The sequence below is a fragment of the Calypte anna genome, chromosome 5A (assembly GCF_003957555.1).
Source record: "Calypte anna isolate BGI_N300 chromosome 5A, bCalAnn1_v1.p, whole genome shotgun sequence".
NCBI classification, from domain to species: domain Eukaryota; kingdom Metazoa; phylum Chordata; class Aves; order Apodiformes; family Trochilidae; genus Calypte; species Calypte anna.
Genome location: NC_044251.1, coordinates 21,207,666 through 21,278,719, shown reverse-complemented (window position 1 = coordinate 21,278,719; position 71,054 = coordinate 21,207,666). Strand labels below are relative to the sequence as shown.

The 71,054-nt window shown below is 43.7% G+C and overlaps 2 protein-coding genes across 6 annotated transcripts; one reads left to right on the top strand and one right to left on the bottom strand.

Moving 5' to 3' along the window:
• Positions 1 to 38,374: 38,374 nt before the first annotated feature.
• On the bottom strand, positions 38,375 to 57,818 carry LRRC74A (leucine rich repeat containing 74A). The gene is made up of 14 exons (XM_008505241.1): positions 57,725 to 57,818; positions 54,324 to 54,434; positions 53,081 to 53,256; positions 52,326 to 52,433; positions 51,509 to 51,605; positions 50,600 to 50,649; positions 49,760 to 49,841; positions 47,923 to 48,008; positions 47,389 to 47,583; positions 45,607 to 45,702; positions 41,961 to 42,104; positions 40,429 to 40,536; positions 39,706 to 39,791; positions 38,375 to 38,447 (listed from the first exon to the last, which is right to left on the bottom strand). Exons 1-14 carry the CDS (start codon positions 57,816 to 57,818, stop codon positions 38,375 to 38,377), a joined length of 1,506 nt encoding a protein of 501 aa, XP_008503463.1.
• Positions 57,819 to 60,456: 2,638 nt separating this feature from the next.
• Positions 60,457 to 70,748, top strand: ANGEL1 (angel homolog 1). 5 transcript variants are annotated; one of them, XM_030451923.1, is made up of 10 exons: positions 60,457 to 60,530; positions 62,352 to 62,951; positions 63,480 to 63,706; positions 65,113 to 65,182; positions 65,602 to 66,035; positions 66,708 to 66,834; positions 67,660 to 67,773; positions 68,540 to 68,609; positions 69,037 to 69,200; positions 70,021 to 70,748. In XM_030451923.1, exons 2-10 carry the CDS (start codon positions 62,585 to 62,587, stop codon positions 70,188 to 70,190), a joined length of 1,743 nt encoding a protein of 580 aa, XP_030307783.1. In that variant the 5' UTR covers positions 60,457 to 60,530; positions 62,352 to 62,584; the 3' UTR covers positions 70,191 to 70,748. The 5 variants fall into 5 exon arrangements, 3 of the variants coding, with proteins under 3 accessions (XP_030307783.1, XP_030307781.1, XP_030307782.1); XR_003987646.1 differs by lacking the exon at positions 60,457 to 60,530 and adding an exon at positions 60,592 to 60,732 and having other exon boundaries at positions 69,017 to 69,200; positions 70,021 to 70,161; XR_003987647.1 differs by lacking the exon at positions 60,457 to 60,530 and adding an exon at positions 60,593 to 60,732 and having other exon boundaries at positions 67,663 to 67,773; positions 69,017 to 69,200.
• The last annotated feature ends 306 nt before the right edge of the window (positions 70,749 to 71,054 follow it).

The following is a 71,054-nucleotide window of genomic DNA, read 5'->3' as shown; positions in this document are numbered from 1 at the left end:
GCGGGGTCATGACTTTACAGATCACTCTGCTTTAAGATAGAAATCTCCTTTCTCTGGCTTTACGGAAGACAGATCTGAAAAAAAGCAAAGTAAATACAAGAAGGTGAAAGAAAAATGAGATAAAAAGAAAGCATGAGTGAAAAGAGCTAAACCAGAGGAGAGTAAGGAAAGAAACAGCTTGAAAATTACAATTAAATCAGTTATAATCAAGAAAACGATTTTACCTTTCCTGATACGTGGGAAAGAAAATCAGCCTAGCAGGATGCCATGCATTGCTCTGCTCTCAGATGTTGTAGAAGGGAAATTTATGAGCACACAAAGAAAGTTTCCATTCAGTACGTACTGAGATGCTGAAATAGGTGCTGTGCCTGTTTACCCACCTCAGGGCAGTCTAGCTCTGCGAAGACTTTCAGTCCAGTATATAAACAAAAATAAAATCCTATGTCACAGGGTTCCCAGTTGTTTTTTAATGTCATTCACACAAGCATTTGGCTTGATGGCAGCAGGGACCCATGTGGCATCACATCCCAAATCACAAGATTTTTATGTCATGTAATTTTTAGCCTTTCTCATGTTTCTATTCTGCAGCATTAAAATTATGTTTTCTCCAGAGCACTGTAGTGTATGCTCTTTCCAGGGTTATGCCATAACTCTCAGTGTAGTGTACCTAAGCAAAACAACTCCAATATCCACAGATACTGGGCAGATTTCAGGGCCACTGTGAGATGAAATTAGTGGCAGCATAAGGCATCGGGCATGGGGAAAGAGATCTTCGCTCCCATGTGCATCCATTTGAAATCCCACAAACCTTTAGCCCTAGAGACTTAATAAGATTGCAATAAGAACGTAATTCTTGGAAGTGTTATGGCACTGCTGGCAGTGCTTTAGTGTCATTGTCATAAAGGTTATAAAAAGGGTAGTTAATCATTAATTGGTTCGTGATACTGGAAGACAATATCAATTACAATTAAAACACAAAATTCTAAATAAAACACACTTACCTAATGACAGCATTTTAAAGGACTGATCATTTATTTAATAGTAGCTCAGTGGCTACTGACATTCCCTTGTCCAGCCTTCTTCTTGCAAAGTGTAAGCCTGACAGTGCTGTTTGTGGCCCTTTAGCCTTACCAACAGACAAAATACTTCTCCAGATTTTCTTTGCATAAGCTATTAACAGTTTTTATTTCAACTATGGTAGGACCATCTGTTTTTATTTTTGCTGTTCTATATTATAATCCACCTAAATCTTCTTTCCATCTTCCATCTATAAAGTAGTCCACTTGAAAAATCATGGTGCATCTCCATTCCTCAGCAAGGATTCAATTGCAAAACGCTTTGCTGAATTTTAATGTGAGCAAGATCTAGTTTTACAGACCATATTGCACTACATTTAGTGAGAAATTTGAAATGAAACCATAACTGTTGTTCTGAAATAAATGAGCAAAAGATGTTTCTGAAGGCATAGCAACTCACGGGGTGCAGTAATACACAACAAGGCTCTAAGTCGGGAATGTATTAACAAGTGATGCCGCACAGTGGAGAGCGAGATACTGGTTGATTGCAGCATCACTGTTGAGCAGAGTAGTTAATCACTTGCTCAGCATTAACACATGTATGGAGAGGTTAAAGAGAATTAATAGAGGGCAGAAAAGCACCCAGCTTAAAAAGGGGCAAAAGCAGACTTTGACATTGTAAGCAAGTCAGCTATCTTCAATATCTGAAAGAACACCAGAATAAATTATCAAATAATCAGTTCATAAGCACCTAGAGGATATCAAGGTAATCTAGGACAGCCTGGGTTCATTTGTTAAGAACAAATAATGTCAAAGCAATCTAAATCCCTTTCTGACAGTATAACTGCTTAACAGTGAATGGCAAAATAATAGGTATTTCTGTCTGGATTTCAGTTAGGATTTGAACAATGTCTCATCTGACCTTTGTCTAAGCATATGGCAGAAATGTGATGTAAATTAAATCATTATGAAACAGAAGTGTAATTTGTGGAGACATATTTTTAAAGGAAGAGTTCTCGGTAGGTATTTTGCTGTCAAATGGGTGGATAGCGTTTAAAAGGAGTCTCCATACAGATCTGTGTTGTTCCTAGTCAAATATCAGGATTTGTAAGGTTCTGGTTAGTGGAGGAATAGTCCAAACCAGGTTTAATAGAGGTAAATTACATCCCTTTCTTTGTGTAAGCATAGATTAGACAGAGCTGTGCAGGCATTTGTGAAGGTATACTCCCTTAGAACAAGAGTAATCTCTGAGAGCTTTTACAGTCCTACGTGTCTTTGCTTTCTATTTACATAACTACTTGAGTTAAATGAGACTTTTCTGTTTTGTATTTTTATTAAAAGGGCAATTTTGTAGGGCTGTTTTCTTTTCAATAACCCTGTTCTTATGACCTCATAATAGAGGCACATGAATAAGTTAAGATGAGGTTGTTAGTTTGTCTCTCAAAATGATATAGACCCTCTCCTGTTTGACCAAAGGGTAACTCATATTTTTGTATGCATGCAGGCCAGGACAGAGCCTTTGCAGGCTTTGAGAATCCTGAGCCGCCTGCTTCTGTGCAGCAACTGTGGTGAGATTTATGCCCAAAAGTTTGCCTTTCTAACTCTGTCTCTAGCCCAAGAAAATGTTTAATTAATTGTATATTTGAACTGATTTTGGTATGAAAATATGGTATCTCTAGAAGAGTGAATATATTTTTTTCTATGGCACTAGATTTCTGATCTTATGTTTGTGTATAGCACAAGCTTAAGACAGGAGTTTTGGCACTTGAAGGCAAGATGGGTCAAGAAACCAGCAGCTATTGACTTTTCTGCTGCAGCCAGCCTTAGGGATGAAAGACTGATTCTTGCCTTGCTGTGTGTCCCAGATTCTTGTTGGCAAAATCTGTAGCCACACGCTTATCATTTGATTGTCATGTATCACACAGGGAGTGCAGACTAAACTGAAATATGTTCAGTGGAGCTTGTGACAGCAACAGCAACTAAAAAAACCCAATCCATATCAAATCTCAGAATCAGAATGATGCAAAGATGAATACATTTCAAAGGTCTGCACAGTGTCTGACTTGGGGTCACTTCAAATCAGCAGTCACAGCCGTCATAGTCAGGTTCTATAAAACCTAAAAGGAGCAGAAGAAATCCCTGCATGTGCACACATGCAAGCACACTTCATGTCAGACACTCATCAGGTATTCAGAGAGGAAAGAGAGTTACACAAGTATATGCAAATACTCTCCTGTGGACACAAGTAAAGAACTGCTAACATTCTTAACCACTACCCTCCCCCTCCCCTACTCCCTCTGGAGTTACTTTCAAATGTTTGATTCATTTCCATATAGCAGTTTTATTATTTCCCCCCCTCGACAGCCTCTCCATGGCTGCAGGTCTCACTGTGTTATCCACCTAATTAGCAAAGGAACAAGCCCTGGCTGTGATTTGCATTTCTGCCAAGTTCTTGCCCAGTCAAATTGTGCACGGTGGTGGGCACTCAGGGCCTGGTTGTAGCACAGATGCTTCAACTAGATGGGAGTTGTGCCTTCTGCTTCTGAAATCGCCATTGATTCACTGTTGATAGAGTATGAAAAATCTGTATCTCAGATAACTATGGTCAGTATTTGTGATCTAACATGACGTTACTAAATTCATGTTTCACAGACTCATAGAATGGTTTGGGTTGGAAAGAGCCTTAAAGTTTGTCTAGTTCCAAACCCTCTGCTACGGGCAGGGACTCCTTCCACTAGACCAGGTTGCTCAAAGGCCCATCCAACCTGGCCTTGAACACTTACACTTTACACCCCTCGGCAAAGATCTTAAGTTGTCTTTGGCACAGTACTTGGCTACAAGAGGTTTCTGTACTGTCCTAAGAAAAGGGTCATTATGCACTTACTCCAGAGGCTCCTATTAAAAGATTTTTTTAAAAATCCTTTGAAAAAATTATCTCTTGCTATAGAACACAGAGTTTTTCTGAGTGACTTTACTGGTAGACATAATTGCCTACTCTGATGTACCAGTGTAGTTAAGGGCATGAGCTGTGTGTTGCTCTGCTTTGCATCTCTATCACATCCATGGCAGCTGGGTCATGACAATTCCATCGGGATAGGAAGGATTTAATTAGGCTGGAGCAGAGTTGTACAGTGAAGTCCAAAGAGGGAGGAGTCTGTCTTCTGACCTTGTTGCATTCCCCTTAATTTGGTTCTCCTCTATTCTGAATCTTTGTTCAACTTACTGAGTTGGTGGCATGAGGATACCCAACTTCCATCCTTCTCCCCATGTCCTTTAACACTGACTGTTCCATAACTCACTGGTTGAAGAACATAAAGATCATAGAGGTCATTTTTGTCTTGGATGTAGCACAAACTATAGATCATCACCAGGTGTTTCTGGATCAGTCATGTAAGAGATGATCCAGGGCTGAGCGGGAGCATATTTTTTTTCTCTCTCTTAAGTTAAAGACTTCAAACTTCAGAAGTTCTCCTGAATCCTGGACATGATAATTGGCCTTATAGTTAAGCTTTTTTTTGTGGTTATCTACATCTGCCTTGTGCCTGATTCAAGCTACCAAATATTGATTGTAGTGGGAGGAGCCATTCTTGCTCCTGAAGCTCGACGAGCTGCTGGTCTCTTCCAGGACTCCAGCCACCACACAGCGCTTCCAGGGTAGAAGTGTAGCGGGAAGAGCCTTTCTTGCTCCAGAGGCTCGACGAGCTGCTGGCCTCTCCATTGCCTCGCACAAGAGTGAGCTCTCACCTTGTGGGTGTGTGTCCCACCTTTATTGGCCCCCTGGTAATAGGGGGCCTGCCCTAACCAGGCACAGGTGGACTCACACCCACCCCTTGGCAACTTGAGGCACCTGGTTTATCCTGTTTCTCTACAATTGATATACCTTTTTCTTAAAAAAAACTATAGTCAAATATTATCAAAACACTTTCCACTCTATCCACTTAGGTACTGTAAACAAACTACCTTTAATAAACAGATTAAGACTCCCTGTCTGTCATGGAGGGATGTGTTTTACAGGTCCATATTACTCCCATAGCTTGCTTCAGAACCCTTTCCGCAGCTAATCAGCATCCTTTCTTCACATTTTGTTCGTACATCTTGTTTCCTCTCATTAGCCCTGAATATTTTTTCAGGTCCCTGCAGTCCTGGAGAAACTCTCATTTGGGAAGCTCTTGTGCTACATATATGACTTTGATTATAGTCAGACACGAGTTGTTCAGATAAGCCCACCTTACAAACTAGCATCATTATTTATGACTGCCCATCATTATTTATTTCTCTGCCAATTCTTCTGTCACAGAAATGGATTATCTATTTTTCTTTTAATTAATTGATAGAGATATTGAATAGTTTTACACCTAAAACAGATTTCTTAAGTGCTTGGTAGAATAACTAACATATAATGATGATTCCCCATTTACAATTACTTTTTAATGACACATCAGTTGAGTGGGAATTGAATTTGTTTAATAAGGGCAACATTGATTTCTGTAGTACTATTTTTTATCAAACACCAGAAAACACAAAGTCAGCTGCCTTATAGAATCCTAAGTATATTGTATCAGTATCAGTTTCTCTATCAACCAAATTTGTAAATGCCTCAAAAACTATGTTAAAGTTTTTGGTGGGACAAAGTATTAGTCACATTGTCACATAAAATCTTGTCACATTGTTTCATATCAATGATGCCTCCATTTTATACTTCACTGACCAGTCTCATAGATCCAATGCTGGGTTAAGCAGCCCAGAAGCCACACAGCACGCTTTGTAGGTATTTTCACACACCAGGTTATTTTCTCCAGTGCAATAATTTGTCTTGGTATTCTGAATTTTATTAAACATAAATAAAAACTAAAGATTCAGGTTGGCATACACCTTGCCTAACATAATTTTCTAAACCCTAGGACTTTGTGTAAATCAGTCACCTGGGTATCTTCCATAGTCCGTGCTAAGAGGGCAGCTTGCCTGTTTGTAAGGTATATTTCAGAGTAGGTGAGATTAAATACCAGAAGACAGAATGTCCTTTGAGGTGCTGTTCTGTTTTTTTGACTATGAAATGTATGAACTGAGCAGTTTATTTAATCTTTTGGGTAGCTGTTTGTTGAGATGCTTGCAAGCCTCAGAAAGTTCCTCATTCCTTTTTTTACTAGTCTTGTTCCCAGACAGGCATAATAATTTTTACTCATATGATCAGACCATGTGGGCTCTAAATGTTTTCTTAGCTATCCCATAAACTAGAACAGATACACTGGCATGTCTTTATTACATACTTCTGCTGAGACATTTTGGTGTCCAGGAAAGGCAATTGATCTTAGGGACAGAACCTGCAGCCTGTGACTGGAGGAGGCAGATCCTATGGCCCATTGTTTGGGATTATTCATACAAAGAATGGCTGCGGATCTGTGATCTGTACATACCTCATGGCATTGGCCAACATGCAGGTCCTGCATCATCACCAGTGACAGCATCAGAATGTTAAAAGAGGCACAGATAAAATTATTCTGGTACAATATAAAGCAAAAGGTAAAGGAATAAAGAACGGTTACAAAACAGTTGAGGTTTCATGGATTGCTGTTTCAAAAAAAGACATGTCCTTTTACCTGGATTTACTTTTCCCTAGTTAACCAAATCCAGTAGCAATGGAATTGAGAAATACAAAGGGGTTTTGCAGTTTTCCAAACCCATATAACAGTATAAGAAATGTCCTACCCAATGGTCCACCATTAGTGCCAACTGGAGGCTGTGTTTAGGAAAAGCAAATTAGTATTTATTTCATAAAAATAGGTATTATATAAATCAACATGGCTCTTATTAACCAAATCTGTTTCCTTTTGGGCCACTGTGGGGAGGGAACTGCTGAGGAGGCTGTTGCCCTCCTACTTGCTGTTGAGGTATCTCCTTGTGGACATTTCAAAAAGCACAGGATTGTCTATTTTTGTGCAGTTCTTCAAGCTGTTGTTTCTTGAGCAATGAGAGTCTGCACTTCCAGGATTAGTTAAATGGGCACATCCTCATGGCAGCAGATAAAAGATGGAAGAATTGACCCTTTTACAATTTCAGAAATCAGACTTAGAAAATGAACAGAACATTAGTGGTTGAAAATGTCTCATAATTTTAGTCCTTGACTTTTGATGTATGAACGCTTAGCACCAGAAAGTGCCTATGATTTGTCCCTCTGTGCCTTCACTTCCTAACTTGAAAATGTAGAGATTAATATCTTCCTCCTTCATGGGATTCTGTAATTATAAAAATTTTAAAGATTATGAAATGTTCAGATACTGAAGAATAGACTCTATCCAGAAATCTGACCTACAGAGATATAAAATAAAGAGATTTACAAGAAGTGGCTGAAAACTCTCCTTAAAGGAAGGAAAATTCACCATCTAAAGAGATGGTTAGAGCATCGGGAAAATGAGCAAAATGTCAGCATGACCATTGCAAAATAAGAATGTAGAGACTTTAGAAGATTAAAAGGAAGCTTTGAGCAGTACATTTTCACAGATGTGGTTATAAGGGAGTCACATGGGACTGGGAGAATTCTTCCCAGAGCTGGAAGACCCATTGTGGAAAGTCATGTATTTTCTGCTTTCAAATTCCAATGTTGCCATTGACTGGACATGTGGCTCTGAGTAAGGCACCAACCATGATCCCTGTTGGTGTCAGAGGGGAAACAGGGAGCCTGACAGGGAGCGATTACAAATGGAGACATTATATCAATATGCGTCTGAAAATTTGTAAGCTCTTCATGGGGATATACTAGGGGAAGATGAAAAGTACCACCATTTGTTAATCGTAACATTGACTAGAGAAGTTTGGAAGAAGATGGAGTCTCTGTTGTTATTTTAAAAATAGAATCAATGTTGTCATTGATGGAAGACAGAGAAGTGACACAGGAACAGTTGTTCTAGTGCTGGAGCATATCACCTGTCTGATCCCTGCAGAGTTCAGTGATCGACAAGAGATATCTGGTATCTTTTTCCATAAAGCAGGAACAGAAACATTGTCATCTCCAGATGTGCCTCAGACCAGTTCTGGAGCCACTGGAGGATGAATGGCTTATTCAGCTTGGAATTGCTCTTTTGAGAAGTTCCAGGTGTGATGTGGCTTTTGGAAGGTGGGAACCATGGGAACTACACTGAGAACAGATAGTGCATTTTCCTTGGTCAGCAGGGAGACATTGCCACTGGGCTCTGCTCTCCTGGGCAGTGACAGAACAGGCAACACTTGCTGGAAATCATGGAGAGGACATTGCAGAGGACCTGCACTGTCTGGAGTTCAACAAGCATTTTCCCATGTGGAGATCTGTTCTCCCCACCCTACTTTGAATAACCTAAAATGCCTTCAGCTGCTGTGCTTCAAGAGGCAAACCATGGATACTTGGCACCTGTATGAAACATCTCACTGAATTATAGAATCAGAGTGCATGGTAAAGACCTTTAAACAAGTCTGCTCGTCTCCAGATAATTCAGAGGTTGCCCTGGTGGCAGCCAGCAGTTCTCACAGCTCTTCCTAGCAGCTTTCCTTGGCTTCTGACACTGTCACTTCTTTGTCCCTTCCATTCCCATTGTAGTCATTTCATGTTTAATTTTTAAACTCTGCGTTCCTCGGGAAGGGCCCATTCTCTTCTTCTCTGTTTGCATGTTGGCTAACATAGTCCATGACCAGGACTACTGAGCACTATGCTAATGATTATAATGTCAGTAATTAATAATGCTTTGTTCTTTGATCTCTGGGCTTGCCGAGGCAGTCAGCTGCTGCAATTGTTCTCTGCCCTAGGGCTGAGTGTGTAGTCAGGTTGCTTTATTGGCTATCTGGTGGTTTGATCTCGGTTCCCCCTCCTATGTGCTGACCCTGCCTTCAGACTGTCAGACTGGAGCCTCCCAAAGCCATTTTGAGGGCAGTTGGCCAGGTTGCCTTTGAATGTGGTTCTTCTATTAGGAACAGCTTGTGTGCTCTGCTGTTAGTGGTACCTTTCACAGTGCTCACACCAGCTCCCAGATAAAGTGTGTTCAAATTTCTCTGCTGTCATGGACTATTCATGGGTCACTTGTTGCTTCCAAGTCCTTATATCCATACACAGTTTCTGTTGATTGACAGGGGACTTTAAGGGGAGAAATCAGAAGCAATAAATATCTCTGAATGACTAGCATTCTCAAGTGATCTAGGGAGAAAATACGAGAGGATAGAATGGTATGGATCCATGTCTCATGTCTCAAATCATGCATGCTTGTCTATTTTCTGGGGGGGATGAACTACCAGGGAAAGTTGTATGTGCAGTCCTGGAAATATCAGTGGAGATTGTATGAGTTCCCTGTGCAACTTTGAGGGACAGAGGGACATTGCCCAGATCCTGAGCAAATGGCTTCTCCAGAGCAAATTGCTTCTCCACTTGTGGCTTAGATTCCCCTAATAACAGAAATGATGAAAATACTAATGACAGCAAGAATGGATCAATTATTTGCTTTAACCTCTCCTTTTTTTTTTTTTTTTTAACTTTTTAAGAATCATCCTAAGGCCATTTCTTCTCCCTTGACAGTTGAAGAGGCTCCCACCAAACTATCTCTCTAGGTAGCTGAACTGTGTTCTGCTGATAATCAGCCATGCTGACAGGGTCTGAGTGGAGTCACTGGGACAAGCCAACTAAAAATAATGTGGATATCTGAGGTCCTAAAGTGTGACTAGAGATAGGTGGGGCCTCTTCTCCCCAGTAAGACCACTAACACTTGTTCCAGAAGTGGAGTAGTGCTTGTTTAGATCCCCATATACTAGCATGCCATCAGGAGGCTGAGTGTGAGGTGTCTGGATAAATGGGAACCCTTCTACTTTATTCCAGGCTCTATTAACATAATTTCCAAGCCATGCAGAACAGTCTGAATACTGTACAGGTCTAACATCTAAAGAGGAACCTAAACTAGTGAATCACGCCAATAGGGCTGTACTGAGACAGCAAAGTTGGAAACTTCATCCCTTCATCAAAGCCACAGGAGACCAGAGGATGGCCTAGACTGGCAGGATTAGAAATACAATGTGTTAGAGAACATGGCAAGAGGCCTAATCTAGTTTTTGGTGACATGCCTGAACAAACAGCTATGACAGAGAGTTAAGAAATTTGATATTTGTGCTTGTGTGAGAACGAGCCCAGTGGAATGGTTATTATCATCTGCTGAATTGGAGAGAGCATGATGGAAAGTCAGGATGGATCTCTTCTAGCTGGGGAATGTGACCTATCAAAAATGACAGATACTTTCTCAGGACTTGCTGAGTTTTCCAGGTTATCCAGCATCAGTTCATCTGCAGTAATGGAGAGGACTAAGACACTCTTGCAGCAAACCCATGTGTTCATTTTGGAGTTCCCGAGCTGGTCATATTTGACACAAGGCTTCAATTTTCTTGTGAAGTCTTTTGAGGGATTTGCAAGCACCTTGATACACACAGGTCTCATTTTTCTTGGGAAAAATCTTTCCTACAGTGAAGAAAATCAAATTTCCTTTCTGAATTCTCATACTTCCATCCCCTCCTCTTGGCAAAGCAATCAGTACTTCTAGCAATGGATTCAGCCTTGTGGATGAACTGTGGGAAGAGAGTTGAGGCCCAAACATCCCACCCTGCCAGATACTTGCTGGCTGGACTCATTAATTCTATGAAAGAAGGAAGGTTGACAAAGAACCATCTGAAAAGCAGAACTTGGAACAATCAGCTTCTTCTGAATACTGTACCCCTGGGAGTTTCTTTTCCAAAGAAGATATGGCAGTACAGGAAAGAGGCAGAAAACGGAACCTTCAGTTCCATTTTATTGGTGCGTTAGCAAGAATCACCCATTAGCTCATTCTCATCTTGCTGCTTCACATAATGGATTTCAGATACACTCTGATGTCTACCCTGAGACTGATGCTGACCCCTTCTGTTCCCTCGCCTGTCCTCCAGATCCTCTCCTTGAAGTTAGGAAAAGCAGACATATTCCAGCAATCTTGGAAGAATTGCAGGATTCAGGTGCATTTAAATCCTGTTAGGCAAATGTTGTTAAAGGACAGAACAAACCCTGATGTAGGGTTACACCACTGTGTGCAGAGCTGTTTATTCTTCTGCTGTATCGATGTTTCACTCCTATTTTCTTTTGTTTAATGAAAGGTTCACAGTCCTTCCCTTTTCATAAAGGAACTGCAGTATTTATTATGAACATAAAGACTCCCTGCTCAGGGGACAGCTAATGAGCATGTAGTAAGCAAGTAAGAGCCTGCATAAACAAAAAATAAAGATAATTCTTTATTCACCTCAACCACAGAGTCCCGAGTCTCTGAAATCTTGGCAACCCCCAAACTCAAGAGTTCCTCCCTCCACCAGGATGAGACATTAGCTAGTGTATCGAGCAATTACATAGGGTATTTTTTTCTGCAGAGTTGTGACATCATGCCTGGCAGCTCCCCAAGGCACCAGATCCAATTACCTGAGTCACCAGCAAAGGGAAATTGCCAAGGGGCTGTCACTGAATTCAGCTCTGGTGAATGCAAGAGCAGAAAAAGCCAAGTGAAATGGCTGACAGCAGACAGGGGGAGAGAGAGAGGAGAAAAGGAGCAGCAGCAGCAGCAGTTCCTCATCAGACATATGGAAGGAGAAATGGGTAAGGAAAGGATGAAAGAAATCCAGGGAGAAGCAGCTAAAAAGAGCTGTAGGGGAAACTCCATGAAGGGAATTTCCAAGTATTCCCTCTGTCCCACATAAGAGATGATTTGAGCCATTAGATTGACTCAGCACAAATGCTTTTAGAGGTCTTTTTGGTATGTAATTTAAAAATCAGTCTTTGCTGTCGATGGAATGAATGCATTTTTCTTTTGTGATCCCATCTGGAACCCCCTTTACTAATTTGCTGTGTTTTCCAGCTTCTTGCAAAAGCAGTTTTCAAGGATTGAGAAAGAGACGTCCTCCTTGCTCACCAATCCCTGCCCTGGATAATGCATCTCTTTACAGCTGCAATTTCTTCCTTGCCTGGAGGAGTTTGCAAGGAGTACAAGGTTCCTCTAAAGCTGGCACGTGGAGCCTTGTTTTCATAACCAGGCCTCTGGAGGCTTCTATTATTTACTTCTTACATATAACAGCAAAATGAAATTCCCCCAGCACAGACAAGAAATATAGGCCTCTGTTGCTTAAGGAGCCAGCACTGAAGTGGTGACTTTAACATGCACAGAAGTATACCAACTGACATGGAAACCTTGGTGTAAATAGGTTCCCTATACAGACCACATTTGCAAAAGAGGAGGCACTTCAAGGGAGAATTTAACCTGTGTTGCATAATCAGCTACAGTCACAGAAGGAGGTTTTTTGTGCTGGGCACAGGTAGTGCACACAGAGAGAATTATACAGAAGCACAAGCACATGCAGATATACCAGGTAAGATGAAGAAAGAGAGTCCATAAACCACAGGAATACACACTGTTCACAAGCACAGATTGAAGTACTGTGCATACAAAAGCTATTAAGATGTAGCTGCAGCCTCATTAATCTTATCTGTTTTACAAACCTTATTCCCTAGCTTTTGTAGGGGATTTAAGTGATAAATGAGGCCATTTTGAAATCTGGCAAAATGCCTCCTTCCTCAGAGCGTACTATAGAATAAAATTCTTATATAATGTGTAAAGCACAAGGGGGAGGGGCATCTCCAGAAAGGAACACATGTCTGGGCATGTGGTTGCATGTAAACTATTAGCTTTATCTGCACTGCAGTGCATTTGTGCAAGCATTCTGTGTGCCTGTGCTCTGTGTGTGGGGTGTGGGTGTACTGCTGAGGCTACGTGAACTGGTTTGTGCATCAGAGAAGCAGAGGAGGGACCTTTGAATGTGAATCTCATACCTGCCATAGCATCCAGGTTGGAAAACTTGCAATGGCTGACCTTTGGGGTCTACGACAAAGGTTACAGGTTAAGCAGGAATAAGTGTCTTCATTTATCATGTGTGGGTTGGGTAGCTGTCTAGAAATAAAGATACCTTGTCAGCATTATGACCTTTGCTTTTGTGTTTGTGAGCTTCTAATACTGGAATCCTATAGCTTTAGATGAAATGAAGGATATGAGCAGATAAATGGGTCTGTGTATGATTTGACTACCTGTAGAAATATTTACATGCATCTTTTTCCTTCCTATCCTACATTATTTTCAGAGTTACGGACTCAGAAACTGAGCAATTAGTCTTTATTGAGATTGCCTCTGGCAGTGCAGAGACTCAAGCAGCTTTGAACAGGTGCTGCAGACAAGATCTTTCCTAAGCAAATGAGTCTTTGTCTCCTGTAGATTCATGCCCTTCTTCCTAAATCATACAGTAGCCCATGTTACCTCTGCAACTTTGCAGCTCCCCATTTGGGTGGGAAACTGAACATAGGCAAGTTGCTTGTGTGTTGGTTGGGCATCAGTTCAGGCAGGCTGACTGGTCAACTGGCTGTTACCAGAGCATACCACAGTTAGATTCTGCCTTCCTTCCTCTCTCTGAGGACAGTAATTTGGGTTGCAGAACTTTTTTTCAGCCATTCATTTTCATGGAACTTATTTCATGAGATTTTTCCTGGGTTTTAACTGCCTGAGAATTCTGTACATTGCAACTCTGCAACTCATCACAGTGTTAAAAAGGTAAAACGGGAGAGAGGTGCATATACAACAAGCACACTCATGTAAGCTTTCTTTCCTTGGGAAGATAGTCTAAAGAAGAATATTTACTTCTCTCACCAAGCAGAATTTATGTGGTCTAGGACTGAAGTTAAGCAAAATCCTGCCCTGTAACATGAGCAGTCTTTGGGTCTGATATCTCCCTGCAGAGGGGAAAAAAAAAAAAAAAAAAAAAAAGACAGCTTTATCCTATTGGAAAACTATTGCCAAGGAATTATGGTGGGGGAAGGAGTTGATTTATTTCTTTAAGATTACCTCCTCCCACTCCAGTTTCAGATAATCATTTCCATGTCTGAAATAAATGACCTATATAATACCATAGGCTGTCTTTCCCCAGTTTTCTCTGGGTGCATTCTCCTAACTGGATGTGGGGAGCGTACTTGCAGAACACAGGGGCACACCCAAGCTAGATTTCCTTGGGTTAATTCAGGTTAATACACTGCTGCTGGAGAAATGTGATCCACAGGTAGCTGCCTCAACACCTACCTGCCGCCTCTGCAGGAACCCATCCTGACGCGCTGCCCTCATCCTCTTCCCCATGTGTGCTGGGTTAAAATTAGGCCTCTTGTGTTTCTCTCGGGCAGAAAGGCGTTTGCTTGCAACTGCAGTTCCTGCTCAGCAGCTGCCAGGGCAGAGCCACCCCAGGGGCATGTGGAGGCTGGAGGCCCAGCCAGGCACACGCCATCTTCCACGGGCAGAGCCACCACACAGAGCCTGTGCTGGCTCGGGGCACGCAGTCCCCACCTGTGTGTGCCTGGGGCAGACACATGGGCACACGCCTCCCACCCACCTTGGGTAAAGTGGCCGCTTGCTTGGGACTGCCTGGTGTCAGGCACATTGTCAGAGCTGTGGTGGGAAGGGGACAGCACCCTGACAAATGGTCTCCTTCTTCTCCTTTCCACCTGTGGAAAATTTCTGAGCAAAAACGGGGAACATGTTGAGGAGCAGCCCCAAAAGTAGGTCAAGTGGACAGATGTATGGTATGTTTATACATGCTGTTCACAGGTTGGGCTTAGTCCTCAGGTATATCAACAGCCTGGTTCCAGGAGAGACTGCAGTACAGTGCAGAGACCCTACAGCCCCTCTAACAGCTTGACTGGGGTGCTGGCTGCAGTATGGCTGCAGTGGTACTGAGCTCGGCTCACAAGGATTTACTGTGCTTGTTTTGTCATCTATAGGTTTGGTTTTGTTTTGAATCAGACTGTTCATCACACATCTCTTCATTTGAATTCAGCGTTCGCAGTGTAGTGGCATCTGAATAGGTCCTTGAGGTGTCGCCACTGCAACAATAATGCCAATAATGATAACAACAGCAAGGGGAGGATCACAAGTGCAGCACAAAGTACTTGTTTCTAGCTTTCAGATTGATCAATACTCTGACCTTCAAAGTCAAGGCATATTTATCTACTGAAGATCTTTTTAATACTTACTTGGAATTGTAGTGTGTTTTTATACTGCCCCTCAGCAGCCTCAGCAGTTTGGTTTGTACCAGGCTATCCGTGTGGCTCAGTAGGCAGAGGAAACTGAAACAGCTGCTTTAAAAGATTTCAGAAAGCTTCATACTCTTTCTAAAATGGCTGCTTTGTAGCACATAGATCTTAGAAGGAACAAAGGGCAATAGGTGGTTAGAGGTTTGTCTGCAGTGACCTGAATGATTCATTGACAACAGGGTTTTGTGTGAGCGGGTGCATAGAAAGCCGCGCAGCTCAGCCAGCCTGTCAGCCTGCCACTGGACAGGGAGCACCGCACCATCCATCCTCCCGTGCCCAGACCGCACCCTCAGAAGCCCCAGAGCGAGCGTGGCTGTTTGAGCCTGCTTCATCCTCCCAGCCCAGGTGTCAGCCAGGCTGGGGGGTGTCGCGTAAGCAGGACCTCATCTGGTATGCATGTCGGGCAGCTGTGCTGTGACGGCGTGTTGTGATCTGTGTCCCCTGGGTGCTTGATCTGCAGAGGACGCTGGTCTCTCTCCCCTGTTTGCTACTTCAGCTTAAGCAGCTTTAGAGGCACATTTTACATTTTGGAGACAGGCACTGTAGTCCCGAGGGGGCGACAAAATGGCTGGAGTGGGTATTTGCATATATCCCTATTTATACATTGTGTTGTAGGCATGGATAATGTACAGTGCAATGCAACCTGTACGGGCATAAATGGAGCCTGCTCTCAGCTTTAGCACACACAGCAGCATGCACTCAGCCTTTGCTTTACAACAGCACTGGTCCTGGGCTCTGGCCAGCGTGCAGCACATTCCAGCAAGGAGGGAGGTTTTACAGCTGAAGCCCCTGAGGTGGCCCTATTCTCCTTCCTCCTGGTGTTGCACAGTAAGGGATGGGGTGTCTAACCAAGACTTCAGCTCTCATGTTGTTGGCAGGGGAGTGGAAACAGAAGCCACATGATTTCTAATGAAATCTATTCCGTGATCTGTTCTGTCCAAAGCAGGAAGCCTTTCCCCAGGGGCCTCCTCCCACCCCTGTGTCCCTGGGCCAGCAGGAGGGCTCATCGTGGTAGGCTTGGAACCTCCAAAGCAGATGGATTTTCCACGTTGTACACACAGCCTGCTTCCTCCTTTTAGATGATGCAAAACATGCTAGGGGCTGGATCTGCAGTGTTCCCAGGAAAACAGCATACATCGCTGCATATGTGGTGGTGGTGTGGGGTGGTGGAGGAGACAGGGAGGGACAAGAGGGTAGAGAATAATTTTTCTGCTATGCAAAATCTGTCCTACTTCATTCTTTCTCTCTGTTCTACCCCCATTCCTCATATTTTGGTATCTACATGTCTGTGCAGAATTTCAGGCACTTGGGGCTCCCAGGAGATAGCTTCATTTTTCTGTTAAAGATGCTTATTGAATTTGACAAACGATGATTTATGACAGGGCAACCTGCATGGGGCGTGGTGAGGAATCTCAGCGCCTCGTCACGGAGTGGGAATCTATTTCATTCCCATCTCCGCTCCTCGCCTGCCTTTCATTGGAGCTCAGAGCAGATCAGGCACAACAGATGCTGGGAATGTATTGCTTAGCCAAGAGAGAGACTGAGACACTGTGACAGAAACAAAGAGATCAGAGCTCTCCTCCCAGGGTCTCTCCCTTTAACCCATGGACTTCCAGGACCTTGTAGGACACTCAATAAATAAATTACCTTTAACTGCCCTGGTAGCCTAGGTGTGAATCAAGCACCACTGAATTGTGTGCATGTCATGACTAAATTCAGTTTTCAGACCCTGTTTGCTGTCCTCTGGGCCATCTGAGAGCTGGATTTTATGGATGCAGCTTAACCAGATATGCAGCAGCCCCTCCTTGCTACTGTCTGCTCTGGCCATTCCACTTTCACTATGCACCTTTGTCTTCTGGCATTCTTCTTTTTCTGGTCCTGGAGCCCACACAGCTCTGCCTCCACACTTTGTTCTCATCACAGATGCAGAGAAGGTTGAGACAGGCCAAGTCTGCAGGACTAGGAAATGGAGGCTTTGTGTTGTGCCATGTGACTGTAGCCATGCTATGTTCAGAACCAGTTCAAGCCTCTCTGTGTCTTTGCTGCTTTTGCAAAACACAGATCTGAACCTGACAAATGAGGCCTGGGCAGAACCAGTGGGGTAGTTTCAGGACCACACTGCTGGAGCTGCAAGGGCTGGGAGCTGTGGTGCAAAGAAACCTGAGAAAATTCACACAAATCCTACTGGATGTAGCAAAGCTTGTCAATCCTGGCTTAGCACCAACCTGGTTTCCCTTAGAACCAAGCAGGTGTCTTTCCACTGTACTCTAAGCATGGTGAAGCTCTCTTAGCTCAAGCACTATATAGATGCAGAAAGGCAGCTCATGTCTGGCATCATGCCCAAGATAATAATCCCTCCTACACCCAGAGTGCTGGGATGTGCAATATGGAGATATTTGAATGGTCCTGTTGGGAAGCAGCCCAGGTCCATCAGGGTTGATGCTGAGCCAGAGCTAATAATTCCTGCTGGACTCAGGCTAAGCTTGTGCAGAAAGAATGGGTGTCCTTGCATCGCATTTGTAGCACATCCTGTGGGCCACACGCTAATGGTGATTTCTGCTGTCTGAGGTATATCCCAGCCTGGTATCTTGGGTCATGGAAACTTGACAGTAATGTCCTGGGGCAAGACAATGCATGCATCAGTCCTCTTGGTGACAGCAGTATGTGAGAGGCAGGAGGGTGGGAAGGTCTCGAGTGGGACACTCCTCTGTTGGCAGGGACCTCAGAGTGGTGAGGGGGAGGCTGGGCTGCACATGGCTGCTCCAGATGGAAGCCATTAACTGGGAATGTCTGTGATGTGGTCTAGAGCAGTGTAAACAAGAGCCATAAATTATCCAGCACCTTGTAAGCAGGGCTGGAAAGGATACCCTGCCAGCCTCTTGTTCCCTCCCTCTTTTCCTATCTCCCTCCTTCCTTTCACCTCCTCTTCCTCTATTCCCCATATTGATGTAGACATTTCTTCATTTCCATGTGTGGTTAAATAAGTTTGTGCTTTCTTCAGTCCTTCTGGTTTTAACCTGTGCCACTATTCCTGACAGGAGGGAGAATGCTAGAGCTGGAGAGGGGCCAAGGTCTAAGGTACCACCACTGAGGTAAATCAGCCCTTGGGTGGGTGACCACAGCTCACTGGCTTGCTGGCTATATCCACCTCTCCAGACACTCCTGACAGCAGCAACTCCCTCCCAGCAGCCCTGCCAGCAACTCTGTCTGGTCTCTTTGCCTCTGATATTGTTTAGCTCTTTCCCTGAGGAAGGGGAAAACCACCAACCTGTGGAAGGTCTACCAACTCAATATTCTGTCAAAGACACAGTTTATAACAGCACTAGTGAATTATCCTGTCTTCTTCAGGCTCCAGAGTAGTGTCTGTCATACTGTTTGTGTACAAAGGTCAGTGGAAAGGATTGAGGAGAGAGTGGTTGGGCAGAAAAGTCTGTTACCTGGCAGGTTCTGTTGGAATGGCTAAGCTGACCATACTGGATGCCCCTCCCTAAGAACTGCTGCTTCTCCAGGCAGCAAAATCAAACCACATATTTATGTTTGTGCATCTCAGTGATCCCAACTCAAAGCTCTAGAAACTATTAATACTAATATTTCTTCACTTGCTATTGAAATGTAGCTATTTCTGGCAAGGAAGAAGGAAGTTATTTAACAGAGCATAGCAACACTATGCAACATTGGAAGCAGCAGGGTGCTGTATCCATTTTCATATGGAAAATTTAGGAAGCAAAATGAAATTGGTCAAATTGAAATACTAATTAACACCACGGTTCTCCATCACAGACATGTGATTTCAGCTCTGTTATTTCAGGGCCTGGAAAGGAATTTCAATTTTGAAAATGAGATGAGTCTTCTAGCTATACCACATGCCCAGGACAGCACTGGTATCACTTCTTACCATCTGCTGAAGTCCAGCAGGTCTGTTTACTTTGGGCTCCTCTGAGAAGGTGTCATGCAGTCAGAAACCTCTGCCACTAAACCCCAATGGGAATACTGCCCTGAGATAAATAACTTCAGAGCAAATGTCACGAGTGTCTGCATTTCTTATTGGGCAGTAGCAAATTATGAGTTTGTTACATTTTAGCTAGCCGAATGCAGAGTATCTTTATAGGGGGTGATGCCCACTGCTTCTTCTGAATAAAGGCGTTGTAACCCCCATGAGACCATGCTGTTGAGGTGGATGTCATCTCTCCAGGACAGCGGATGGAGTATGGTGGGCCCCCTGCAGCGACACATGTCCCAGGAAGCTACACAGCTTGGTGGCAAAATGGCTTTTGACGGAATCTAATATGGATGGCAATACCTCAGAAAGCAGATGTCAGGAGGAATAAGCCCCAGCCAGCTGGACTGCTGCATGATTTAGACAGCAGCCTAATGTTTGTTCCTTACCACCTCCAGGAGGGTGTCTCTGCTAATAGGGCTTCTTCCTGTCAGCAGCCATTCTCAGTTTCTTGAACAGTAATGAAGTAAAACTGCTTTGGGCAGAAAAGTGTAGACGAGAGTGGGCAACATTCCAGACCTTTCTCAGGATTCTTGTGAGCACATCCATAAGGGCACACATCTACAGCTATACCATGGAGCAACCTACAACATGATTCTTCTATCAGTCCCATGGTCTAATCTTTACTATTGGATTTACTCTGTATACTCTGTGTGTCCTTTTCCTACTGCCTGCTGCAGAGCTGAAGAGTCAGAGTAATGTTACAATCCTAGTGATTTCTGTGAGTTCGAATAGGATGCACCATTTTATGCCAGGAATGAAAGTGGCCTTATTATTATTAGATCTGGGACATGAAATGGTCTGGATAATTTATGATAACTAGAAGTATCTGCCCAGGAAAGGAGTCATAGTCAGATATGGTAAATACAATATACATTTAAAACAGACAGAAGTTTTAGGGATCACTCCCCTAGTTCAAGGAAATTTCTTTTGCTGTGTACTGCAATGTACCCTTGGCCAGATGGATTACAAGCTATTCTCACTGTCCTCTGAGGCTTCATCAAGTGGACATAACTCAGACTGGTCTTCATGAACAGATATTCTTGTCAATTTGGTAACCCTCTGCTCATGTTTTTAGAGATTTTAAGGACAGAACAGATCATTTACTCTGGCTTTTTACATAATGCAAGCCCTGATTTAAATTCATCTGGGGCACACCCTATTCATTTTTACTTTCAAATATAATAAGGATAAAGTACGTCTTTGCACAGTCCTTGTATTTAGAACTGGAGAAGCCCTAATTGGTCTCATTTCATGTGTCTCCTGGGGACAGACAGAGGTTCCTCTATGAAGTGAAGATACAAGTTCTAAATGATTTAAAAGATGGAGTTTCCAGTGTTTTCCTGGAAAAAAAAAAATCTACTTCTACAAAAAGATCTTGTGTAGTTTCTCTTCTGATCCTAGAATTATCACTATAAATACAATAATTCAAACCTCTGAAAATGTTTTCATCTCAAAAAAGGTTACCAGCTTTCTTTGTGCACTGCCTCTCAGGGGTTTGTACAGCTTTCACCTGCCTCCAAATTCACCTTAGTCTCACTCTGACATTTCTTTTCAGGTGTAAAATCCCCAGATCCTTGGATCCACCACTTTCTAATTTTCTTGGCCATCTCAAAAAAGCCCTGCCTGTCAGCCAAGCTGAACCTTCTGTTTCAGAGCACGCCCAGCAGTGAGGAGCTTGCACAAGTACCCGGCCTTGGGCGTCTCCGCAGCCAGGAAGCTGCTGCCGCCCACTGGGTACATCAGTGCCAGAGATACTGTCTCCATAGCAACGCAGGGCTTTTTTTGTTTTTCTGATGAACAGTTTCGAAGAATAGAAAAAGCACATCTGGAGTTGGTGTATTCATCTGCACCTCCCTCCCCAGCCTGCCAGAGTCAACAAGAGACAATACCTCAGCTTTAGCAGGCTGGGGGCTGGACATCCTAGGAGACAGAATGAGAGCAAGTGAGGTGTACAGCAGAGAGGGGAAGTGGATCAGGGCATATTATTGAATTAAGGGTGGGTTTGGGCTGGTTACCTTACTGTTGCCATATGAGGGGTTTACATGGGAATATCTTAACCATATCAGCCTGCTGCATATTCTCTGCCTGCTACGTGTTGCTGAACATTTGAGTAGGACTAATTTTTGTATTCCTTATTTGTAAAGCCAGAGTTTCTATGTGCCCTTAGTTCAGTCGCATGCCTTAGAGGGTAAAAAATCATCATCTTAACATTTTTCAGTCAGTGCTTAAAAAAAGTTCTTTAGATACGTCATTAGTTTCATTTTCTATGTCTGATGCTTCAGCAAATGTCTTGCTGCTGTTGTTTACTGTGCAATAAATTCTCTTTTTGCAGCACTTAATGGCTTGTGGGGTATCAGGCACAAAAACTGTTACTGCCATGGAACCATACATAGCCCATTCTGGACTGCCCATGATTTAACTTCTTTGACTCTTAATGGCACCAGCCTTCAGGTAATTTTTTGCTCTGTTCTCAGAATGGAGAGCAGAGGATCCTTCTCTGCGCCCCTCCAGCTTCTGTCGCATACAGCAGTTTTAGCAGACAATTTTAAAAAGAAGTGATACTGGCTGGCTGTGTCCAGCACCGGAAGAGGCAGAGGAATCAGGCTCTCTGCCATCAACCTCTAACTTCAGCAGGCGGGATGTGGGAAAAAGCAAAGCCCAACCCCAGCCAAATAAAGCTGGCCTGCAAAAGACCTTCATTCCTGAGGAATTTTTGAATTAAATACTGGCTAAAGCCAGCCAGATTCCACTGCAAATGACTATGTCAACTGGTTTTAAATAACAGACTTTCATGTATATGTGTTTTATGTTGCTTCCCATTGTCTGTTGATTTCCCCACAGACACTGGGAAATTAAATCTTTTGCTCAATGCATTTTTGTTCCTTCTTACTTGGCAAGCATTAATTTTTGGGTCTGACTGCAAACAAGATGGCTGGCTATGCATCCCTAGCTGTCTGCTCCCTGAATGGCTGTCGGAAGGAGGTGACAGCTGCCCTTGTGCAGACGACAAAATCAGTGCCTCTTTTGGGCTTTCTGGATGCCTACAACTTATTCCTGAAGCAGCCTCTGTTACTCTTCCTGTTATTTTTTTAGCGCTGTGGGAATCCTGCTGTACTTCTTATGGAGCAAATCAGTCCTGACTACACTGGGCTCCCTTTGTAAATAGGCAATTAATTTCCAGACCTTTTCCTAAAAGTGCCAGCTTCAGCATGCAACAGTAGCCACAGATTGCAGAGTTGGTTTTGTAATTTACCTACCTCCAGCGTTGGTCCAGGAAATGAGAATTAGTCCCTCATGGGGACACAGTGCCCTTGTTACACTGTATTAGAAGAACTCGGATTTCTTTGGGAAAAAAAATGGCACAACTAAAGCCACCTGAAACCCTCTGTCTGGAAGAAAGTCTGACAGAGACTTGGAAAAGGCAGCTACAGTGTTCCTTGAAATTACTGAAAGCAAATGGTAATGAGGAGCAGCTGGAAAGAATGAAATCTTCCACACAGCTGTATGTGCCACCCATATTGGCCCAGATCATGTGGCTATGGCTAGAATATAAAGTCAGATCCCTTACAAGCACCTCCATGTTCCATGTGGATTTATTTTTAATGGCACCCGGGAGTGCCATGAGAAAGGACATAAGGCTGCCTCCCACAGGATGACTGTGTTGCTGTTGATGTTACTAAAGAACCTAAAAGTTATGGTTCTCCAGCTGCCAGAGTAGATGTCTATTTGTCAGAGTCAGTAGCACATGACACTGTTATTCAACCGTTTCTGTAATACTGTAGGTCTTGAACATGGCTGGTTGTTTTCCATGTGTCTCTACTTTGATATATAATATTAGGTAAGTGTAATGTCTCTCTGGCTTTTGACTAACAAAGATAAAATAATTTCATACAGCCCAGAATTTTATGGAAAGACTTTCAGAGCAAATCTGAATCCTCCCCATAAACCCCACCAATATAGCTTCTGGCTTGGCCTGGGCCTTCTTTGCCTGGAGAAATCACATCAGTCATCATCTGCCATTTGATCTGCTGGCTCATTTCAGCAACTTGGATTTAAGTGAACAGGTAAGGAGGAAGAGCAAGGGAAGATTGAATGTGTGAGTCCTAGAGTCATGATGTTCTTCTGCCTCTGGCTGAAACAGGCTTTTCCAATGTTTTCTAATCTGTGAACTTCTAGTTTTTTTTTCCCAAAACTGCTTGATACCAAAACTGCTCCCTAGGGTATGGAGTAAAGTCACCCATAGCTGCCAATAGCATACTTGGAGAGAGATACAGACCTAGGAATGTCATTTGTTTGAGCTTGTCTCACTTGCTATGCCAGGTATGTGTAAATACATGGGAAGTAAAAACAACATAGTGGGTTCACCATCTCTAAATCATTAGAGTTGGTACTTGGAGACAGCAAAGCAAAAGTGAGCTGAGGAACAGCTTGGAAAAAGCTCCACATGAGAGTATTTGGGCCCTGTCACACAGAATTAAACCAGTGTGAGCTGTTAAGAAACAGCATAAGAAACTTAATGTTATTTGCCTGGTTTGGGGTTACCAAGTGGCTGGGTCTGAATCTGGGCTCCTTAAGTGTGCTCCTTCTCTTCTTTTAGTCTGAGTGATCTTGGTCTGAGTTAAACTACATTTAAATCTTGCATGCACAAGTTTTGTGCAACTTCATTGTCAGCCTAGAAGGATCTTGATTTCTTGTAAGTGACTTCCATCTGTAAATAAAATGTGCTCCTGGCACCCTTTCACTAGAGAGAGCTTCTAGGGTGATGCCTGTGTTGCACCAAGCAGTATCAGAGATGCTCAAAATTAGGTAGGAGAGCTGATTTGGGTCAAGGAAGAGACGTAGCCATGTTAGGTGCATACATGTAGAAGAGAGGGTAAGGAGCCAATTGAGAGCTACATTCATGTGAGTGCAATGATTTGGGTCCTAGAGTTGGCTTGGATATCTCTTAACTGCATTATATGGTAGACACCCCTTAGGGGCTTCAGTTTACCTCTCTAGCTGCATACATCCCATGGGTGCTTTGAACTGCTTCTGGTGCAGAGAAAATACACCCTACTGAGCCACACCTTTCACTTCCATAGTGCCACAGCTCTGGCCCTGCTTGGGGACATGGGAAAGGCACAGACACTTGAGCAGCAGCACCCCAATGAATCACACCTAAAGAAACAGCCAGAAATTCTACACGTGACATTTGCAGAGCTTCCAAAGGTGTAGCTGTAAGTATCTTCAGCCCAGGCCACGCACATATCAGTGAAGTTTCCACTGTCTTCTGCCCAAGGTGCTGTGTGTGATATTGTTCAAACTCCTGTTTTCACTAGAGGAGGCCTAGCCAGCTGCAAGCTAAGAATAGCCAAAATATAACTGTCAGCATTTAAAAATATATATACACACATAAAAAAATTAACTGCTACTAAAAGAATGTAAAAAATGGAGTGTGTCAGTAAAATGTTTTGTCATTTCATTGGTATAAATACCCAGACTCCCTATGCACTTTCAATGCATAATGTAGATTTACTGCCATTTCGAAATGGCTGAAGTAGTAGATTCTTTAAAGTTTGACATGACTGACCATAAGCATGAATTGTACAAATCCAGAGTTACAATTTTATGGCCTGTGTGAACACTTTTAACTGTATGCTTCAGAGATTTATGGAGGTTTTTTAAGTTTGAAGTGGTTTTTTTGTGAAGAAAATTAGAATGTCAGTTAAAAATGTGAAAATGACCAATAAATTCTCTTTGGTTTTGAGAGGTCGAAGGAAAAAATCTGTTGGTTTGCATCTCAAGTAAAAGCCCCCTCAAAGGAATATGATTTTTTTCTTTCATCTTCTCTCCTGTTTTTTAAAGTTGATTCAACTTGATGAAGGCTACCAGGCCAATAACTTTAGATCTAGAGGATGAAAAATGTCTAAGCTTCACAACAGCCAGGAAAATGCTAGTGACATGACAAGCTTCCCCTGTGTGCTGTTCCCCAGCCAATATGTTGGTGCTTTCATTCATGCAGTTCTCATCTTCCCAGCTACTGCATAAAGTTAGCTAGTAACTGGATTGAAATCCTGTACTTCATTTCAAGAGAGGGTATTATAGCAATCACCTTTCAGCATCAAGAAGACCTGAACTGGTTACTTCAGCACAAGCCAGATCTACATCCTTCAGTGCAAGGCACCAGGTTTCAGAGTTGACTCAGCTCATCACCTCCCACCCTCATTGCCTCAGATTCCTGCTGAGACTGATTGCAGAATGATGAAAATAGCAAGACAGGGCATTTTGTATTATATTTCTGATCTGTAAGGAAAGCAAAGAATGAGAAATGTCAGAAGTAAAGCCAGCCTTAGGAAATACCCTCTTCTCAGACAAAAGAGATTTGGAAGCACAACCATGTTTATTTTAATGCCTTTCTGAATAAAACCTCTGAATCTCATGATGCATGGGCCATCACTAATATGATCTAATCATACTCAGACTGTCTGTGGATTTCTAAAGCACCTATCACTGCTGCAGCTAGGTGACAGATTACAAGAATTAGAAGAGACATCACTGCAGTTCCATTTACACCATATTCTCTGTACCCCCTAAGGCATTTTAAGATGTATTCTCTGGTCTCTGCTAAATTTCCTTTGCACTGGTTATAGACCATAGACAGAACTCAGGCAGGAGACTACCACAAGAAAATTCCCTCAATAGAATGAAGGTTTGTGCCAGTTGCCTCGTGTCTGCTGGCTGCCCCTCGTCCCCCTGCTCCCAGAAGGAACACGATGAAACAAAATGCTGTATTACAACAGATCTTTCTCTGGTATAAGGTGCATTATATTGTTTGTGCTGGTGGTGTCAACTGGAGTATGTGATTTATTGTTCTAGCTTCCAGTTGGATAAGGTAGCTAAAATTCAGACATCTGCCTCTCCAGCATGCCTCAATCAAAGGTCAAGGTTTCTCTTATTCTAAGTGTTTTGCAGAATAGCCACAGGGAAAGACACCCACTGTCTGTTTGGCAAATGACTTCATAGAGAAGGATAACTGTGTGCAAGGGCATGTGTATTGGTCTCAGCCTGAGGTCAGGCTGAGCTGTTACTCCACTGGAGAACATGACAAGATTTTCTCATAGCTGAGTGTTTCTGGCTCAGGAGATCTTTTAGCCTCTGAGGATGGCAAAACAGAACTATGGGCTACCCATCCTCAACCTGCTCACAGGAAAACCAATCATTATTTATTTTCTTCTTTTTCCTTTTGCCTGTATCTTCACAAAAAAACTAATCACAGACTCCTTTTCCTGACTGTTGTTAATCATCACCTCCTGCTTCCATAAACCTCTCTAAACTATGTAAACTAACCTCATCATTAGAGAGGGGTTAGTTTCAGGTTCCAGTTTTACCTGGATTTATAATCTGCCTGCAGTGCAATGAAAGTGCAGTTTAAATTTCTCAGGTTTTACTAGTCTTCTAATTCTTTCCCACTTTGCTCCTACTAGACCTTGTAGCTGGTCAGCCAGAACTCATCCTAAACTTACTGCAGCCTGGAGAACCTCAGGACATTTTTTCTGAGCTTCTCAAGTCCAGCTCATTGCTTGCACAGCCAGCCATGGCATACAATCTGTTGAGTAAACATGTCTATATGCCTCTTAAAACCAGCTTGTTTGTTGCCCATTGGGAGGCCTTCACAGAGCCTCAGTGCTCTCAGCATTAGAAACCTGACAATCCCTAAGCCTAAATGTATGCATGACTAGTTTATACCCAATTGTTGTTGTGCCAGCATTGTCCTTTATCTTTAAATAGCTCCTTTCTCCTCCCCATGTGTTCACCCCCTGAAGTATTTATTTATAGATTGCAATTATATCCCCCTTTGCTACACTAAACAAGCCAGGCTCCTTAGTTAATTAAGCTTGGGTGAATGATGCAAGGCCAAGCATCATGGATGCCCAAAATCTGCCTCAATCAGGGCTACATTAACAGATCATCAGGAGCCAAAAAGGACACACCTTATTTTTACCGAGCTGATTCTAACTGCCCTCCTACTTAATAGGGCACTGCTTAGTTCAAACTGTAATCATGTCTTCACTAGTCAGTCTTCCATTTTATCTTTAAGGTAAGGCAGATGTGGGCTGCCTTTGATGCACCCTGTTCCATCCTGCTTGACATATACAAGCAGCTGGGTAATTCATACTATATTCATCACATTGGGGTTTATTTTAAAAGTAGAATTAATTAGTGAAAAATAAGAGAACCTCAGTTGCTTGCTTGTTCAAAACATGCCCAGGCAGAGACTGAGGAAATGTGTGAGAGGCAACAGTCCTGCATTAGCTCTGGGAGATAGTCTGGAGGAGTTAACAGGGCTTTTCCACCTCTAGTCTGTAGGACTATTGTAATTCATCATTTCTATAGCACCATAAATTAGACAGCATTTTGCAAGTACAGAGGCAGTTCTTGCTTTCCTGAAGTCTAGAGCAGGACTCTCAGGACAGGGTGCCTGGCTGAGGCATGCTCTTCCCCAGAAAGGCTTCCACTGTGAATACCATGCCTTCAGGCCTGTGTGACAGTATTGCCCCATTGTCCCATTTGGAGTGGGAGTGAAAAAGCTGGGGAAGGCAGAGGGGTTTTTTCCCAACTCCCCTGTATCACAGCTGGACTTCTTGTCTCTCCATAGCCTATTTTAGTGTTGCCCGGATGGAGAATAGGCTTCTTGGGGCTTTGATTCAGTCTGGCTGTCCTCCAGCAGTATCCACAGTACTCCCTCCCCTCCCATATGCTCTCCATTAACATCCTCCTGTCTGCTGAATAAGGGAAGAATAACTCTTCCAGCCTCAGCCAGAGCCCCTGAGCCAGGGGAGTTCATCAGTCAGACTGGTTTCTCCTGAACCCAAGAATAGGCCTCGTTAATGGGCCAGAAGGGGATTTTATTTTGCCTTTCAGCTAGTGGCTGCCCTGAGCCAGGAGTAGAGTCAAGTTACTGTGTCCGGGAATCTCAGCTATTCCAGGAGTAGGAGCAAGTGAGCTGCTGACTCAGGAGGTTTCTTAGTATTTTCAAGCAGGACTCAGTCCTGTCAGAGCAAACTGAACTGTTGGTCTTGCTTTCTTCTAGCCCCAGGACAGGGATTAACAAAACTCTCAGCCTACTGAAACAGGCTGGGGAATGGAATTGGAAATGGTACTGTGGATCATAGGCTGTCCTGGCATCAATGCACGTCCTTGTGAAGAGTCATATTAATCCTTTACCCTTTTTTACTTCTTGCTTTGGAGGGCTGTTTAGTACAGTGCAAGCTGTAAGGCACCTCAGCTTTATTTGCACCATTTTCTACAAAGCAAGATAAAATCAGAGGGAGAAGAAGATTTAGGAGGCAAAATGTTTCAGTGTGGATCAGTGCCAAAAGGGAGGCTGATGTTCAGGAATCCTTACCTCCCTGCACACTGCTGTAACCCGGAGACCTCTTTGCTTCTGTTTTGTGTGGGAGTCCAGGAGGATCTCTCCTGTGTAGCTAAACCTTCCTTTGGGCTTCCCAGAACCTGAGACAGATTCACAGGACAAGTGGTTAGGAGTAATGCTAAGTTCAGGATTCTTGTCCTCATTTCTAGTCTGCCCACATGGTCTTATCTGTGCAAAAGGAACCAATTTCTAGAGGTTAGCAGAGAAGATCAGGCTACTAAAGCAGTCCCCCACACTCACCCCTGCAGCACATATTCCTTTGCACAGAGAGTGAAGTCATCGGAGAGCATATGTTTGCATGTTTGCACTCCTCCATCTCCCAGCACCATTTGTCTCCTCTCAGCCCCTGCAAAGTTCTGAGTTTTGTCAGAAGAAAACCTCAGCTCTCTTCTTCCAGATCACATTAGTCCTTTCTTCTCTGCTGCCTCTTTCTGTGTGCTGTTTTCTCTTGCTGTCCTGTTCCTTTCCTCAGATTCACTTCAGCAATGAATAACCAGCCTAGTATGTAAAGTTGGTCATTTGGGCACAAGCTGGTATTTTATAAAAGTGGCAAAGACAGATGAGAGCTACTCTTTTCTTCAGCCTCAAATATACAAATGTCCCCGGTTTGTACAGCTAAGGAACTCTTGGCTTGTGGCCCAAATGCCACCTGTTTCTGCAGTGTGGCCAGATGGGCGGGATGCCTTTCTTAGCTGGCATCTCACAGAGATTTCCCATGTAAGTTGACTTTTCAGTTTGAAGGACTCAATATCCCTTTAGAGATTCCCAATATTACAGTGGTGACTTAGCTGCAGACTAAGGCTACAGCGCGCTTACCTTTGGCATACTGCTTCATTTAGATCATGAGCTCTGTTGAGGTTCACATATTGTGCCCAGAAGTTGTGATGGGTCCAGGGAAGCAGCCAGGAAGGAAAAGCATGATCTGGGATATTTTCTTTTCTGGAAAACTGGCAAGTCCTGCTTTTTCTCCATCACTTCTTAATACACCATTTGGGTTAGGATGGGAGTCTGACCTACAGAGTTTGTCCATTGAACAGTGACCCCAAGAAATCTAAGTGTCTTCCTCCAAAAATCTTTAAGTCAGAGAGTACTGAACTGCTTTATTTTGGCTAACCAGGGCATAAATTCAGTATATGAGACTGGAATAGGTTAATGCCTGTAGGAATAAATTTCATTTGGTCTGCTTGTTACCTGTAAGACAGGGATCCCTGTATAAAAGGCAGGACAAACTTGCTCTGATAAATATGAGCAGGTGAAATAATCTATTACTCACTCTGTCATCTAGTTCACTAGTCACATGTGGTATCTCTAGAAAGTTGGTAACACCCCAGAAGTCACTAATTTAATACATGTTTAATTGAGGTCTTGTCTCATATTTAATAGCAGCTCCAATTGGGCTTGTATGGCAATCTACAGAAGGGTGAAGAATGCCAACATGGGTCTGAGTAGAGCACTAGTAATTCTTTAATATCCAAGATCCCTAAGAAAAAGCCAGCAGATTATTTGTATTTGTAGACAAGGTTTATTTGCAAAAAGTAATAGAAAAGTGATAAACAAAATACCATACTACTGTTGTATTGGCTACAAAGCAGGAATATAGGCTGATGGACACAGGGAGATGGTGGGGATGGCTCCCACCTGAAGACAACATTCAGAAGGTGCTTGTGAGCATTAAATGTCCAGTTTCAGAGACATTGAGAGTGTCTTGATAAAAACAGCTAAGCCATCAAGATGCTTTATCTTCTTAGAGGGAGGGAGCTCAAACACTGCAGTGTAGCAGCCAGATTAACATGTGCTGCATGATGTGAAATATTTAGTACACATGAGCTTTGTGGTGTTTTCTGCCAAAATGCAAAGTATCAGTGAAGAGACTTGTGGTGCCATGAGCTGGGTTAAGGAGTTCCCCAGTGGGCATAACCTCACTGCTGCCCTACACAGGGCAGGTGGAAGAAAGAGAGGTACTGGCAATGGGGTAACCCTGAAATGTCACACTGTCCCTTCCAAAAAAATAAATAAACATATCTACCCCATCTCTGTCTGTGTGAGAGTCCTGCTCCTCCTCTTTCTCTAGCTATACACCGGAGAAAAAATACTCAAGTTCCCCAGCCTGCCCCAGATATGCAGGGCAATGGCTGTGACGGAAGGAGTAAAGGCTATATCCTGTGCCCAAGGCTGCCCTTCCTTCTGGATGACTTCTGCCATGTGCAGAACTGACTTTTGGTGAGTCATCCAGCAGTACATGTGCCCACTGAAGTCTCTACTGGAAAACCTCATGCCTTCCTTAAGGGTTGCTAATTATCATCCATATACATACACAGGTAAACAGCATGATAACACAATTGAGACCTAAGATAATGGCAACAAAACATGAAAATTTCTCCCCTCCTCCTTGTTTTCCTGGATTGAAAGAGCAGTGTGTGAGCATCTGAACGGAAGGTAGGAGGCTTAGGTGCATCTTGCTGTACTTAGCAGTCCAGAACTGCCTGGCCCAGCACTGGCAAAGCAGATACACTGCAACTACTTGTATGCAATTCTAGGGCTCCAGGTCACTTCTAACCTGGAGTGGTGTTTAGTATCACAGGTAATTGTTACTTCCTTACATAAGGCAAACAAAAAGCCTTTCTGCACCAGCACCGTCACCTGCTGGGGTTTACCCAGGGAGAAAGGAGGGGGCATGATGGCATGGCTGATGCAACAGTGCTCCATGCAACACTGTGGCTTTTAGGGAGACTGGGGACATTCAGAATTTTTCAATGCACAAAAGCCAGTTTTCTTCTCCCATATATGTGAGGTCCATCTTAAAAAATTCACTATCATCTCACTGGTCTTGTGGAAGGGGATAAATAGGAGCGCTTATAGGAATATGACTTGAAGTGCACAGGAGCAGAATATCAATATGTCCCTTCCCTCCCAGCCCAGCCGGGAGGGTAAGTAGAAGGGACCAGGAGTGCAGAAAGGGAACCACTTACTGAAGATGATCACGAACTGTAAGAGCACAAACCAGTGCCTCAAGCTTTTTGCAAATGGCTTCCTCGTCTCTCAAGAGCAACAGCTTATAAAGAAACAGAGGTAAATGCCATTTGCAGAAGAGACGGGATTTTTTTGCCTTATTGCAGGCAGGACCAGCTGCGTTCCAAACTCGTGACTGAAACAGCCATGACCCCTCTGAAGGGAAATCTGAGCCCGCAAGCAGTTGTGCTGGGGAGGGCTACGCTCTCACGTTTCTCTGTTTTGTTTTGGAGCCTCTGCTAAGTGGTGGGCTTGCTTTTTTCCTTCCTTTCTTTTCTTACTCCCCCTCACTCTTCCCCCTCCCCATCCCTCTCTTTTTTTTCCTCTCTCTTGAACGTATTTCCACAGCCTCAAGGAAGGAATGTTAAAAAAAAAAAAAAATAAAAAAAAGTTCTGGAATGGGAACAAGTATGTTTCAAATTACAGAAAGGATGTGAAAGGTTCAAGAATTTGAGCCCTGACTCCGCCTGTGTCTGTCTCCACCCCCCAAGAGAGCAGTTCGCATGGTGGCTCCGCCGCCGCGCCGCACACTGCGGTGGCAGCGGGAGCCGAGCGCCGCGGCCCCGGGCGGGACCGGGCCAAGGGCACAGCCCGGCCCAGCCCAGCGCCGCCCGCCAGCTGGGCCTCCCGCACCCGCCCTGCCTCACAGGCCTGTTGCCTGGCTGGATTTCCAAGGGTTTCAACAAACCTTTTCTCAGCGCACAGTTTGTTTTGAGCTTGGGGTTTTTTTTGTCTCTCAGGGTGTGTGCGTGCGTGTGTGTGTCTGAAGGGCTTTTTCCTTCCAGTGGTTAAAGCTCCATCTCAGGAATGTGCCGAGACCCCACTTGTGAGAGCGGAGCGCCCTCTGCTAGTCGGGAAGGGAGGAGAGCGGGCAAAGGGCAGGTCCGGGGCGGGGAGCAGTTCCATGTTGCTGCTGCGGCGTAGGGGCCTCCTGGGGCGCTTGCACCCCGAGACGAGGCATTGCGTGGTGCATCGGCACATCAGGGCCCTCACGGTGACTCAAGGGGAAGGCTGGCAGCTATGATGCAAGTCGCATAGCAGTGGTAAGCCTCTGATCCTATCTGCTCTGCTTGGACTTCTCAGGAGGTGGACCCAGTGTAACTGACTCCCATACCCGCTCACAGAGATGGGGTGCGGAGAGATGGTTGTCAAAGGGGGCTGTTGGAACGGCTTCATCTTGAAGGTGGCAGATCATGATTGGATCTGATCTCAGTCCCTTCTGGACGACCATATCCTGGAGACCTTCTCCATCATCTTAATCTTACACTTAATCTTACAACCCCAAATATAGACCACCGGGGAATGCGCATTCTCAGTTTTGCAGAAAGAGGATCCAATGAACAAAGTTATATGGCAGGACATTATTGCCTTGTCCTGTGGCATGATATATTAGTCCCTTCCTGTGAGTCTGTGAAATCTTAGAATATTTTTCTCTGGAGAGATGCGCATGTCAGTGGAGGAACTAAGTGTCTGGAACAGAGAAAGCTCCCAGAGTGATCTGTCCAGGGTGGTGCTTGTGTCTGGCTGCCATCTCAGCAGCCTGCAAGTAAGAGGGTGGCAAGGAATGAACTATGGGTTGATTGCATTCTTCTGGTGGGACAAATTCAGAATGCAATCCTTTGTCTGGGCTCTCTGGATTAAGAAATTATGGAATAACCTCAATATTGTTGGTATAAAGGAGTCAGTGACATAAGACATTTTCAAGAACTGAGATGTCCATTATGATCTTGACCTTTTCCAATGTCTTCTAAAAAACATTAGCATCAATTGACTTGAGTCCACTGCTTCATTCTGAAAAAAAAATTTCATCCTCCCAGACTTTTCACTCCATCATCTCTTCAGATTCTGTGATGTTGCTGTGACAGATCCAGGTAAGGTTTTATTAAGTTGACAGGGAACTTAAGCATCTCAGTTGTACTGACCAATATATTGCTAATGGCATGCTTCCAGTCTCATGATGCTTGATTTTGTGCATGGCTGTAGGCTACCCCTTTGCATAAGGCATATGTTCACTGATATACATGGAAAACTTTTTGATATATTCATTACATGGATGGGAGGCGACTGGAACAAAGAAGTATTGATGAAAGTTTAAAAGATGAAGACTAGCATCAGTGTACCCACTTCAGCAGCCCATGAGATTTTTCCTTTGAAAATAAAGCCAAAAACCTTTAGGCCAGTTCAGCTAGACAGATCAAAGATCTTCAGCGTGAACAAGCTGAGATAGTTTGGCATATAACATTAGTCTTTATACTTTGAGGTTTCCAGAGATTCTGACTAGCAATGTCTTTTTTAATGCAATGGTATGTTGTCCTAAGTGGTGTGGTGGCACCTAGGAAATCAGGCTGAATTTGGTTTCATTCTGCTGGATGAGATCCACAACAACAACAACAAAAATTTCCCTTTCTAGAGATCCAAAGGTTAATCTAAACTAGCTAACACATTAAATACTCTGGTGTGCATGCTGTGTTTTCAAACCACGTTACTTGAACAGTGCTATATTTTTTCTAATATTGAGGAGATCTGACTGTCACTCAGCTCTGTCACTCTCACAAGCTATAGTAGATACAGAGATTATGTTTAGCCAGCTTTCTGCACTGTCTAATTTTGTGCTGGCAGGCTGAATTCCTGAGGTACATTAGACGAGTCTCAGAGCTGCCTTAATTTATGCTAGCCAAACCTTTTCCTTCTGTGCCATTCACAGGTGTGGGATCAGCAGAGCAATTTCCACTCCTGACCACCCCTGCTCAGTATCTACCCCACTTTATCCCTGAATTCCCAGCAAGGGGACAAATGCAGCCACCAAGCTTAGAAAAGCTTTATTGATCTGAGAGTGCTCAGAGACTCTGCAACAATATAAACTGCAACTAAATCTCTCTACCATGCTGCTTGCATGTGAATTTGGAAAACTAAATTTTTTACTAGCACTCCCATTTTTTGATATTACTTCAGTTGCATCAAGCCACATAAGAGGACAGAAGGTTGCATCTAGTTCCTTCCCAGAAATCCAATCTCTTGATATTGTGTTTGGCAAACTACACAGTTTTTATTTATCAACTCCTTCTGGAATGAAAATTTGGGCTCAAGCTCTTTAGCCAAGAGAAACCATCCAGTCTCCCTGTAGGTTTTTCCTGGTGTAAAGGGGCAATCTAGTGGCCATGTTGTTGTTGAGTCTGGAGTTTAAGTGGATACTCAAATAAATTAAAGCCACACCTGCCGCAGGCCAGTACCTGTCTCTGTTCCGTTTTGTCTTCTTACAGATTTTTGATGGCTGTAGCTAATCTAGAATCTCAATGGTGATAATTAGACGAATCAGTTTATTTGGGCAGCCAATTCTGTCCAAACCTAAGTGAGCGAGTAATGCATGACTAATACACAACAGCAGTCTGCGTGAGATAAAGATGCATATGTAACATATGCAGCACAAACCCAAGACACTGTGGGAAGAAAGATGAAGATACTGAATAGTTTATGCATGCTGCTCCTCCACTCTGAAGTGCACCCTTTCCTGGGTAACAAACACTGCTGTAGGGACAATGCCTTCACTCTCTGCCACCGGCTATCCTGAGATCCCATTATTCCCTCTTAAGTTTACCAGTATGGAAACAAGTGAGAAACTTTTCACCCCTGATCCATCTGAACTGTCTCATAGAGCATTTGTCTGCTGAAAAGTCAAGAGATTTGTTTTTCTGGAAAATCTGGGTTGCTGTAAATCTTGTTCTCTGTCAGGTAATGACAGCTGAAAGTCATTTGAAAAACAGCTACTTTAAAAAAAATTCAAATACAAGTTAATGTTCCCAGCAACCTGGCCTTAATTCTCAGCCTGCACATTTTGGTATGTCCATTGTCTGCCTCTTAGCTTAAAAACCAAACAAAACAAAACAAAAACCCCAAACTAAAAAAATATTTCCTTCGGGCTAAGTGGGGAAGAAAAGCACAGATACTGACACTGGATGGTGAACACTTGGTGAACAGATTTGGACTCACTGAAAAACATACTAGAAGGTCACCTGTTTTAAACATGAGCTCCTTCCAGAAAAAAATAACTACATTCAAGTCTGTGGATCATGTGCAGTAACTTCACTGGATCTAAAAAGTACTAAAACTGCCCCACAGCAATGCCACCGCACCCATACACGTCACAAACGTGGTCCAACAAGTGATGTCAGAGTTGCCACACGGGCAGGGACCAATCGTCAGGTAGCTCCAGTCCCTGAGCCACTGATGCAGTGAGTCTAGCACAAACCATCCACTGCCCAGCAAACCACCAGCTTCAGGAGCAGGGTGGTGGAGGAAGGTCTTACACCAGTTAAAATGATGCTTCTGCTGATAGCACTTTTCAGGAAACATGCAAGGAAGTACTTTTCAGCCGAGAAGCTGAAAGCAGCCTGCGGGCACAACCGGTGGGTGCCGGGGGTGGGGTTCAGTCCCCTCAGGGAGGGCTGGCAGCGCATCCTTCAGCTCCTGCCTGGCACTGCTGGAGCTGGCCTGACCCCCAGGGGCCAGCGCAGGCGCTGCTTCCCGGCTCTTGACAGGGAAGGAGGGTGTTGGCAGGGCTTTCTAGCAGTCAGGGAGCTCGAACTGTGGGACGCAGGACATGGACCGTTCCTCCGACCTCTCCAGCTTTCATGTTCTGTAATAAAAGCTTGACGACACTAAGCTGGGGGGGAGTGTTGATCAACTAGAAGGCAGGAGGGCTCTGCAGAGGGACCTGGACAGACTGGAGAGTTGGGCTGATTCCAACGGGATGAGGTTTAACACGGCCAAGTGCCGGGTCCTGCACTTTGGCCACAACAACCCCATGCAGCGCTACAGGCTGGGGACAGAGTGGCTGGAGAGCAGCCAAGCAGAAAAGGACCTGGGAGTCTGCATCGACAAGAAGCTGAACATGAGCCAGCAGTGTGCCCAGGTGGCCAAGAAAGCCAATGGCATCCTGGCCTGTATCCGGAACAGCATTGCCAGCAGGTCCAAGGAAGTGATTCTGCCCCTGTACTCAGCCCTCGTGAGGCCACACCTGGAGTACTGTGTCCAGTTCTGGGCCCCCCAGTTCAGGAAGGATATCGAGGTCCTGGAGCAGGTCCAAAGGAGGGCAACCAGGCTGGTGAAGGGACTCGAGCATAGACCCTACGAGGAGAGGCTGAGAGAACTGGGGTTGTTCAGCCTAAAGAAGAGGCGGCTCAGGGGAGACCTCATCGCTCTCTACAACTACCTGAAAGGAGGGTGTAGCCAGGTGGGGGTTGGGCTCTTTTACCAAACGACTTTCAACAAGACAAGAGGGCATGGACTTAAGTTGTGCCAGGGGAAGTTTAGGTTAGATATTAGAAAGAATTTCTTTACGGAAAGAGTGATCCGTCATTGGAATGGGCTGCCCAGGGAAGTAGTGGATTCTCCGTCCCTGGAGATATTTAAAAAAAGACTGGATGTGGCACTCAGTGCCATGGTCTAGCAACCGCAACGGTGGTTCAAGGGTTGGACTCGATGATCTCTGAGGTCCCTTCCAACCCAGCCAATTCTATGATTCTATGATTCTATGTTTGGCATACACATCTATGAAAACATAACTTGGTACTTAGGAACAGTCAATTAAAGCTTATTACATTTTATGAATGACTAGGGAAGGAACACAAAACCCTGCAGTGTTATGCACCTGCAAGTTCAAACCATCCAACATCTCAAACGCACTCTGCTGCTCTGATTCTTCATCTCAAAACCCCACACATTCTGTATGCAAAGAAGACACCATCTGCAATCATAATTAAATCCTAGAAGAGTCACAGCCATCAGAAGGCAGAGACCTGCTGGGGAAACGAGTTAAGTCTGAGTAGCCGGTTACCCACTGAGGATGACTACTGAGCAGTCATACCAAGGCCATCATGTCAACAGTCATGCTGACCTCTGGTGAGGCACTGGAACCACCCAAATTCTAATTCAAAGGGTTTTTTTCCAGGTGGATATTCTTTTGGGATGCAGACGTATGGTAACCAGCTGCTTCTTTTCCTGTCTTGCTGAAGTCTGGGCTTCCCAGTGAGGGCAATTTTTCCTGATTCTCCACTTTTCTTGGTGGCAGTTGCGTGTGGCAAAATATACTTCCTGTGGCTTTGCTTATCTGTATGTTTTTGCATTTTAGAAATTCTGTTTCTCTATAAATATTAATATATACAAGGCTTTCATTCCTAAGAGTTGTTGAAACCTTTTATTTTTTAAAAAATACTGGTTTTAAAAAGCAGTTTAGTGTCTGAGCCATTCAAACTGTTATGGTTTCCACCCTTCTAGCATATTTTTTCCTGTGGAGATATTTGATACAATTCTTATTGTATATTGTGTATAACTTTGTGAGCAACATAAGCTGTAGTTTCTTCTTTAATTTAATCTTCTCCTCTTACAAAGGTCCCCGTGTCAGAACCACTAAGTCTGGTATGGGCTATCTGCATGGCACCTCTGTCAGCTTTCTTTGTCCATCTTCTCTCCCTCAAAAGGGAATAATAAAAACACCTGAGTTCTCTTGGTTTCCCCATTCTCACTTTTTGTTTCCATCTCTGTAAATAAGTTCAATATTGCCATCATAAAAAGTGAGACAGATTTGGTAACCAGCTCCAAATGACCAATCCCTTCTGCCCATAATCAAAAGCACCAGACTGTATAGGGACCTTCTGCGTGGTGGAACACCAACTTTATTTCTGCATGCAATAACTTAGACTACCCGACCTCCCTGGTCCCCACACCCCCACAGCCACTCTGAACTTCCTTACAGGATTTCTCCAACAATATTTCACTGTCTGGCCTGCTTCCTTGCTTCATTTTTATGGCTCTTCCTTCTTTTCCTCGATGTCACCTTCCACTGGCATTTGTTCTGGCTTGTCCTCCTTTAAGTGACTGATTGAAAAGAAAAAGGTGAACCCTTATTCATTTAGTAAAGTGAACCTTCCATATCTGGTATCTTAAAGCTACTGAGAGGACCTCGAGGAAACAGCGTAGGGTGGGAACAGTAAGGACAGCAAAGGTCACAACTCTTCTGACTGTTGTCTATAAGGTGACATTACCACTAACACACATGCTACAGTGCTAAAATGCATTAAGCAGACAGATAAGGAATAGATATTAGTATTTATTTTTCACTGCATATCAAGTCAGCAGCATTAATGGCACCAAACTAAGTCTTGGCTGACCATTACTACTACAGTTTGTAATTTGTGTGTAGAGTACTTGGGAACCCCATGAAACAAGAGAAACCAGGCTAAGAAGCTGAGCATCAGCAGTTTTAGTATGAAACCAATGTATGTGAAAGAACAAAGACCAGATCTAGCAAAGTAATTTGCTTCTCTTTGTAAACATTAGGAAGCTAAAAGGTGAAGAGATTTGCAATATTGACTGGTTGCTTCTAGCCTTAAAACTAGACTACAGTATATATTTAAAACAATCAATATGTGCTGAGGGATGGAAATATTTGGGCATAATTAATAGGACTTTCAGATGATGAGTCACATGTCAGAAGTGATGGGAAATCTAGGGGGAATTTTGGGTCTAATGACAAGTGGTTTAGCCTGCAGCAACTGGCAACCTCCAAGGAGTTTACTGCTGACTGCTCACGCTCTCAGAACTTGGACAAGATTGCTACAGGCACTAAAGAAGAGGCACTTTCAAGAGAATGAAAAGTTCTGTAGTTTGAAGGTGGGTTTCCAGGGAAAACTAGGTCTCTCAAGAAGAAGGATCAGAGAGAAGGAAAAAAAAACAAACCTGAGAGTCCCTGAGGATGGAGGAAAAGGTCTGAAGGCACAGATGTGCTGTCTTTGCAAATCTTACCCTGGCTTCAAGGAGGACAACAGTGTGGAGCTGATGCTTCTCATACAGGCTTATGAGCATGAATGAAAATGCCTTTCAGCTCTGAGATTCCTGTGTTTTCACAGCAAGTTTATCAAACAGAAAGAGAAGACTTCTAGTTTGACTCAACTAGGCTTCTATGTATACAAGGTGTTATGTCATCTACCTTCTACTTAGGTAATGGACTGGCCAAAAACATACATCCTTTCACCTTCTAAAGAGAATAAAGATGTGTTTATTTTGGTGTTTAGCCAAATTTAAAAACAAATTAAAAATATACAAGCCAGGACAGTAAGTGGAGTCACTCACTTACCTGTAGTCCACAACCCCTGTCCGATTCTGATCTAACTTGCTCACTAGTTCCCCAATTTGGTCTCGATCTAGTGGGATGCTTGATTCCTAAGAGGATAAGATAACTGTTAAGAAACCTGGATATTTTGAAGCAGAAAAATCTTCCATATTGTACTGGGACCCATCATCTTTTAGTAGGTGAACAGATGGACTGGTGCATGAAAGAAAGGATGGAAAAAATCCGAAAACTGGTTCTTTCACACTTTTAAGATTAAAACCACATTTAAAAAAATTTTGTTGTAAAATAGCATCATGGCTGGCTGACCATTAGTGCTTATCCTAAGCACCATGTGGTTTTGGTGGGAAGAAAACTGTCCACCCAGTGTGTTGGAGGGAAGGGACTGAATGCCTCCTTTTCCCTTTCCCATATCAGTAAGATGTAACTGTCTACCAAGATCCTGTATATCCTATCACACCTGACCTCTGTGATTCTACAAGGGTCCTGTGATACTCTGAAGCTGTTCCATTATCACTGATGCCATCTGCAGTATTTATTGGGTGGCACAGAATTTCTATTGGGTCTCCACTTTTGTTCAGGGCTCAACTTCTGCAATGGGTGAATTTAGCCTTTTAGTTTGATCGACACAACCTGCAAGGCTGACGGCTGGCTGTGCTGTAGTGGAGAGGTTTCCCAAGAGCAGTACCCTGCCAGAAGAGCATCCTTGCCGTGTTTCCAGAGGCACACCTGCATCAAGGCTCTCCGGAAGGCTGCCACAGGGATCTTCATGTTTCCATCCTCATCAATACTCCTAAAAAAGTCCCAGAGTTGTAGGTTGTGGTCTTTCAGGTAGTCCTAAGAGAAGCAGAGATAAAATATGAATATAACCATGAAGCAGCCACTGATACCTCCTTCCAGGTCTCTTCTTACTCTTCACCTTCCCTTTACTCAGCCTATTACTGGGATATGTGAGTTCATAACTCCTCGTGTAGCCACTCTATTGTCAGAACAATATCCTTTTGTTCAGGCTAATCCCATTCTTCTCTGTTATACCTCCTAATACCTTGAAAACAGACTCAGTAGCAAGCCTGTTTCTTTTGATAATTGCATATGGTTATTTGGTCCTCATCCCAGCAAGCTACTGCTTGGCTAGTCTGTGTAATCCAGAGACATTCCACTCCCCAGACCTCTGATTGCTTTAGTTGCTCTTCTCTGAATTCCAGTCTGTTGGAATGAGGACACATTGGAGTACCAGAAGTGCTGCTAAAAACTGCAAAGCATGATGGTGTGTCACGAGATGTGACTGCTTAGTATGAGCTAGCAGGCCAAGCTTTTGCTTAGAGTCATAGAATAGAAAGGTTTGGGTTGGAGGGGACCTTAAAGATCATCTATTTACAACTTCTCTGCATGGGCAGGGAAACCTCCCACTTGACCAGGCTGCTGAAAACCCCATCCAACCTGGCCTTGAACCTTCTAGGGTTGAGGCCTCCACAACTTCTCTGGGCAACCTCTTCTAGTGTCTCACCACCCTCATAATTATGAATTTCTTGCTAATATCTAATCTAAATCTGTCCTGTTTCAGTTTCAAGCCATTACTCCTCGTCCAATCATTACCATAATTACTATGTTCGTCTGAATCCATCTATGCAAAGTCTCACCCAATTAGCTAAAAATCTGCATGGCAAAGAAACAGTGAGCCTGGTGGTGCCAGAGTTACTTAACTGAGGAGTGCTCAAGTGCTTGCATTGCCTTTCAGCAAGGAGGACAGCACCATCTGCTGCTTTCCATAGAAATTACAGACTTTGAAAAAGAGCAATTTTTTATTTAGGACAGTATTTGCTTGTACTACCGTATGTTACTTTATGATGCACGTTATTTTTACTGCTAAGGCACAAAAAAAGGTGAAGGGTTCAGTGAAACTTAGCTATTGTGGGGGCTTCTGAGGCAGATGGGCACTCATTTGGATCAGACCTGGAAGCAGTTAGTTTTTTATACACAGCTAGCAGACATCTATTCAGATTATTTTTTCCCCTCAGTGCTCTCATATCCCAAGGCATTAGCTTCTGAAGATCAAGCAACTTGCTTAGTCAGTCTGAATGGACGGAGATACAAACTTTGTGTCAGTCTTTGTGAATATACTTTTCTGAAGGAGCTTGGCTGAATTTTCAATTTGGAAGAAAGCTTACCCCCTCCAACCTCTACCCCTCCAAGTGCTTTCAGTACTCCCCTGTACAGCTCCCCTCTACAGGGGAGCTATGGACCCAAATTCAGTAGCTCACCTGAAACACTTTCATGGGATTTGGATACTGCTTGGGGAGCTTGGAAACATGGCCCTCGACCTCCCCATAGATGACATCTAGTTCAGGATGCATTTGACACACCAGATCCAGCAATTTGATGAAAGTTTCATTCACCAACACATTCTGGTACATAGGAGGAAAGAGATTGAAGTTGGTGTGGGCACGCAAAACCAACATAAACTTCTCTGTGTTCACAAATCCATCTAAAATCAACATTAATCATTCAATAAAGTTATCATTCATCGAAATCTAAGAATTTCAAGCAGAGTAGTGACAGTTCAGCATTTCAGAGCTCACGCTATAGGTTTTCTCTTTTATCACATACAGAATGGGCTGCAGCACAATGTCCTGATTTGGGGGTTTGGAACATTTGAAAGTGGATTACCAATGCAAATATTAATGATGGTACTGTAATTTATTCTTCTAAATTTAGGTTATGACAGATTTGCCATTGCCTTGACTAATATCTTAAAAACATTATTATGATTTTGTTCATATTCATAATGACAGGGGAATTGTCCACATATTATGTTAGTTATATATTTAATTGTTGGAAATTTCAAGGCAGTTCAGGGAATTCATGCATGTTTCTGTTTTCTATTATTGCAGGAGGTTCTCAAGGGGTGTCTTTTTTCCCCCAAAGATTATATACAAAGTCTCCTAATGCATTCTTATGGCTTCTTTCTAGAAGCTTAAGATCCACCATTCTTAAGATCCATGTAAAAGCTTACTATGATCAGTGAGTTCTTGACTGTTACTACAGTAAGACAACTCATGAATGAGTCTGGATCTGGCTGGGTTTACTACCTTGCATTCAGCACCAAAGGTTTTATGGATGCAGAGTGACTGAAGAAGCCATTCAGACATCCCCACACTGTGCACACTAGCAGGGCATCCTAGCAACACAGTACAGGAGAGCCTGAGCTGCCTCTGCTGGCTGCCAAGGCTTTCAGGTCTGGACATGACCCCATGAGAAGCCCAGTGGGCCACCAGCACAGTTTCAGAAGCAGCATAGGGAAAACACTGTGTCTGGCCTAACAAACCATGCTGGGGTCAGGTGGCACCTGGAGGGAGCCAGCTGGTGCCTTTCTGCATGCTTGGCAGTCAGTCCACAGTCCAGAAAAACAGACATCTGAAAAGAGACAGTATTTTCTTCTGTACCATAATGGTGAAGATGGCATGTGCTGGCTATTTTGATTCACCACTTCTTTTAAATGTTTGATAGTATTTGCAAGTTGAAATCCTATAAAGTGTAGATTATGAGAAGAATGTGGGGAACAGTCATGCTTCAGGAATGTTGTAAGAGCAATAAACTGTTGTTAAAACTGTGCCTTTCTATTGATTTGCCTTTGCTAGTGCTGTCAAACCTGTAGTGAAATGAGGCAACCAGGTGCCACTAATTCCCAGGTAGTGGCATGAGCTTGTGTTAAGCCCACCTGTGCCCTAACTGCGCATGAACAGGATTAGGGGGCCAATAAAAGGCGCAGGGTGAGGTTTGAGTGGTGCAGCTGGCTAGCACGCAGTAACAGACAAACCTGAGCAATGCCGAGGCTGCGGGTTTGAGACTCCTCAAAGCCTCACGCTGATGGCGACGAGCTCTAGTGGAGCAATGAAGGTAGTGCGGTGCTGAAAGAAGCAGTTAAAGCCAAGCATGCCGAGATTTTGAGTTCCAGTGTGAGCTGAGCTTGTGAGTTCAGGATTTACCTTTTATTGGCCCCCTAATCCTGCTCGTGCGCAGTTAGGGCCTGCCTTAATCAGGCACAGGTGGGCTTAACACAAGCTCATGCCACTCCCTGGGAATTAGTGGCACCTGGTTGCCTCATTTCACTACACAAACCCAAGCAAAGGTTTCTAGATATGCTTCCTATTTGAAATTACTCTTACAGATACACTAATTATTCAGTTTTTAAAAGTCAAGATAGGAATTTATCACTGGGAAAAAGGGCAGAGAGGCTTTTATTTATGACTTCCCTGAAGTGTCCTATACAAGATTAAAACCTTCACTATTTTCTTAAAGGTTTAAGATAGTATAAGGTCTTTGGAGATACGTATTTGCAAATATTCTGAATTGAATTGCAAGACCCCTTACATCACAGGTGGAATGAAGCCTGTCAGACAGATTAGATGTTTGCTATAAGCATTTGATTGGGCTACCAAAATATCATTGCAATTTTTTGTCATTAATGGTTTATCTTGTGAAATGCCAGGTAATACACATTTTTTTAAGGGTGAAGTGAAGAGAGCACCTTTTAACCCTAAAACCCAGAAATTCATAGTGAGACTTAGGTCAAATTGAAGATTCTTCATGTTAATTTACCCTTTGCTTCAAAATTTCTCAAGTGCCTCCATTTCAATAATAGTGAATAAATAGTTATTATATATAAATAGTTATTATATATAAATAGTTAAATAGTAATAAAACTAGAAGAATTGTATACTGTAATGAAATCCTTTACTCCCACACAGCCTGTCTTACTTTTCCTTTGCAGAGTGAGGCTTGACTCCTTGCAGACTTGTCAAATAATTCTCTTTGATCTTAATTTATGCAGGAAAAATTCTCTGCCCTAGAGGAATGCCTGTTCTTCAGATGATCACTGTTGAAAGCCCTCAATACTCTCAGGAAAGACCATAAATTAATATTATTTGTTCTGCTTTGGTTTAGTTTCTTTCTTTAATACAGTAACCACAGAAGAAAGATACACATGTAAGGCAGATGTAACTTAGACACAACACATTACCTGGGTACCCAAAACTGCCTATGAACATTTTTTTTAGCTAGTTTAAAGTGTGAACATATTATTTATGTTCCAAGTCACAAACTTAATATTTCTGAAAACTTTTTTTCCTTTAATCATGGTGATCCCAAAGGTGAGTGGAGGGTCCTGAGGCTCTTGACACTTTCTGTAACTGCTCTCATGAAGCACCAGTGCATGAATGGCAGGGCCAGGAGTGGACTGATATGCGCCCAGATCTCTCCCCAGTGTTGGTCTGCAATGCAGTCCCTGCCCTCATTCAGGAGCTCAGAAGCATTTCTGAATCTCCCATTTTAGAAGCAGCACATAAGGTTACAAAAATATGTGTTGTGCTCCCGACTTGCTATGGAATAGCATACAAAGATTTGGCTTCTGATTTTTTTCTCTTCCACTCCAGCTTTTAATTATTTTTTAGTGTTTTAATTTTTTTTTTTTTTTAAATAAAGTTGCTTGGCTTTTAATGCCTTGAAGCATCTGTCTTTCTCTATTCCTCATACATACTGACAGGGTATCGGAGCTGTTCACAGTACATAGCATCTGAGACTACCCTGGAGGGAGACAGCTCAGGGGATAAAGAGAATTCATTCTCCAGTGGGAATTCACTCCGTGTTCTTGTTCTGCTATTGCACAATGGAAGGGAGTGAAATATGGTGATACTACAAGCTCTTTGCTCTAGAGCAAGACCAAAGTCCTATAATTTCCATGTGGTCCTAGAAGGGCTGTCAGATAGCTGCTTCTTTTTATTAGTGGCTGTACGTAAGTGAAACAAACAGCAAATTGCTAAACAGTTTTGGAAGGGGGCAGCTCTGTGGTCCACCCTACTCCTAAAAATGTATAGTATTCTGTAGGCTTTCTAGCACATAAGCTCTTACTGAGATGTCAATCTGCTCCATCATGGAATTTGCGTTCTTTCTGACAGAGATGAGCAGTGAAATGGCACCTTCCACGGTCACTGGATTATTGGACATCTGTAGAAGAAGAAACACAGGTCCAGTCATGGTGACAATGTGGATTTCATGCCTAGCAGAAGGCATGCTGTAGCCTCAAGGATGACCCTCTTTTTCCACTCCTCAGCAGGGCTTTGAATAACTATGGTCCTTTTTGATGGGTTTGTCTGCTATCTAACCACCTCTTGTCTTTGCCTCACAAAACTCTGTAATTCATCTTAGCAGTGGAGTTGCCTTCTCAGCTTTTCTCTGTCTCCTTGTGTGAAATTCCACATATCAACTGTCTTACATCTATTACACAGGAGTATGTGTTGTAGATTATGTATTCAGTCATATGATGGGGAGAAGCTGAGACAGTGGGCTGTGCTTGGATGTGTGCTTGCTATTAGGATCCCTCTGGAATGGGGTATGCCCCTTGGGATATTTCTCATACTCTGGGTTCTTGGCAGCACAGCAGATCAGATCTCAGGCTGATCAGCTGCCTCTGGTCTGCAGGGCCTAGCTATCTCGTGTTACTGGGTTAGCACTGACATACACATCTTTTAAGTGTGCAAGCATCACCTCTCCCCCACCTTGGACTCCACATCATATGAAGTACCCACGCACACTTTTAGAAAAAAAAATTTCTTGGTTATCATTGGCCAGCGGAAGATATCCTCTAAGTTCCTTGTGTTACCAGTTCCAAAGACAATCAGTGCAGCTACACCGAGAGAGCAATGACTTGGTGTGAGCTAGTGACCTTACTTCAAGCCAGGTTAAGAGCAATGCAAACTGACACATTTATTTACAAAATCTCAAATAGCTGTCTTAAATACTGGTGTGGTTGCAGTGATTTACAAGGACAAGGGTGTCCAAAGACAGGAGCTTTATAAATGCCCCTTTATAGATACCACCATAATGCCATTTGCAGGCTCTCAGGATGATGGTGTTAGATATAAATGAGAATGCAGCCCATAAGCAAGCTTGCTTTTCTGAGCTGAATCCCTAGGGAGTGATGTGGGATGAAGAAATGTTAGCTCTCAACCCTAACCTCTGAAACCATCTTGGCTGGCCATTCAGTTTTGTCCTTTCTAGGACTGCTGATCCCTATCTTATTAGAAGGAAGTTTTGGCTTTGTTTTTCCAGGAACTGGTAATACTCCTCTTCTGCAGGTAGTACTGTGCCATTGCCCTGACATGGCAATGACAGTGTATCCTATGTTTGAATAATTTTTTAGCAAATCATTAGCACACTGAGAGAGATACATTCTTGCCCACTTGCAGACTTCAGTGTGAACCTTTGCTTTAGGTTGAAGTGCATCCCACATGTACAGATGTACCTTCACAACTTCATTTTATGTATATATCCAAGACTGTTGAATGTCTAGGCTCTCTGTTAGATGTGTTAAAAGCTGAAGTTCTCACTTGACTGAGACTAGACTTGACAGGAATCAATCACTTTGAGTGCTAATGGGTGTCCATTAATATAATAATGACAAGCCAGTCCCTGGAGGATTTTTTGAGGGAATGGGGCAATTTAGTTGCCCTGGAAGAAATTCACAGGATGGAATTTCCTTCTGATTTGCTCACATTCAACCCAGAACAATGCTAATTTCCTCCAGTTCTATCTCAGACAGTTCCTTTCTGTCTTCTGTCCCTCCTGACTCAGATCTTTGTACTTCCTCTGCTTAATCCTCAATCCTCCAGCCCTTCCCAGGCTTTATTTTACCTTCAGGATTTTGAGTTTTCCATTGACATCAAGGCCCCTGCAGAGTTTCTTGACTCCCTCATCACTTATCTGGTTGTTGCTGATGTCCAGATGAACCAGCACGTTATTGACTTTGAGAGCATCTCCTAGAGCCATTGCTCCCTCATTACCAATGGCATTCCAGGAAAGGTTGAGCATTTGCAGTGCACCATTGCCCTCCAGAGAGAGAAGAGAGATCTTAGCTACTGCATGGCCATGTATTGTATCACTCTACCCTCTTGCCTGGCTGAGATAGGAGCATCCCTCAAGTCACAACCATGCAGCCCCAGTGAATACAAAATATCTGCAATTTCACTAGGGTTTATTAATCTACATAATTCATGACTCACTGCTTTAGTCTTTCTCTTGGCACTGACTGCCACTGTCAGTAAGATGAGCCTTACTACAGCTACCATTCCTACTCAGACCTCAGAGATGTGAGTTCCCAGTCTGTATTTCAGTCAGTTTCTCGTGCTAATCACTGTGAAGGGTATCACAAAATAGGGGAGTTCCTACCCTGAGACCTCTGCCCAGTGCTTCTGCCCCCTTCCTCCTCAGGTGGTTCCAGCTAAGGTCCAGAATCTCCAGTGTTGTATTACTAGCTAGGAGAGAGAAACTGAGATATTAACTCATGAACAATGGTCTGGACACAGCTGCTAACCCATTTAGGGACTAACAAAGTTTACTGGGAGTTCAGCAACAGCCTTCACTGATTACAGTAGGAGGAACCTACATCTACAGTCTTTGCTTTGTTTCCAAAGAACAGAGAATGGACTGTTGATCACATGCAGAAACGGAACACAGGTTGTTGGGGTTTTGTGCCTTTTTGTTTGTTTGTTTGTTTGGGCTTTTTGTTTGTTTTTTTGGGGGGGGGTTTGTTTGTTTTTTGGTTTTTTTGTTGGTTGGTTGGTTTTTTTATGCTGATTTAATCAAAGAATATGTTGTGAAGGAGGAAGACAGAGGGAAGTTTTCTTATATTAATAGACACTATCTGTTCTTCTTACTATGAAAAATGGCTGAATTCTCCTTGCCATATCTAAAATATCAAGACCTACTCTGCATGTGTTTGATTAGAGGAAGAGAGGAATTCAGCTTCATATGGTAGCTATGCCCAGCTGTATATGTGCCAGTGCCAATTCACATGCATAGTACACCTCACAGTGTAAGTTCTACTTAAAGCAGGGTATGTGTGAATTGATTTGTGTCTACTGAGAGGGGTAGGAGTTTTGCTGCCAACACTTGCTTCTCATTCTCAGAGAGAATATTTTGTCCAGATTTTCCATGGATGGGAGTTCGGGTGGAGGCAGATGCTGAATTTAGCTAATAAAAATATTCCTTTAAGAAACAAAACAGAAAAGTCTCTGCAGTAACCTCTGCTGTTCACTCCTCAAGTGAGCTGCAAGGAAAGAAGAGTTGTAAGACCTTTAATTTTGGAGAGTCATTTTTCTGGCGTAGGAAGGTCACAAGTTTCAGTACTGATCTTCACCTTGCCTGCAGGCTTGTTCAAGGCAGGGGCACACTGCCTTGTCCTCACTGCAGTTTTAATTGATCTATCTTTTAAAGCCATGGACCGTAATTAGAAAGAGATTTGTATCAGTAGAAATATTGAACCAGGAGAAAGAGGGCATTAATTAAACTGAAGGCACTGTTTTACTGAAATGCTTGAGGAACACTGGATGTGTAGAGCACATGCTTATGGCCATGATGATACCAGTCATGTTAGACATACTTAGGGAAGAGCAGCTGTCCAATACTCATGCAAGTCTCTCCCTGTGCACTAGTAGAACTGAGAGATTACTGAAAGACTATAATTCTTTTGCTTTTCCTCTCTAGGGCTACTAGCACACTTGATCTCATTTTCACTGAGCTTATAAATTAGTCATCTTAATTTTATTTCTTCCTAATCTGTTTCCCTTGCTGCTTGCTGTGCTATGGCTAAAACCATTTGGTTTGGGCTACTTACAGAAAAGTGAAATAACTCCTGAACTTGGTAATCAAAACTTGGCAAACAATACTTCTGATCCTATCAGATTTTAGCAAAATGCAATTTTCTGCTTTATACTCTTTGAGGGAGTTCACTCTCAGCCCCCTTCTCTCTGACACAGATTTCTCTGTTACTGCAGCTTCTCAACCTGCATTTGTGTTCTGATATATTACTAATAGTTGCTCGAGTCACCTGTGGTGATGAGGGTGAACCAGGCAGGAAGCTCTAAATCCAGGCACTCTGTTTTTGTACTACCTACCAGGTCATGGGCCATTTTTGTTGCAGAGGGAAATACATGTTCACTGTGCTGATGCCATCAAGTCTCAGTGCTTGTACTCCTGGCTATGCCAGAGTAATAAATTAAGTTACCAAGCATCTGTCCCAGGAGCTGTCCTCCCTTCTCAGAGAACTCATTGTGGCTGAGGTCCAGCTCCTTCACTTGGTAATTTGCCTGCAGAGAGACAAAAGTGGAGAGATAATGCAATCTTCCAGCCAGCTGCAACCAGGTGCCATGCATCCGAGGCATGATGATGAAACAGAGGGATATCAGACACACTGAAATTATCAGTGCATGGGAGATCATCAGCATGGACATTGTGGAACTGCATGTCTCAAAACCAAAGCTTTGTCAGGCATGTAACATCACATCTTCCCAAAACACCAAAAGCAATGGCATTTTGTGTTGTGCAAATTTTCCTCACACAGCTCATGCCTGGCCTGCCACACATCCTGCAATTCTTTTCCTGCCCGTTTCACTTCCAATATTGTAGTCTGATCTGTATTTCTGATACCAGGTCAAGGCACTGCTTCAGGGTAGCTTTTAGTGGTGCCAACTGATGTAGAGGCTTTGAAACAGGAACTAAGCTGAGAAGTGTCTTATTTTTACCAAAAAATTGCAGGATGATGCAAAGTTGGTATACTTATTCTTCTCAGAATGCTTTTTTGTCACCCAGATGCTGTTCTGTTGCTGTGTCTTGAAGGTTTGTTTCTCAGACAGCTGTCCTGAGAAAATGTTACAGTCCACTCTGCTTTGTGTCCTCCAAGCCTCTCTCATTTCTGGAGTAAGCAAGAGGCACTTAGCAGGATTATGCCAGGAAATCATATGGGCATTGGCAAGTGAAATCATGCTAAGTGAGTAGCAGCTTCAGGGTAAGGAGAATCTGTTACACATCTAGGGCTGCAAATGACCTTGGATTTCAGGTAACTCACCGTTAATGCCTCTGCAAAGTATGGTGCAGTTTCCTCTCCAAAGTTGTTTCCTGCGGAAGAAAAGTATTTTAACAATGCACTGATCTTTTCCTTGGTGCTGTGCTGAGGTCTGCAGGATACTGTGCTTTTAGGTGGAGCTTCCAGTTAATCACAGAATCATCAGTTGAAAGGGACCTCTAGAGATCATCTAGTCCAACTCTCCCACTGAAGCAGGATCACCTGGAGCATATAACACAGGACTGCTTCCAGGTGGGTTTTGAATATCTCCACATGAGGGGACTCCACAACCTCTCTGGGCAGCCTGTTCCTGTGCCTTGTCAACCTCATAGTAAATAAGTTTTTTCATATGTTTAAATGGAACTTTGTATGTTCCAGCTTGTGCCTGTTGCCTCTCATCCTGTCACTGGGAACTACAGAGAAGAGTCTGGCTCCATTTTCCTTTCACCCACCCTTTAGATCCTTGTAAACATTAATAAGATCTCCCCTCAGCCTTCTCCTCTCCAGGCTAAGGAGTCCGAGCTCTCTCAGCCTTTCCTCATAAGAGAGGTACTCCATCTTTGTTGCTCTAAAAGTCTAATCAAGGCCCATATCTGGCTGTAAGAAGTTAGTCACTCTTCCACTTTGCTCCATAGACCAGTATTATTCCAAGATGTGGGAGACACTCCAGCAGTTATCTGAGTTTCTCATAATGGACTGGTTTTCAGAGATGCTGGAGGTGAATGAAGCATGCCAAACATTTACTCACATCACTATAAATCCAGATCCACTGTTACTCTGGGTTCCCATCAGAGTCATAACTGAAAGACTGATTCTACCCATAGTCAATTTAATATTCTAAGGATGAGAATCTGGAACAAAACATGTTATTTCACTTCCACTGTCATCACTATTTGAGTGCATAGAGCTCACCTGAGAGCTTAAGAGCATGGAGGTAGGATATATTATCCAAAAGGAAACTGGCAATGGCTTTAGCTCCTGCTGTGTCTAGGTGGTTATTTGACATGTTCTGGAGGAAAAAAGGGAGAGTAAGAAGGATGAGTACAAAGAATGAATCAGCTTATTGTCTAATAATGCAAGACACACAGTATGAGAAATGGCAGCCAGACAGTAATTAACCTGCGAGCTGCAGGTATGTTTAACCTTGTATTATTACTAGCAGGAATAAACCCTAGAGCCAGCAGCTTCATATGGGTCTTTGTCTTCAGTGAACCAAGAGGCATTTGGCCAGAAATAATTTCTTCCATTGTAACACAGATCTCATGGCCTATCAAAATCCATTATGTATACACCAGTTTCAGATTAAAGGAATATTACTGCCAGTTCATATCTGAAAGTTTTGCGTTATTCCCTTAATCTATTTGCAAAGTTTTCCCATGTCATATTGGAGAATGAAAGTTCCTGACCAAAACTTTTTTTCCCTTGGCTAAGAGTGAACTAGAAAGACTTCATTATGGTAATTATTTTCACATCTGCTAGTGAAGGGAACAGTTACAGACTCACCAGATTGCCATCATATGCACACTTTCACTATCCAAAAGCTTGTACTTTTTAAAAGCAAAGCAGCATAAAATATTGTGACTTTCAGAATGTGGATGTTTTTACATGGGAACAATGGTTATTTGGTTAAAATTATAATAGAATCTATAATAGAATGAACTGGTTTTCTTCCAGATGATTGAACTTGATGAACAATAATTTTGGCTACAAACTACTTCAGTTTGGGTACCAGTTCTTGAAGTGAGGAATTCTCTTGTAGCATCTCTGCTATGCATATGGCTCCTTCTGCCAAAATGCAGTTGTCTTCCAGTTCTAGATGGGTGATGGTTGTGTTGGACTGGGAAGACACAAAGATAAACAAAGAAAAACAAAAACCTGCTGAAAAGTTAATGAAGGGGATAGTTTCCTCAGTTCAACAGACACTGGACATGTTCTCCAAGCCTCAGAAAGAACTGCAGGTCATGAGCAGGACAGAGTACAGGAGATATAACAGAGCCATGACAGTGGGAATTGGCATATAAAAGAGATGCTTTTTCTGGAGAGGTTTTGAGTGAGTAAGACTTTCTATTGCTTCCTGACATCCTGAAGACCCAGGTTCAGATCCAAACTGCAATTCAGACATCTTGGGCTGGTAGCAATGAGTGTGGTACACCCCTGTGCAGATCCCAGAGTGGGGGATACCAATCCCTGCAGCTCCATCTCTGGCTTTGTAGGGATTAAGAACACTGGGGACTCATGTTCCACCAAAAGGCACCAGTTTGTTCCTGGGGGTAACTCCAGCAAAGGCCAGCAGTTGCTTTTATCAATTGCTGTAAGACTTTCCTGGGCAGGGGATCAGAAACAAAACAGGTGCTAAGAGCTCCTCTGGGGAAGATACATGACTTTTTCTCCCACACTATGTACCCAGTGATGGCTTTCAGGCCTGAGAGACACCTAAAATGCCTCTTCTTGAGAACAGTGGCTGCCCTCTTACTGGTTACTCACCACCAGAGCAATAGCAATAGCTTTGACACCTTTGGGTCCTAGACCGTGGTGGTTCAGGTTTATATAAGGCTTGTCCAAGTTCTGAATAAAATGTGAGACAGGCACAACCTCCATCAGCCTGCATGCTTCCAAGTACAGCTCTGTGCCTGTAATACTCACAAAGGCCTTCTCAGAATCTACAGAGAAAAAAAATATTAATGAATGGTGCATTCAGTGTACTCCCTCCTCTTTTAAGTAACTTAGCAAATTTAAGTAACACTATGCAAGAACAGTAGGGTTTTAAAGGGCTTTCTTTCCTTCTTTCTTTCCTTTTTTCTCTCTTTCTCTCTCTCTTTCTCTTAACTGAAGCACACAGCTGATATTGCCTGTTCTGAGCCAGGGCAGCTCAGAACATATTGGCTTACGAACAGCAGAAAGAATCCCAGCATTCTCATCTTGGCCATTGGGTGTTGTTGACACAGCTGCAGTGAGATGTTTCAGTGCAGCTGGAGGCTGTATTTCCACAAAAACCTGTCATTTGGAATTCCTTCATCAAACCCCATACTTAGAGCTCATGTTTCTCCATGTTGTTATAGGCATTCAGTGGCCTGACCTCAAGACAGCTTTCCCTCTTGTGAAATCTATTTTCCAGTTCAGTCTGAGACCTCTAACAAAACAGTCTTTTGTTCTTGCATACTTAAAGTTTCTGATTTTCCATCCATTTATAACGAGTTTAAATTTTCATCCTAAATTATGGACAAATCCTACTGTTATAAAAATGAGTGCAAGATGTGTTTAGCCAGAGGATTGACTTCACTAGACAGAAGATGAGAGCCACCAGAAAACTCTGGGACAGTTGAGGCAAACCTATGATATGCAGATCACAATTACTATGCAGTATTTAATCAGAAATGCACAACCAGGGCCTCAGTCCCATCCCTGGTTTCAGCTACTTGCTCCTGCTGCCCAGGCAGTGGGCTTGTCTGGGAGTGTTGGTTATTAAGGAAGAGAGGAGAGAAAAAGGAACAGAGGAATAGCCATGGTGTATAGAAAGCAACTAAGGAAGATGCTTGGCATCAAAGGTAGAGCTCTTAGAGGGAAATTCATCACCTCCTGCCTTCATCAATTGCCAGATTACATGTGGCTGTCTGGACACTGGCAGGGTTGTTTCCTTGGTCTCCATTTTGGTTACACACCAGCTGGTAGGTACAGCTCTGAATATAAGGAAAAAGGTAGTGGTGGTAGATGGTCAAAACACATTCACCTTCAGCCTCGAGGTCAGTGTCAGAACCTGGTGTGTCCCTCTCTGCTAAGGTGTCAGGCAGTGATAGAGACTCTGAAGACTCAATGATTCTGGAGGTCACTTCATTCTGGTCTGTCATGAAACCAAACAGATACATTTTGTTAATGCAACCCCAGCAAAGATTTGGCCACCTGGATGTGATAGACCTCTCACTGCTCTCACTGAAGCCTGAGTCCCTCTTCAACTTGCTATGAGTGCACTCCTGCTTCAGTCCCATTGCTCCTGGTGTGTTGTACCCCTGTGGTGCTGGTGTGGGGACAAGCTGACTCTGGGGCCACAGACCGGCCATGCCTTGGCAACTTTTGGAAAGAGCCATCCACAGATTCTGTAACCCATATGTGGAGGACTCACAGTTCTCTCATGTTAGGCCTTTGATCCCTCATGTGATGCCTTTCTACCCTTTATCAATTTCCGGGTTCATTGGGAAAAGAAAATTTCCTCTCTTTATCCCATTTCCCCACAGACCTGCAAGCCAAACCCATGCCAGTTCCTCCAAGCTCTCCTGACCTGATTCACATTTTCCCAGGCATGGACAGGACACTGCTGGCTGATTTTGCAATCAGGCTGGGAATGCTTTGTAGTACTCTTCAAGCACAGCAGAAGAGAAAGTGTTTGAATGCTATTTTACATTTGGACTGAATGTAACTAGACCCAATAGAAGTGCTGCAGCTTCTCTTGCCTACAATTCATAATTTATCTTACAGTTATAGAGAATGGAAATTTGGAAAATTCCTTTTCAAGAGTAATAAATGCATAAGAAAAAATGAGTAATTTTACCAAAATAATTTCTAGCCAAAGATATAATATGTATTTTTTTCCAACATGGAATCTTCTTTTTCATTCCTTGTCACAGTTTTCACTGTCTTCTTCCCTTACTCCTTACTTCCCTTTATTGTTTCAGACTATTGACCTGTAATTTTGTATGCCTCTTAAGTGTCACTTAGCATCGATGTGTGACATGGAGCTTGCACTTTGTCTGTTCATTCAGAAGTATGAGAGGACAAGACTGGCCAGCTGGTGCCTATATCACCACATTTCAACCAGCCCTGCAGTTGCAGCTCCCTCACTATGACCTTTTCCTTCTGCCAGGACTTACTTGTTCAAATTATGGGTTTTCTTGTATTACTTTGGTGAGAAAGACGAAAGAAAGGGTAAAAATAGGTCTAGATCCCATGCAAAGAACTCATGAGACAAGCAAAACCAAAGATTTGATGCAGTATGACAGGGCTTACTGATCCTCTTTGCTTAATGACCCTACAATACTGAACATTCTGATAAAAAAGAACTTCCCACTCTGGGAAACTGACTGTCTATGCTACACAAACCCCATCCTGACTGCATCATCCCTCAACAACATGTCTGTCATGTGCTCAGGACACCAGATAGTTCTGCAGCATGTGAATGGATCCTTCTGAGGTAGATCCAGAAGTGGCCCCTGCACCCCTGTGGAGTTATAGAAGTTGTCACTGATACAGATAATAACACTGCCATTCATGATGGAATTTGAAAAGCACTGAATCATGATTATTTGAGTTAAAAACAATGCACTGGAAAGTGATGGGTCCAGAGACTCCTCCCTCTGCTTTCCTCAGGTGCTTGGGCTGCAGACACAGCATCCTGGTCAGCCCGACTCAGCCCCAGTGTGTACCAGTCACAAACCAGGAGCTAGAAGGGAAGTTCTCTCCTTGATTTGATGCGTGACTTCTGAGGGCTGCATCCAAATAACTGCAAATCCTATCTCTCACGCTTGGTTAACAATGCCTGTTCTCTGAGTAGGTTGCTTTACATTGTTCTCTTGTTTGTGTTGTACAAATACTCGATAAATCATGATATACCTCAGCAGCTCTGTGGAGTAGAGAAAATACTTCTTATATTTTGCCTAGCATTGCAACCAGGTCCCAGTTGATGCCACTGAATGAATGAAGTGGTCTCAGAATTACTGGTGATGGATGTAAAGGAAGATTTTAAGAAATTGTTCTTCTTCTCTGCCAAGATAAAATCTAATTGATATATACTAAGGAATTTCATCCAGAAAAGGAAGCTACCAAGGTTGTCCTTGCTTCTTTCATTCTGAATGTCTGGCATAAGAAATATATCAGAATACCTGAGGAAACTCAAAATGAGCAGCATGCAGACAAAATCATGCTAATGTAAACATATAGCTTGGTGATTTGTCCAATCATACAAGTATACTAACTTGGAAGTATTAAGTATTGAAGGAACCTATGAAGGCTCAGCTATATAATTTTGTACACAAGTGAAGTCTACAAAAAGGATTTCGGAATTAATATCCTAAATGCTGCTATTTATTGAAAAATTGAGAAGTTAGGCTTATTGTGGTTTGGAAAAAAATGTGTGTGACTTAGCTTGGTCATCTAGTCAAGGGTCTCAAATATTTGTCTCCTGTTGCAAGTCATGCCACTGTGGATATCAAAAGACTTCTAGAGAAATTATAAACAAATATGTTAGATATTTATGGAAAAAAAAAATCCATCCTAATATAAATATTTTAGAGCAACAAAGAAGTAAAACAACCAGACATTTTGACAACATCTTGCCACTGGAAAAGGATAGGATTAACAATTATACTACACTGCTACTGTCAGTCAAATTCAGCCAGCATTTTACCCGCAATTATTTAATCCAATATGTAAAGGAAAATGGCAAACAGCTATTAACTGATCACGTATTTCCTTGTGATAGTGTTTTTTAAGTTAATACTGTCAAAGACCTTTGAGGAATACTAATTTTAATATAATTGTTTGGGCTTGATAGTGGATAATTAAGTTTGGCAAATCCCACTTAAGGAGTGAAAATTTCAAGAGTTCGTAGCCAAAACCAGAAACCTTGCAGAAAAGCTATCTGAAAGGAACTAATCCCAAATAGGCAATAAATTATTATTGTTGTATCAGAAAAAAAAAAAGACCACCAGAAAAGAGAGCTACATATCTTCCTTCCTTACAGTAATTGTATTATGAAGGAAAATAAGAAATTAATTTGTAATAAATAAGTGACATGACAAAGAAAGATATGAACTTTAAGAGAAACTGTTACGCTAAGCTAGGAAATCAGGCCAAAATCCTGCAAGCAGACCTGGAGCCTGACTTTGCTGTGCAGAAGCAAGGCCTGACAGCAGCATGTTCAGAAAACTCTTCTGGCCCTCATGCCCTACCTATCTTGGGCAATGGAAGGCTCAAACAGGATCTGATCTCCAAAGGAGTTGAGTTCTGACATCTCTTGTGTGCTTAAGGGCAGCTAGGTGGTATTATCTTTCAGCTGGAATTGTCCCTCCTGGGTGCTGGCAATTTTCCTTTGGCCATTTCTATTTTTGAAATCAGTTTGCTAGTAACTAAGCACCACACCTGTGTTCTTCTCAGACTCATTCTCCATGTCACCATCAGGGAGTGGAGGGTCCATTTCTTTTTTCTCTTCCTTAAATGAGGAGTTCACAGACATCTCCTAGACCCTTTAAGTTCCACACACCTACACACAAAAATCCAGATGCTTGGCTACAATTAAAACATCTCGAGGAGGAATCATGCCACTTGTATGATCTGTGTTTCTGGATTTTTACTGCTTATAAGCAGAACAATCCTGTTTCCCTATCCCAGGGGCTGGCCAGGTGTCATGGGAAAGTCCTGAGGAACCTGGAGCCACCACAGCCAGCACCCCACTTCTGTGACCTCACCTGCACCTTCCAACTCCAAGGGGTGGCATTCAGTGCTGGAAACTCCATTGCGCTGGGATCCCATCAGTTCCTCATAAGAGAGAAAAGGGACCTGAAACCCCTTTTGACATATCAGAGTCACGCCAGGCTGCTGGTAAGAGTTCTCTTCTGTGAGTTCCTATTCCAGTTTTTACAATTTTATGAGAAAGCCAGACTGTGAGAGTTACAGTCATAAAGGAGATGAAGATAGAAGCATATTTGCCCTACTAGTCTTGAACAGATTAAGACTTCCTTACCACCAAATTTCTGGTACATTCAGTAATAAAGTGTGGCTTGTAAGTATGTCAGCACTTAATAGGGCATTGAATCAAGTGCTCTCTTGCCCCACCAGCTACTCTTGGTGCCAAAATTGGTTCAGTACTTCTTATTTTTCATCATTTATATCAAGGACTTCGTGACATTTCCTAAGAGGCTAAAACCAGAACTGTAACAGAAGAGGTTTTCTGATAAAGGTTGAGCAGAACTAATACACACATACTCTTAAAAATCTTTCCATTATGGATGCTGCTAAGTGAACATAAGCTCTCATACGGATTATTGTAGTGAAATGAGGCAACCAGGTGCCACTAACTGCCAGGTAGTGGCCATGAGCTTGTGTTAAGCCCACCTGTGCCTGATTAGGGCAGGCCCCCACTGCACATGAGCGGGATTAGGGGGACAATAAAAGGTGAGGCTCAGACTCACAGGCTTGGCTCATTCCTGAGCAAGTCAGCAGGGAGACTGGCTGCTTTTGGAGTAATAGCACTGATCCAGGCTAGTCAACCCTGAGGGCAATAGGCTCAGAGCACTATTTGTGAGTTTCTGCTGGAACACCTGGTTGGACCTTGGAGTACCGTGCCCTAAAAAAGGTTCGTCTTGCAACAATTATGAAGTTTATGTAGCCTACAAAGTGTAATGGAGGCTACACAGAGAGGAAGAAAAAGTCCATTTCCCTAAGGATAGGGTATTTTTAGTGTCTTGTTCCCTTAAGTTCTATATAAACCTCTCAAGTTCTCCAGTCACTAGAGGCCATGGTATGGTTATATTTGGAAATATAACAACATGCTGCAAAAGCCAGTGGAAGGTTTGACCCTGAAGCAGATGACCATTGTCAGCTTTGATTTTATTGCTAAAGTTTGTAAATATTTTTTCTAGCGTAGGCCAAACAACTGTGGCTGTCCGGATACTTGCTTGTTTGTGGCACTGGCTAACATTCTTCTCTGATTTCCATCAGATTATCCTGATGTGGGCTGGGTCTGAAGATCTTTCTCAGATCTTTATTTTTAAAGAAAAGCCTTCAGGCATCAGCCCTTAACGTTGCAGCTTCTTCTTCTGGAGGACAACCTCAATTTTCTGACTAAAAACCAATGATGGTTTCCAGAAGTTTGCTTACTGCATCAGGAGATGGGAGACCACAGTCTGGTTCTGTACTTTGCCAGACACATCTGTGGCATTTGAGACAAGTCACTATGTCCATGGTCCACGGTGTTTCGTAACTGGGGACCTGAAAATAAAACTGGTGGGATTATTATTTATATACATTATAATGTCAGGTCACATCCTAGCTGTGGACACCTCTTGTGATACTCACCATATACAAACAGGGAAAGAGGAAGGCTGTGTCTCAAAAAGTGTTTTGCCCAAGTCTAACTCATGAGACAGCAGGTGGTGACCATTATGGGATCAGTATCTTGACTTCATGGCAAGTGCCCATCCCTAAAGCAAGCTTTGAAGGAGGCTACCAAGATGACACATTAGGAGCATAGATTTGGTGTAAAAAGCCATAGCAGTGCTCAGTTCAGTCTGATGGCCTTTAGGTCTTGTACATATTCAACAAATGAAGCAGATAATTAAAAACGTGAGCTTCAACCAGGACTTGCTATTTCATAGCAAACTGGTTTCAACACAAGACGGGGCTCAGCACGGAGGGGGAGCACTCCCACACCCGTGTTTCACCCACAACTCAGGGCGTCTGCCCACAGAGATGCTCTTAAGAACTTTGACTATCATCGTGTTTGCCAAGACTGTGTAAATATTAACTCATCTGGAGCAAACAGGACTGTATGTACTCGGTGGCTTCCCAGGGGGGAAAATCACGGAAATTTTCCCTTCTGTTTGGATTTCCAGAGAACGGGGACTGAAACTTTTTTATGAAAACACAAACTAGAGGGTGGCGGGGCCAGAAAGCTTCCATCACCCTATCTGCAGTCACACGGCAGCGCTGCCCCCAAACCCGATAACGGCCCCGCTACCAGGCCCTGGCGGGGCCGTGTTTGGGTCCCGCTCGTGCTTCTGTCCCACCGCGGGGCGGACACGGCCCTTCCCCTCCCGCGGCCGCCCAGCTGGGGCCGTCCTAACGCGGGTCGCGGCCTTCCGGGGGCGGTCGGTTGTGGGGCAGCGGTGTAGGAAGGACAGGCCTGGGCCGCCCCTGCGGCGCGGCGGCCAGGCCCGGTGCCGGCCCGGCCCGGTGAGTGCTTGTGCGGAGACGGGGCTCAGGCCGAGGCCCCGCCGTGAGGTCGTTGCTGAGGCGGGGCCGGCGCAGAGCGTCGCGGCGCTGGGGCAGGGCCCGGGACGGTGGAGGCCGGGCCGCGCCGGGCGGTATGATCGGCACCGTGCTCTGCTACGTGCTGCTGCCGGCGGCGCAGCTCGTCCGGGTCCTCCGAGGTAACCTGGCCCCGGGCGGGCAGCAGCGGGAGCCGGGGGAGCCGGCGGAGTCCTGGAGGGGCGGGGTGGGGTACAGGTGCCTCTCGTCTCCCCCCGCCCTGACCTGAGGGGAGTGTGGGCGGGAGAGGCGGTCGGGGAAGCTTGCGCTGCTGCCCGAGATGGTGTGAGCGCTTGTGCCGGGTCTGCTCAGGCGCGGGGCAGTGCGGGGGCCCACCGGGACAGTTGCCCGCCGCCGTGCTGCAGTGGCAGATTTCAGTGTGCACGGGGCCCTGAGCCTCCTGCCCCGGACCTGCTCTACGGGTTTGGGGAGCTCTTTGGAGATGGGCTGCTCGGAGTTGACTCCCCAGGGACCGGTGGGTGACTGATGGATGTATGGGCTTCTTTTCGTGCATCAGTATTTCACTTAGTTTCCTGGATCCAGCTGCTTCTTCACAGTCCTATTGGCTGTCCTGGTGTAAAGCCACCCTCCTGCCTGAACCGGTCCCCAGGCCTGTAGCAGCCACTGGCACCCAGTGAGGGGCTGGCTGGCTTCTCTCACTCCCTGTGCTGTGCTAACAGGCTCTGGGTTAACAGCCGTGCCAGACTGGTGGTGTGCAAAAATTACTGCCTAGGTGCATTGGTGTTCCTGACGTTCATTAGCTTAATTACAAAACTGAAGCAGAGATGTGGTTCCTAGAACTCGCTTTCTGACACATACAGAAAGCTTTGATGCAAAAGATACAGTAAAAGCATGCATAGATGTTGCTGACTACTGTATGTTACTGCCCTGGCTTTCATTAGGGATACAGCAGAGAAAAAGTGATTTGTAGACAACAGAAATTTCTAGTTAACAGTAGGGACTAGTGTTAGTGCAGAATGCACAGCAAAAGGTAAATGCTGTCATCTTGTATAGATAGAAATTAAGAGAGTTCCTGTCTTTCTACTTTATTCCACCAGTATTAGTATATTCGAGTTTTGCACTAATGACAGGGCTTTTAATTTTTTATCACCAATATCAGTCATCAGGTGATCAGTAATTCTCACTAGGACTACTTCCGTCCATATATTTTATACAATAAGACTTTTAACTGGACATGTTGGCCCCTCTTCATCTTTTATTTTTCATCTATTAATGACAGAACAGTTTTTCATCTACAGCACATTCTTGTGATATGTTTGATCCTCTTAGCTGAGTACTACTTTCTTACTTAGTTCCTGGAAAGAATCTTGTTCCAGGTCGTCATCCATGAGAGTTTGGCTTGTTAGTCCATGCACCCCATCAGCTAACTTCCACAGACTATGCTTTTAGATATGTTACTGAGAGCTGATGGTTGTTGGCTTGGCTGCCTGTGGCACTGCATAAGTTAGAATTGCGTTCCCTAGAGTTGGTAAAGCCATTGCCATACTGCACAGATTCAGTGACTTTGACTTAGAGAACTTGAACTGGACTATGGCTTAGTGTTCAGGAAGAGGCAGGGTAAGTTGTTCAGACTGTAACTATTTTTCGTAGGGAAGTCCGTCTTGCTATATTGAATGGTTGCATTGCACTGAGTTATAGCAAATGTACAGGACAATGAGTGAATGGAAAGGCTTTCCATCTGTCTTACATTGTTTTGGTTTTTTTTGTTTTTAAATGGCAGATGCTTACTTTACCTGTCGAAAGAATGTACTTCTGGAGAAGAGCACGTCCACCCAGGTAGAAGCCATCTTTGCTGCAGCCAGAGGAAGGGCAGTCCCAGAAGAGCAAGAAGCCCTTCTCCAGCAGCAGCTTGAGGAAGGAACAGAGAATTTGCCAGCCAGTGAGAGTGCTTCATCAGCAGGGAAAGTATCAGATACTCTCTCTAGTGACTGGTTAGAAGGTTCAGAGCTATTGATGACTAGCCTTAGTGACCTGAGTTCGGCTCCAGAAGTCACCCAGTGTGCTGGTCAGCAGCTCACAGAGCTACATGCCTTGGCTTCTTCAGAATTGCAAGATCATACAGTGACTGAACTGAAAAAACTACCAGCAAAGGAACCAGTGGCTATAGCAGGCAGTGCCCCTTGGGCAGCTGTGGTGCCACAGACAGATCACCAGACAGCTGGCTGTGCCACTATTGATGTAAAAGGGCCAAATGAAGACCCAGCTGTGCTGGCCTGGAGTTTAGCACATGATGCGGAGACAGTGTCAACAGAACCCCCAGCGTGGCCCATTCCAGATATGGTACAATTCTGTCCTCTCCCAGCAGAGGTGCCCTACCACGGTCAGTAGTAACAGCTCTGAATCTAATGTTCAGTTTGGGATTTGCATTTGTAGTGAATGTGGTCAGGTTATTGTGTTGGGGCTTGCTCTCAGTAAGACACTGATTGTATCTGTCCATGCAGAATTGACAGGATCTGCTAGTGAAAACTATAAAGTGGGTATTGCTGAGGGAAGGCTGGTCACAGCTAGTAGTCTCTGTGCTATTAGATCATCTGGTCTGAACATCAATATATATTCATTTCCTGGGAACTGGTCCCAGCTGCTGGCTTTATAATATAAAATATGCCTAAAAACTGGTTGAGCATTTCAGAATGCTTGACTGGTCTTCTCTTATGCCATCCCCATTGACAACTACCCAAAGGCATCCAAAAAGAGCACCTGAAAAACAGAGTGAGTGAGGGTTGTCTCAGAGGCTAGAACAGCCTCTCTTGGAGAATGAGAACGAATGTTTTCTGGGTCCCAGGGCAACTAAAATATCATCGGGGTACCCAGCATGGCTGTAACTTTCCTTTTTGTCTCTTGCATATAGAGATTTTATGGAGAGAGTGGGAGGATCTTTCTGTCCAGCCCTGTGTGCTGGAGCAGGTCTCGAAAAACACTCCTCTCTTTGAATTTCGAGTCATGTCTTACAACATCCTTGCCCAGGACCTGGTGGAGCAGGGCCTTGATCTCTATGTACACTGTCATCCAGACATCCTGAACTGGAACTACCGCTTTCCAAACCTTTTGCAGGAGATCCAGCACTGGGATCCTGATGTGAGTATCATAGGATAGGATGCTATAATGGTTTTGGTTGGAAAGGACCGTAAAGATCATCCAGTTCTAACCTCCCTGCATAGGCTGGGACACCTCCCAGTAGACCAGGCTGCTCAAAGCCCCATCCAGCCTGGCCTTGAACACTTCCAGTGATGAGGCATCCACAGCCTCCCTGGGAAACCTGTTCCAGAATCTCACCACCCATACGCTAAAGAAATTGCTCATGTCTAATGTAAATCTACCCCCTTCCAGCTTAAAGCCATTTCCCTTGTCCTGTTGCTACATGCCCTTGCAAAAAGCTTCTCCCCAGCTTTCCACTTGGCCCCTTTCAGGTACTGGAAGGCTGCTCTAAGTTCTCCTCAGAGCCTTCTCCAGGCTGAACAACCCTAACTCTCTCAGCCTGTCTTTATGAGAGAGGTGATCCAGCCCTCCAATCAACTTCATGGCCCTCCTTTGGGCTTGCTGTAGCAGGTTCATGTCCTTCTTATGTTGGGGACTCCAGAACTGGACACACTACTCCAGCTGGGGTCTCATGAGAGTGGAGTAGAGGCAGAGAATCACCTCCCTCAACCTGCTGGCCATGCTTTTTTTGACGCAGCCAAGGCCACAGTTGGTTTTCTGGGCTGTAAGTGCACACTGCTGGCTCATGTTAAGCTTCTCATTGAGCAACACCCCAAAGTCCTTCTCCTCAAGGTTGTTCTCAATCCAGTAAAATCTTCAGTAAAACCTCCGTTTTTTGCTTATTTTCTTCCCCGATGTGGATGTGCTTGCACTGGAGCTATTCACCTCTGTGAGTATGTCTGAGACCTTCCCACACCAGGGTTGGTGTAATTTGAGTTCCTTGGTTGATCTAACAGCCTTTAAAAAAAAAAAAAAAAAAAAAAAAGAGGTGGAGAGAAGTCCTAGGAAGAAGCAACCTGCTTGGTAGCAGTGATTCCTCTGACAGTGTTTGAGGCCTTGTGCTTACTTTTTTTTAATATGTCTATCTTGCTTTGATTATGTTACTATAGAAACTAGTTATACTTTGATAGCAGGGCTTAACTTCTTTAAACAGCGGAAGTAGAGGAAGAAGAGATAATGTGTGTTTGGGGAGGAAAGGACCAGGTTTCTACGGCAGCACATGGGGAGAAGCCTGCATAGATGAGGATGTCATGGCTTTCTCTAGTCTTTGTGTCCTCTTTGTGTGATGAAGGATCTTCTGCCTCATCACTGTAAAACTGAATTATAAGCTAGTGTGATCCAGAAATTACTGCTCTCTGCCTGGAAAGTGCGGGACAGTGTTGCACTGATGACCTTTCTGGTTGCAGGGTTGGTATGTGAGTGCACTTTTCTGCTTTCTTCCTTCCCCAAAACAAGGTAACTAGCAAATACTGTAAAAGCCAGTGAAGTCTCCGCCTTCCTTCCAGGTTCTGTGTCTCCAGGAGGTGCAGGAGAACCATTACTGGGAGCAGCTGGAACCGACGCTCAAGGAGATGGGTATGTCCTGCTTTTGTGTGGCTGAATGTCCAGCTCATGGGACCAGCCAAGCCGTGCTTCCTGCTTAATGTCTTCAAACCACTTGCTCTCAAGAAAACTCTTCCTGTTTGTCAGGTGGCTGCTGAACATAATTCTGAGCTGTCTGCCCTGACCTTTACTTTCTTTTCTAATTCATCTTTCTAAGAGTTGACAGGTCAGGGTAATAAAACTGAGAAGAGTGTCTTAGGAGGGCAAGGAGAGAGAAAATGCCCGCAATGATAAATGGTAAACTGTGATTATTGGAACAGAATTGGGTATAATGCTGTGCACATGCATGTGCAAGCCATTCTGCTTCACAAACTTGCTGAACTCCCTGGCAGATGCAGGGGGCCTGAGATATGGCTAGATAAACCTCCTAATAGGTGATGGTTACTTTTCAGGCTTTGCGTGCTTCTATAAACGGAGAACTGGGACAAAGACAGACGGCTGTGCTGTGTGCTACAAGCACAGCAGGTTCCAGCTGATCAGCCTCAGCCCCATAGAATTCTTCCGGCCTGGCCTGGATGTTCTCAATAGGGATAACGTGGGCTTGGTGCTGCTGTTACAACCTCTGCTCCCAGAAGGCCTAGAGCTGAAGGCAGCCAGTCCTTTGTGTATAGCCAACACTCATGTGTTGTTCAATCCCCATCGGGGAGATATCAAACTGGCCCAGATGGCCTTGCTTCTAGCAGAGATAGACAAGATTGCAAAAACTACTGAAGGCAGCTACTATCCAGTCATCTTGTGTGGAGACCTGAACTCTGTCCCTGATTCTCCCCTCTACAAATTCATCCGGAATGGTGAACTTTCCTACCATGGGATGCCAGCCTGGAAGGTAGGTGCCATTCTGAACTGGGGTTGGGTAGCTCTTTGTTCCATGCTGCTAGAGAAACACATGGCTGCATTCTGTGTCTTATGAGGAAATAGTCTGAATATACTGAATTCAGTTATTCAGCAGTCTCCTGCCATGCCTCCAGCTCTGCTGGGGGAAGAAGTGGACAAATTTGTGCTTGTTGTTTTAACCACTGTTCCTTTGGGTTTCTCTTGAGGCAGACCAGTGATAATAAACTGCTTAATTTCAGGTCCTGATTCTCCCATGCTATGGGATTTTTGTGCCTGGGTGACTGGGAGTGTAGGGGAGTACAGCTGCACCGAAACTTACTCAAATTTTATGTGAATGGTTGATCTGAAACCAGTTTGAAATGGGCACTTATGCTAGAGTCTTTTGTGGTTCCTTGTTTGTGTATCCATGATCAAATATACCATTGGCTTTCAAGATAAATTACCAGTTCAGTAATAGATACCTGCAAGGTATCTTGTCATATGACTTTTAGCTAGTTGTGTCCATCCTGCACAGCTAAACCTTTATTCTATCTGCAGCATATTCTGAATAGCTTAGTTCATGTCCTTCTATGAGGTCATTCTCCTGTCTTGCTCTTGGCAAATGTATACATGTACATAGTCCGTGTTGCTGGTGTTTCCTTTACTGTTTCTGGCCTCCTTGCAGGTGTCTGGTCAGGAGGACTATTCCCAACAATTCTGTTCACGGAAACTGCTGGCCCCACTGTGGCCGAGCTCACTGGGTGTAACAGACAGCTGCCAGTATGTCACCCTGTGCCAGCCAAAGAAACCAGGTGAGCTTCAGTGTGCACAGAGCATGAGTTTGCTGAGGATGGATGATTTATGGGCCTTACTGTCTCTCTGAGTAGCTTGGGCGTGTGTTGCAGGAGGCACTCAGCAAAGATTCTCTTCTCTCCATTTTCTTAGGACATTAATTAAATTTAATTTTTCTGGAGTCGATTGCTGTGGCCCCACTTCTGCCATTTCCTTTCTCCAGTCAGGAGCTGGATGCTCTGCATATCACTTTGCATTCCCAGACTATGTTTTTGTGCAGTTATGAACCATGTTCAGCAGCCACAGCTTTCAGCTGCAGGTGCTAGGGCGGTATTTGTACGCCACTGTTAGGGAATCATTCCTAATAGCCCTGTTACAATCATGACTGTTCTCTCCTGTCCTTGGAGAGAATTTAAAAAAAAAAAAAAAGGAGGCCACACTAAGTAGCTTTTGTTGGAATCTTAAATGTAGACCTTGTATTTAACCTGTTCTTTAGATTTTTTTGGTGGGCATTTCCTTGAGTTGCACAATAACTGATCCTCTTAAAAGTGCCTTAACTTGTGGTGTCTCAGAGGGGATATTCTTAATTTGTTTGTCAAGGTGCTGACCATGACAGCTGTATTAGCTACAGGGATAGCAACAATTGTGCTGTCTCCTAATGTTTATGCATCTGTTCTATTCTACATTTATGTTATTAAGTGATTCTCATAGTATCAGAGTGCTTGGGCACAAAAACCTCTCAAACTAAAGAAGTCTAAAGGTGTGAAGTCTATGCAGATATGACTTTGCTGCAGTTAGTTTCTTTAAGCTTGTATTTTTCTTCTTTTAACTTGCATCTTTCTCAGCAGACAGACGTAAGTACAGCCGGGACTTCCTGCTCCAGTTTCGTTTTTGCGATGTTGCCTGTGAACGACCACCACAGTTGGTCTTCTTGGAAGGTGTGACAGATGCTAAACCAGGTATTAATGGGAGATTTTTTCAGCTTGTGAGTCTTGTAGCTTGAATTTGATGGAAAAATGATGTGAAAGTAATTCCTGGTGGGAAAAGGGAAGACAGAAGGGTGTCTGCTGTGGGTGTGTGATTACTAATGGATTCCTTGAGAGCTCACAGGAATACAGTCTAAACACCCTTATAAAGACTGACTGTGTTCCTTCAGATGCACTGAGATTCAGTCTCATTTGGAGGCTGATTCTTTTAAAATGAAATGTTTCTTTTTTTCTGTTTCAAGATTTTTGGTGGGGGAGAACAATCATGAAGACTGCAATGTCACAATGGCCACAACATACATGTCCCTGGATGCTGGTACCCAGTAGACACTGCTTCACCTCTGGGACTTGTAGCATGGCTGCTTCTGCTCTCTCCATTTCTGTTCTGCCTTTCTAGATGCCCTTTGAGTAATTGGTAGGGTAGGACAAATTTCTTTGACAGCAAAAGTTGAAGAACCTGAGCTTTGATAATATTAAATGCTCTAAGGATCTGTCCTTAGCAGGACAGATTATGACTCCCCAGTTTTTTTGCACTGATCTCTCCTCAGGATATTCCTGCTAGTCTTAGAGCTGGGGTTTCCTTTGAATGTTTTCCTTCAAGGTGCCTGTGACTGAGTTACCTGGTCTTCTTGAGCAAAAAGATTTGCCTGATCTCAAGAGATGCTTCTCAAACTTAGGATCAGCATTGTGTTCCCAGATCTGTGTAGGTCTATCTGGAATCTCTTTGCTCCCTTTGCAGACCGCCCTGCACACTGGCCCAAACCTCCTGCCGTGATGGAAGACCCTGATCCAGAGCCATTCATCCCAAGGTAATTTGGCACATCTTCAGTTACCCTTCTCATGAAGCCTGGTCTCATTTTCATGAGCACTGAAAATCTCACTGAAGTAAAGACTGAAATTAATGTAAGGGTGGAAGACAGTAAGGAGGGCTATCAGCAAGAGCCAGACCCACCCAAGATTGTCCCAGCAGCCGGGCACTATTCTTTTTTGGTGAAGAGGTCAAGAGTGAAGGGCATAAACAGAATTGGGTATTGAAGACAAAGGAAGTTCATAGTACACTTTGTCTGTGGTGTAAGTGGAGTGAATAAATCTGAAAGATGTTTATGTATTCCCAAAGCAGAAAGGGTTGGGATAGTTGCATCAGCAAGGGAACATGCAAATTCAGCTCTGACTACAGTACTGAACACTGCATCATTCTCTTTCTTTCCTTGGTAAGTGATGGCTGTTCATGTGCAGGTCTTCAGGTGTTATCCAGCATGGCCTCAACCTGACCTCTGTGTACAGCCACTTCCTGCCACAGAGAGGACGCCCAGAGGTCACAACAATGCCCATGGGGCTTGGAATCACCGTTGATTATATCTTTTACTCGGCAGAGCCTGTGAAGAATGGGAACAGGGGTGGTGAGTGTGGCAGTGAGGGACTTATCCCTCTGGGATCTTCTGTTGGGAGGGAGCTGTGTGACATGCCAGACTGCAGCCAGTGTTGGGCACTACACATTGTGACTTTCACTGAAAAGATGCTCCAGTTGGCAGCAATATTTGGTTGCATATCATGAGAAGACACTGTCTTTGCTTTGTGGAAAAACAGAAGCTGCTTAGTTTAGGTTCATGTAGATTTTTGAAGAAGCTTAGAACAGGATGGATTCTGTTCTTTTGTATAAGTCTCTTACTTGTGCTTCAGGCAGTGCTGGGTCCTAAGTTAAAGGCTTGGACTTCTGGTCTGACACTGAGACCCCACACTAGCCTTAGAAGGTGGTAAATCTGGTTAAATTACAATGGCATCACCTCTCTGCTACCTGAAATTGGAGTTATGTTGATGAAAGACTGCATGTAAATGCATCCAGGGACTCTCTCTGAGCTGGTTTGGATCATGTCAGAATCAACATAGGGGCGGATGTTAGAAATGAAGATATTAATTCCACCTCAGGGGAGAATCTGAAGCTAGGTAGTACCATAAAATGAACTTCACGTGTAAGCAGCTGCCTGGAGAATGTAGTATATAGTTGATTCCTGTGCTTGCAGTTCTGTGAAATCATTGAACAGCAGCATTATAGGGTGCTCACCATTTTCACGTCTCAAATGTTCTTTCAGTGTTTGTGCAAGCTGTTCTTTCTTCAGGGAAAGAACAGGAAAGCATTGACAAGTATCTCTCTGTGACTGTGTAATGTTAATCAGTAGCATCACAGTCTCTGGATGATGTTTCTTTCCATTTCTTTAACAGGTCGCAGGCTGTACCGGGATGGAGCCCTGAAGCTGCTTGGCCGCCTTTCCCTTCTCTCTGAAGATGTCCTGTTGCTGGCAAATGGCTTACCAAATCCTTTTTGTTCATCTGACCATCTCTGCCTTCTTGCTAGTTTTGGCTTGGAGCTCTCTAGCAACAGAGAGAGTTAGTGTTGGTTCCCTTTGCCTAAAGAAAAGCTGTTCTGAGTTTAGCAGTTGAGGTTCTGGATTGCACAACCTGCTTGCATGAAAACTCAATTCTTTGTCATGCCCTAGAAGTTTCTCTTTCCCCTCACACCCTCACAAAAAGCAGGGATTAGGAGAGTTGAAGTGCTTTTTGCATTGGTATTCTCTGCAAACCTGATCTGTGTTCCCAGTGGGCTCGCAGGTGTATTCAGGCATTACCATCTCTTAAAGGGATCCTGAGTCCACTGCTTTGTTTTAGACATAAGTCCCATGTTTATTTGTCCCTGTGTGAGATCTTCAAGGAGCTGGGAAGGAAAGGGGCAGCACTGCCTACTTCTGGCTGGTTAATTGCTACCAAGGAGCAGAGGTTGTATGCACTGATATTTTAAAGCTTTGGTTGTTTTAATTTCTTGGTAATAGTTTTTGAAGTGTGGTTCTTCCAGGATGAGTCGTCATGTTGCCTTTGAGAGTGTTGGCTCTGCTAAGTGCTTGGAAATGGCTTTTACTTAATAAAGGTTTCATGTAGGTGAATGGTTTCTACAAGAAGCTGCCTGCTGTGACTAATGGGCTAGGGAACAGGATTGCCAGGAATGGAGCCAGGAGTTCATTCTGCAGTCCTGCCCTCTAGAACTGCAGTGAAAGCCTAGAGGGACTGGGGGAGGGCTCCCTTCCTTTCTAAGAGTCAAGTTAGTACCTAGTTGTGTACACTTGTACAAAAAGTATTTATGATCCCTTCCAGTTAATATGAGATGGAAAAAACTAATCCTGGAAGGCATGACAATCCCAGGAAGCTATAACTGGAAGATACCAAAAGAATATGGAAGGCATGTGAGAGGCTGCAGAGCCTTC

Bases quoted from the DNA above. Each gene is read 5' to 3' on its own strand.
- LRRC74A (XM_008505241.1), bottom strand. From the start codon at position 57,818: ATGTCTGTGAACTCCTCATTTAAGGAAGAGAAAAAAGAAATGGACCCT. The intron at 49,842-50,599 runs GTGAGTTACCTG...GTCTCTCTGCAG, and splicing joins ACTTTGCAGAGGCATTAACG to GCAAATTACCAAGTGAAGGA. The intron at 48,009-49,759 runs GTAACTTAATTT...TCTCTCTCCTAG, and splicing joins GCTCCTGGGACAGATGCTTG to CTAGTAATACAACACTGGAG.
- ANGEL1 (XM_030451921.1), top strand. From the start codon at position 60,669: ATGATCGGCACCGTGCTCTGCTACGTGCTGCTGCCGGCGGCGCAGCTC. The intron at 63,707-65,112 runs GTGAGTATCATA...CCTTCCTTCCAG, and splicing joins TCCAGCACTGGGATCCTGAT to GTTCTGTGTCTCCAGGAGGT. The intron at 68,610-69,036 runs GTAATTTGGCAC...GTTCATGTGCAG, and splicing joins CCAGAGCCATTCATCCCAAG to GTCTTCAGGTGTTATCCAGC.